General features: G+C 34.8%; 1 protein-coding gene across 4 annotated transcripts; it reads right to left on the bottom strand.

Annotated features, from left to right (window-relative positions):
* Positions 1–23627: 23627 nt before the first annotated feature.
* On the bottom strand, positions 23628–64594 carry LOC129887389 (prefoldin subunit 3-like). 4 transcript variants are annotated; one of them, XM_055962469.1, is made up of 6 exons: positions 64312–64594; positions 48765–48822; positions 47587–47658; positions 26965–27084; positions 26763–26864; positions 23628–24074 (listed from the first exon to the last, which is right to left on the bottom strand). In XM_055962469.1, the coding sequence occupies exons 1-6, from the start codon at positions 64461–64463 to the stop codon at positions 24000–24002; spliced, it is 579 nt and encodes a 192-aa protein (XP_055818444.1). In that variant the 5' UTR covers positions 64464–64594; the 3' UTR covers positions 23628–23999. The 4 variants fall into 4 exon arrangements, 1 of the variants encoding a protein (XP_055818444.1); XR_008766341.1 differs by lacking the exons at positions 23628–24074; positions 26763–26864; positions 48765–48822; positions 64312–64594 and adding exons at positions 33766–34469; positions 34562–35584 and having other exon boundaries at positions 26964–27084; XR_008766340.1 differs by lacking the exons at positions 23628–24074; positions 26763–26864; positions 47587–47658; positions 48765–48822; positions 64312–64594 and adding exons at positions 33766–34469; positions 34562–35584; positions 35875–36059 and having other exon boundaries at positions 26964–27084.
* Between the last annotated feature and the right edge of the window lie 7495 nt (positions 64595–72089).

Raw genomic sequence — 72089 nt, 5'->3', positions numbered from 1 at the left:
ATGAAAGCTTAACAGGAAGAAAATGAGTTGACTTAGTCATTCAGTCAACAACCACCCAAATCAATTCATGTTGCCTACAAGGTACGAGGCAAGTATGTAATTAAGTCCATATTCAAGGATTCCCATTTACAAATAGGAATCTCAATATCTTGAGCTAAACTTCTCAGTTTCTGATGTTCAACCTTCACTTGTTAATTAGGACAGCTACAAACTCCGTAATATCTCTCTTTATGTCATTCCATCAATACAATTCCATCAAATCATGATACATCTTTATGGAATCTGTATGAATAAATACCATGAGCTGTGAGCTTCAGACAATATCATTTTCCTCAAATTATCTACATTAGGAACACACAATCGACCTTGGTATCTCAAAACACCATATCCCTCTTAGGAGAAAGCCTCAATGGCTTTTTCGGCAACTGTTTTCTTTAATTCAACCAAAGTAGGATCATTATCTTGCTTAGACTTAACATCTGCCACAAAAGACTATTCAGAACTATTTTAAATAATAACACCACCATCCTCGAAATCAACTAATCAAACACCAAAATAAGCTAAACTATGAATATCTCGAACTAACTCTTTCTTCTCATCCTCAATATGATCAACAATACTCATGGAAAATCTACTAAGAGCGCCAACAACCATACTTTCCTTTCTCAAATGGTAAAACACACTCATGTCATAGTCCTTCAATAATTCAAAAGCCATATCCTTTGTCGAAGTTTCAAAATCTTTTGAGTGAACATATATTACAAGCTCTTGTGATCTGTAAATACATCTACATGGACACCATATAGATAGTGTCTCCACAAATTCAAAGCAAATACCACTGTCGCCAACTCCAAGTCATTTTACCATTTTGCATCAGCACACAACCAAGACCAACTCTGAAGCATCACAATATATAACAAACCCATGAAACCTTCCGTTAAAGTCAACACCACAGCGGAGGTAAGCCTATCTTTCAACTCTTGAAAGATATTCTCTCATACCTCAGACCACTAGAATTTCACCTTCTTTTGAGTCAAAGTAGTCAAGGGTGATGTAATGGAAGAGAAACCTTCCACGAACTATTTATAATAATTGTCTAAGCCCAAAAAACTCTAAATATCAGAAGGAGATAAAGGTATAGGCCAATTTTTAATGGCTTCAGTCTTTCTAAGATCAACCATAATACCTTAACTAGAGACAACATGGCCAAGGAAAGTAACTGACCTCAACCAAAACTCACACTTGCTAAACTTAGCAAATAACTAAAGGTCCTTGAGAATTTGCAAGACAATCCTCAAATGAGAGGCATTATCTTCCTCACTCCTAGAATAGATCAAAATATCATTAATGAATATAATTATGAACATATCCAAATATTTCTTGAATAACCTACTCATCAAATCCATAAAAGCTGTAGGAGCATTCGTTAGTCCAAAAAAAATAACTAAGAATTCAAAGGGACCATACCGAGTTCTAAAAGCCTTCATAGGAATGACACATTTTCTTACTCAGATTCAATGATAACTCGATCAAAGATTAATCTTTGAAAAGTAGCTTTCTTATTGAAGTTGATCGAACAAGTCATCAATCTTTAAAATGGGATAACTATTCTTAATTGTGACCTTGTTCAACTGTCGATAATTAACACGCATATGGAGAGATCCGTCCTTCTTCCTTATAAAGAGAAATAGATAACCCTATGGAGAGATACTCAATCTAATGAAACCCTTATCCAATAATCCTTCAACTGATCATTTAACTCTTTCAATTCTGCTGGGCCATTTGATTAGAAGGTTTGTATAGGGTTTCTCTTCTATTCCAACCCTTTTGACTAGGTTGACTTAGAATAAGGTGTATTTTCAATGGTCCAATAAGTTTAAGGTAATCTTTCAAAAGCTCAAGACTTTGTTGACTATGGCTCCATTTTGACCTTACCCAAAGAGGGTGTGGGTTTCACTATGTATTATGATGCATCGGGAGTTGGATTAAGTGGTGTGTTGATACATAAAGGAAAGGTGATTACATATGCTTCTAGGTAGTTGAAGACTTATGAGAAGAACTATCTCACCCACAATTTGGAGTTGGCAGCTAAGGTCTTTGTATTAAAGTTGTGGTGTTATTATTTGTATAGGGTGCATTGTGAGGTTTTCACTAATCATAGGAGCCTTTAGTACATTTTCAATCAAACGCATCTAAACTACTATGATATGACTATTTTATACCGTCCTAACAAGGAAAATGTGGTAGCTGATACATTGAGTAGGAAGTCTTCTATCAAGGGAACTCATTCCTCGATTCGAGTTGAGGAGCGCCCATTGGCTAGAGTTTTCCATAGGTTGGCTAAAATCCTTGTTTGGTTTCAAATTTCCAAGGGTAGTGGTGTTATTTCCTTTGTGGAGGTTCGTTCTTCCTTGGTTGAGAAAATTAGGGAGAGAAATTTGAGAATGAGAGGTTGTGTATCATTCGATACAAAGTGTTGAGAGGTAAATGTAAGGAAGCGGTATTTGATTTTTGAGGGTGTACTAAGGATTGGAGGTAGGATTTGTGTGCCTAAGGTGGGTGATTTAACTAGATTGATTTTGGAGGCACATTATTTGAGGTACTCTATTCACCTAGGAGTGGCCAAGATGTACTACAATTTCAGTTAGCATTATTGGTGGTGTGGTATATAGAAGGACATAGTTAAGTTTGTGGCCAAGTGTTTGACTTGCTAGTAGATCAAGTGGGAGAATTAGAGACCTGGTGGTGTGTCTCAGAGGATGCTCAATCCTACTTGAAAGTTAGAGCATATTACTATGGATTTTATGGAGGGTTTGCCTACTACCGTGGGTGGATATGATTTGATTTGGGTGATTATTGATAATTGAACTCTTCCTCCTATTTTATTCTGGTTCAGATAAAGTATATGATAGAGAAGTTGGCTCAAATCTACCTTAGTTAGATAGTTCAATTGCTTGGGTGCCTATTTATATTATTACAAATTGTGGTTCTCTCCTTATTTCACACTTTTAAAGGGCATTGCAACATGGGTTGGGTACTCAATTAGACAAGAGTGCAAACTTTCACCCCTAGACTGATGGGCAGTGTGAGCTAAAGATTCAGGTATTAGAAGACAGCTTCGATCATGTTGATTGATTTTCGTGCTCGTTCGAATCAGCATTTTCCTTTAGTGGAGCTTGCTCACAACAATAGCTATCACTCTAATATGCAGATGGATCTATTTTAGGCATTGCATGGATGAAGGTATAGATCTCTCATTGGGTGGATTGATTTTATGGAGTTGAGTACCTTTGATACAGATTTTCTTTGAGATGCCATAGAGAAGGTTTGTTTGATTTAGGGAAAATTGTTTACAACCCAGATTTGACAGAAGAGCTATGTTGATAGGAGAGCTCGAGCTTTAAAGTTCATTAAGGGAGATCATATATGGCTTAAGGTATCATCGAAAGAGAGTCAAGATTAGCCATAGGTTCATTGGTCCATTTGAGATCTTTGAGCGAATTAGAGAGGTGGCTTATAAGTTGGTCTTACCACCTAGTTTATCTGTGGTTCATCCTATTTTCCATATTTCCATGCTTTAAAAATATGTTATTGATGAGACCCATGTGATTTTGATTGATTATGTGGTTTTGGATCCATTCTTGATATTTGAGGGGGAGCCTATAGTTATTTTGGATAGGCAGGTTCGAAAACTAAGAACTAAGGAGATAGCTTTTGTGAAGATCTAGTGGAAGCATCATCCAATTGAGAGGCTACTTAGGAGACAAAGTTTGATATGCATGCAAGATATCCACAGTTTTTGGATGCTTCAGGAACTTTCATTTACTTTATATTTGACAATGAACATGGTTTTTAGTGGTGGATAATGTAATAACCCTGGAGGCCATTTTTAGGGAAGTCTTGAAAATATATCATATTACCGCTCTCAATAGTTGTCTTGAGTCATGTTTGATCAGTATATGAGATTAAAACTGAAACCAGATTGAAAAATTGAGATTTTTAGAAGTTTTAAACATTTGAAGGCTTTTGAGTTAACATGAGTGATTTTAGTCGTCATCTGGAGCTGAGTCTCAGAATAGAATCTGTCAATTCTATTAGCTCTGAAATTCAAACTTTGGTTTAGGAGAGTTTTTGTCTTCAATTCTAAGGTTTTTATGGTGATTTGGGGCCTTGAGTTGGGATTTGAGTGGAAGTTACGCCAAAGTTTAACTTTGGACAATATTTGGAGTTCGTACGCTCGAATTGGAATTCTTTTGATTCTGTTGGATTCAGGAGGAGATTTTAGGTCTGGGTAGAGCTTCAGTTTATTTTTTGGAGGTTCCGAGGGTATTTTGGTCTTTTTAGGTGAAAGTTAGTTAGTAGTAGCTTTAATAGGTGTCGGTTAAGGAGACCTCAGATCCATGCTTTGATGGTTTTAATGAGTCTGAAACATCAAACTTTTGGAGTTACATATATGGTTTATGTGCACGGGGTTACAAATGAATTTTGAGGGTCCATTCGAAGGATTTTTGAGTCAATGTTTTTTTGATATTGCTGTTTCTGATGCATGTTGATTTGTTCTTCTGTTCATGGGATGTTCTTTCGCGATGGCGTAAGTGTGTTTTGGTAGGGCTTCACAAATAGTGTAGGACTTGTCAGGATCGCATAGGTATAGATCCCAGTGCTTCACGATCGCGTGCCATTCTCCGAGATTGCGTAGGTCAATTATAAGGTTGACTTAATTCCTTCTCTGCGATCATGAGAGGAGGTGCTGCGATCACTTAGAGTATGATACCTGGCAAAATTAAATTCTAAAAAGTTGGGGTTTCTTCCCCTTTTCACCATTTTTCAACCTTGGAAGCTCGGGGATAGACGATTTCTAAGTGATTTGTCATGATAAATCTTTTGGGTAAGTGATTTTAACCTCAATTCTTCATTACCCATTATTTATTTCATGATTTTAACATCTAATTACTAATTTTTAATTCAAACTTTGTAGGTTTTCTCAAGAACTTGAATTTTAAGTAAATTGAAATTTAAGCTTGATTTCAACTCATTTTTCGATACAGTTTTCTCTTCTGAGTTCCAAAACCTTTGATTATCATGATTTTATATAAAAATTTCAAATTTACCTCAGCCCGGAGAATGACTTTTTGGGTCGTTTTGAACCGAGTTTCCAAAATCTGCATTATGGGTATTGATGTTAATGATTTATTATAGGGAATATTTATTTGATTACATATTGTTGATTAGGAGACACATCGTAAGGGGAAATCGCACATGTCGAGTGGATTTTATTCTCTTTTAAGGCAACTGGACCTTTTTTAAGTGTGTTGAACCTTGTATGCGTTGTTTGTGTATTTGAAAGTAATGGAAAATGGTGAAAGTCTTCATATTGTTCTACTTGTTATCAAATGTTGTCTGAATATTATTAATAATCATATGGGGATAAAGGAATTCATCGATTTGATAATGTGTGATGTGTCATTGTTATGTGTGATTGGTTATTTGTGAACCTTGTCATACTCTTATTATGCATATATACATGCTTATTTGTATTGGTACTGAGGCATTGTTATGATGGGCACAATGTGAAATTGAAGAAAAAGGAAAAAAATAATGTACCATTTCGAGTGACGTGTCACATGCCATGATGAATACTCTATGATTCGACAGATGTGTCACATATTGTGAAAAATACTATATGATTTGAGGGATGTGTCATACATTGTGACAGATAATATATGATTTAAAGGACGTGTGTCACACACTGTGATAGATACTATATCATTTCAAGGAAAGTGCCATGCGGCGTGGTGTAAATATGGACAAATACGTCCCCCAAGGGTCCCGAGCTGCTAGGCGACATGTGTGTATTGATAAGACAAACATGCATCACTCCATAAGACAAACAGCCACAACTCCATATTTACTATAGGCCGCGTTCGAAGGCAAAAGTTTGGGGGCTTATCACATGGCCAAGGGATTTGAAGAGCAGCTCAACACTGCCAAGTCTTATTTGGATAAGGCAGTGAAGAAGATGAAGAAGATTGCCGACCGCAAGGGTCGTCCCACGGATTACAAAGTTGGAGACATGGTCTTGGTCAAGTTCAACCCAAGGAAATTTAAAGCATTGTGAGGCATGAATCAAAACTTGGTGCGAAAGTATGAGGGCCAGTTCAGGATTGTTACCAAGGTCGGAAAAATCTCATATAGGTTGGAACTACCACTGCATCTTAAGGTTCATCTTGTCTTCCATGCCAATATCCTTAAGCTGCACCATGGGGAAAAAGATGATCCTAGTCGAGGAGAATTAAGTCAAGCGCCGCTCATAATTACCGCCTCTCATGATTGAGACATCGAGGCCATTATGGACTACCAAGTCAAGTGAAAATAGGGACAATAGGCTATTGCTATGTTCCTAGTCCATTGGAAGGGACAATCTCTAGAGGAGGCCACCTGGGAGAGATATGAAGACCTGTGGTAGTTTAAAGATAAAATCTGGGAGTTCTTACAGCAGCAGTGCACCCGGTCGTTGCCACATCAGGTGGGGGAGAATGTTACGAACTGCCACTTGATCATGAAGAAGGAAGAAGAACCTAGAGTCTTGAAGAGGTTAGTGGAAGACTCTAGATTCTTGTAGAAACTTATAGAGAAGTCTTGAAAGACTTGGAATTCTCTAGAGAGTGCAGAGAATTCTATAGTAGGGACTTCTTTATAAATATGGAAGGACTTGTATGGCAATTTTTATTTATACTTGAGCCCCTTAGGAGTAGTATAAATAGAGGGGGCATTCATTTGTAGAAAACCATTTAGAAATCAAGCATTCTTCTAAGTAATACAAAGTCTTCTTCATAAAAGCTCTCTTGTCTTTCTTACAATCTAGCGTTCCTTTAGAGATCTAGTATTAAAGTCTTACTTGATCTTGCAAGATTATGAAAAATTCATGAGTAAGTTATCAAGTATCGTATGGAGGTCTTAGTTGAAGTCTAAGTTTATGACAATAGTCCTAGAAAGTTATGAATATGAGCCTTTGGGCTAATCCTTGAACACATGAGCATAAGGGAGCTAAATAGTTAACAAAAAAGGCATAAATCAAAATGATGAATGCTTGAAATTACATTTGCCGATGTAGATTAATGATTTCACCATTGGTTTAGGTGACTAATTCTTTTATGCTCTTTGTAAGGACATAGTTATGGATCCACATGATATGTACACGTATTTCTCATACCCGACAAGATATGAGATGACTTAATTGATCGAACCGAGATCAGACTCTATGCGCTCACATGGTGATTTATGTTAGTTACACTATTAAACTCCCATAATGTGCTAAAATATGACAAAAGAAATATCCTTAAGATAGTCTGAACGACCTCATCTCTTAACCTTCATATATTATGATATGACTATATGAACTGCTTTTACTGATCTTGATATGTATATTTATATTTTATTCTACCACTTTACATGTAGTACTATTCTATATGTAAGTATGTACCTTTTGTCAGAGGTGCTGCATTTTTTACTGATGCAGATTTAGGTATGCAGACACATGATTAGGTCACTCACTAGGTTTCATATCATCTGCTATTGGTGAGCCTCTTAGTATTTTTTTGTTTTAGTCTACATCTTTCCAGTACTTTATGTTTACATATTCAAGGTATATTGTGGGCCTTTCCCCGATAGATATTACACAGTTATGTTTAGAGGCTTCGTGGATAGACAGTTAGTTATTTGGACCTTCACGTCTTTTGATAGTGATTTAAATTCTATGAATTATATTTATGCAAAGTGTTTCCTTTATAAGACTTGTCTTTCAAAACTATATTTCTTCTTATGTCTAGATGTATGCTCATGTCTAATATCATGTTATGTGTATGCTCGAGCCAGTAATGGCATCAAGTGCCGGCCAGATCTAAGGTGTATGAAGAGGGACATTATCGATTTTGTTGTTAGGTCTCCAAATTGCCACCAGGTGAAAGTTGAGAACCATAGACCATGTGGTATGGCCCCAAATATAGCTCTCCCAGAGTGGAAGTGGAGATGATTAATATAGACTTCATTACCGGTTTACTAAGATCTCATCTATAACATGACTCAATTTGGATAATTATAGATTGAATGACCAAGTCAGCTCATTTCTAGGACTATGACATATTGTACATTCGCAAGATAGTCAGACTCCATGGAGTTCTGTTATCTATTATTTCGAATTGGGGTGCTCAATTCACTACCTAATTTTGGAAGTTATTTCAGAAAGGTATGGGTTCGAAGGTGAACCTCAGTACTGTTTTTCATATTTAGACAGATGGTGAAGAAGATCATACTATTAATATTTTAGAAGATATGTTGAGGGCTTGTGTCATTGACTTCAAGGAAAGTTAGGATAACCACTTGCCTCTATAAAATTTGCATACAATAATTGCTACAACTCTTGCATTCAGATGCTTCTTATAAGGCTCTTTATGGGCAAAGGTGCATATCCCCAATTGGTTGGTTCGAATTTGGTGATGGACAATTAATAGGGCCAGACTTAGTTCATAAAGCTATGGAGAAGGTAAAGACTATTTAGGAAAGGTTGAACGTTGCACAGAGCCGTCAGAAATCTAAAACTGATATTTGATGCATGGACTTAGAATTTAAAATTGATGATTGGATCTAATTAAAGGTATCGCCTATGAATGGTATCAAGAGAATTAGAAAAAAGGGAAGCTTGGTCCCTACTATATTAGTCTATACAGGATATTGAAGAAAGTTGGTAAGGCAGCTTATAAGCTAGAGCTACCAGCAGAGTTAGCAACAGTCCACCCATTGTTTCACATATCAATACTTAAGAAATATATAGGTGACCCCTTATTCATCGTTCCCACATAGCGTATTAGGGTGAAGGATAGCTTGTCTTATGAAGAGGTTCTAATTATGATTCTTTATCATCAAGTTTGCAAGTTGAGGACTAAGGAGGTTGAGTTAGTGAAGGTTTTAGGGAGGAATCAATTTGTCGGAGAGGATACGTGAGAAGACTAAGAGGATATGAAAGTTATATACCCTCAATTTTTCACTCCTAATGATGAAGATATTAAAGGTAAGAGTCTTTTTCTTATTTTAGATTCCACAAATATACTTTGAGTTGGAATATTTTAGCTTCTCCATTATGTTGGTTCCTTGTGCATTCATTCAAATGCTCATGACCTTGATGGAGAGTTCAGCTTAGATAAAGTTAGCTTAAGTTGGTTACCCTAGCTCAACCATCATTTGAGGATGAATGATTTTAAGGGAGAGACATTGTAATACCATCCAAGTTCGACACTAGGATCAAAACTATTCTCTATATGCGTACATGATCGGATACGATGATTGCTAATTAAACATAGGTGTTAAGATCAATTATTAAGTACATGAAGTGTATTAGATGTGAATTAGGGTCATAAGGAACCTATAACACTAAGTCAAGTTCAAGATCCCGTACTAAAATTTTTGTCCCAGTTACTATAGGTATACTCATACTTTGACAGTACGGTCCATACTGAGACCCTTGGAAAATTCTTGAGACACCCACAAATTGGTGCCAAATTTTATGGTTAATAGTAGGGTTTTACTTTGATATTTTGATTTATACTTTGACACGCGGAAAAGTTCCAAAAGTCCCCAAAATCACCCTTGCAACAACAAGTCGGACCATGACTCATGGAATTAAGGTTTAGTTCATACAATGACTCACGGGGAACCATTTTCACCAATCTTAAGGGGTTTTAGGGATATTTTTTTCCTTTTCTTATCTTGCTAATCCTAGACCACGATGTATTAACTTTAATTAGGGGAGCATATCATATCAAAAATTCAATGTTCTCTAGATTCAATGTTTTAAACTCCCCAAACTAAGAACAAACCGCATGTAAGAAAGGCTACATCTAGGGTTTCAAGCTTATTTCTAGAACTTTCATTCTCTCAGGTATGTAAGGTTGTCTCCACGACTGGGAACCTCTTGTTCTCACCATAAATTATGGTTTCATATTTTCAGAGTATCTTTTATGAATAAGTTAGGGTTAGAATGAAATTCCATGTTCTTGAATTGTTCTTGTTATGAAACCCTAAGAACCCTCCATGAAAGCATCCTATTTTCAAGTTAATTCTTCCCTCCATAAGTTTTACAAGATTTTCTCCATAAAATTATGAAAGATCATGAAAGTATCGATTTCCTTCTTACAAACTATTTTTGACTTCTTAATGATTTCTTGATGTATTCTTGATAAATTCTTGCCATGAACCCTAGAACTATGAACTATGAAATTTCCCAAATGTAAATATTATGATGATATCATATATTTTCTTGACTATGATCTTATGATATGATATATGTCTCTCATAAATGCAAAGCTATGATACATGAATTGTTACCTCATGAAAATGATGAAATAAATGATGTTTATGAATTATAGTCCTTGAAAATTAGGAATATGAGCTTTTGAGCTAATCCATGAACACACGAGCATAAGGTAGCTAAATAGTTAACCGAGAAGGTATAAGTCTAACTGATGAACGCCTAAAACTATGTTTGTTGACATAGGTTAAGGATTGTATCATTGATTTGGACGACTCTTTCTTTTATGATTCTGGTAAGGGTTAGTTATGGATCCATATGATATTTACACGTATGTATCATACTTAGAAATATATGAGATGACTTGGTTGATCAGACTCCATGCACTCACATAGTGGTTTATGATGGTTATACTATTAGACTCCCATAATAAACTAAAAATAGATAAAAGAAACATCCTTAAGGCAGTCTGAACGATATCATCTCTTAACCTTCATATGTTACAATTATGACTATGTGAACTGCTTCTACTGATCTTTATATGTACGTTTATGTTTCATTCCATTTTACATAAAGGACTATTCAATATGTAGTTATGTTCCTTCTACTGGGGGCGATGCATATTTTATTGATACAGATTCGGATATACTAATACGTGATCAGGCCGCTCGCTAGGTTCCATATCATCTGCTATTGGTGAGCCCCTCTCTATTTGTTGGGGCTTAATCTACATCTTTTCGTTTCTTTATGTTTATGTGCTCAAGATATACCAGAGACCTTATCTCGCCAGATATTACTCAATTATGTTTAGAGGCTTCATAGATAGAAAATTAGTTATATTTCAGTTTGGACCTTCGTGTCCTTTTACAGTGATTTAAATTTTATGAATTATGTTTATGCAAATTATTTCCTTTATAAGACTTTTTTTTCAAATTCTTTAAAAATATATTTCTACTCATGTCTAGATGTATGCTCATGTCTAATATCATGTTATGGGTATGTTCGGATCAGCAATGGCATCGAATGCCGACCACGTTTAGAGTGTAGGCTCGGAACGTGACATACTATTTCTACTCTGGCCTCTGATGGTTATGAGTCCTTTATTTTTGAGATTTTCAAGAAATAGTATGCTTATCTTGTGTTGTAACTTCAACAAACTCATATGACAAACTCTCATTCTTAGTCTAATGTTGTAGAGTATGCTAACTTCGTTGTTATGATTTTATTGTCGGTTTATATTACAAATATGTCTTATGGTGCATGAATGTTAACTAAAGCATATGATTGCATTTGTATTATAGATTCTAGAGTCACTGACCACATGACATATGATAAAAATATTTGTTTTGATATCAAGTCCTTAGTATTTTCATATCTAATCACCTTACCTAATGATTACAAAGTGAAAGGTAGTGGTTCTCTTCATTGTTTTCCTCTCACTCTCTGCCATGTGCTTTACACCCCTAGCTTTCACTATATCCTTATCTCTATTTCTAAAGTCACTTAACTAGATTGTTGTGTTCTCTTTACTAAGTTTTCATATATAATATAAGCCACTTCAATTAAAAGAGGTCAATAGTAGTTCGTAAATTGGAGGATGGTTTTTACAAGCGTGCAGTCCTCTCAGCCAAGTCCAAATTCTTTTTCTATTTCTTCTACTTCAATGTCTTCTACTTGTAATAAGCAATTTTCATCAATTTCTAATTGTAACTCTGTTGTTCCTGTTTGTTTTTCTAAGTAATAAAATATTCATTTTAATTTATTATTATACTATTTAGCCCTCTAAAACAAAAGTTAACTCAATTTCTGACTCTATTATTCAGTTTACCTCTGATTTTCATTATACTCTTCATTCAAAATTGAAAAAAAAAAAATATTATGACACAATAAATTGTGACATTTATCTTTTGTTAGAAGAAGGGATATTGCCTATATTTTATGTAGATTTTCTTTCAAATAACCTTTCACTTGCACTATTTGCCTCTTGATAGGCAACATAGTCTGTCTTTTTTAGAATACTTTATCAAAGCCATCCATGTTTTCCAAATCATACATGTGTACACTTGGGTTCTATATAAAAGCCCTACTTATAAAAATATGAATATTTCCTAACCATGTTGATGACTATATTAGGGACACTTGAACCCATCACATGGGGCCTAAGAGTAATGTCTTTCCGTTGCTGAAACCTTATATTAGTATGGTTAAAATATAATTTTAGTCCTCTGTTCAAATTGTCAAAAGTGAAAATTCCTATGAACTTGGGTCCAACACTTCTGCCATTATTATTTTTTTATTGAAAATGGGATCCTACATCAAAATACACCTAAAAAGGGTGTAGTTGAGAGAAAATATACATATTTACAAAAAGATCAAGGGCTTTACTAGTTAGTTGAAATGTTTTATCAAATATTTGGGCGATTGTGTGCTCACTGCTACTTATTAATATATTCTCTTACAAGCTACTTCATAATAAAATTCCTTATGAGCTTCTTTACAACCGACCTCCCTTTTATGCTCATATAAAAATTATTGGTTGTCTCTATTTCTCTTGTTCTTAAAGTTTACATAGATAAATTTTAACCTAGAGTTGATCCATGTGTGTTTCTGGGTTATCCCTTGGTCAAAAAAGGATACCATGTGTATACCCTTCCTAGCAACATCACTTTTATTTTTAGAAATGTTGTATTCTATGAAGTAATATTTACCTTTGTCTCTCTTAAGATTTTGTTCCTTTTTTTGGTATATCCACTTTCTTCAAGTTACTCTATCTCTTTCACTGATCCTTCTTCTTCTTCTCCTCCTCCTCCTTCTCCTTATTCTTATCCTCCTTCTTCTCCTCCTTCTCCTCCTCCTTCTTCTCCTCCTCCTTCTTCTCCTTCTCCTTCTTCTTCTTCTTTTTCTCCCTTCTTCTTCTTCGATCCTTCCCAATATGAAGTCCACCATCATTTAGTCATTCTCTCCTTCTTCTTCTTCTTCTTCAAATAATCACTCTTATGTCACTTTCACTCCTGTTGTTCCTCCTCCAACTTTTCCTTTAGCACTTTTTTCCTACTCTAAATACACCTACAGTCCTTTCCACTAGGAAGTCTATCGAGTCTCGTACTTTTTACTTCCAATAATTTGTTTGCACTCTTCCCTATTTCTTGTGTATATATAATTCTTTTTTCACTGATTTTCATAGCTTAGTGAGCAGTGTTAAGCCCGAACCGTATTCATACAATCAGGATGCTTCTATTCCTATTGGCAAGAATTCATAAGTAAGGAATCTGAGGCTCTTGAAGACAATCACACTTGGTCCATTGTGGATTTGCCTCCTGAAAAAAAGTTCATTGATCGTAAATGGATTTATAAAGTCAAGTATATGGATGATGGGTTAGTTAAGAGGGACAAAGCTCGAGTAGTTGTTAGGGGTTATATCCAAGTAGAGAGTGTGAATTTTACTGAAATTTTATCTCATATAGTCAAGTTTTCTATTGTTAAGAGTCTTATTGTTATGGCTATTAAGCAAGCCTGACTCATTTTTCAACTTGATGTAAATAATAAATTTTTGCATGTGATTTAGATGAGGAGGTCTACATGAAATTGCCCCATGTTCTATCTATTAGTCCCTCTTCTCTTGGAAACTCTCCACCTTTGATTTGTCATCTTCAGAAGTCACTTGATGGTTTGAAACAAGGTTCGAAAAAGTGATATGCGAAGCTTTCTCGGGTCTTGTGCTCCATCGGTTATTCCCATTATACGAGTGACTTTTTTTTTCAAAATAGTTTGACTCATCAATTATTTTCTTAGTTGTTTATGTCGATGATATTATCTTGACTAGTGATGAATTACCTGATATTGCTTCTTTGAAGTCCTTTTTGGACAATTAATTTAGGATAAAAAATTTAGGAACCCCACATTAATTTTTGAGCATTGAAGTTGCCTACTCTCATTCTGGGTTATTGCTACATCAGAGAAAGTTTATCAAAGATCTACTTCGAGAGCACCATTGTACATTCGTGTCTCTTATTACTTGTCCCCTTGATCTCACTGTCAAGTTGAAGGCAAACATGGTGCTACAGTGTTCAGTCCTAAATCTTATAAAAGCTTGGTGGGTAAGCTTAATTTCTTAACTCACACTAGGACTGACTTGTTTTTTCTTGTTCAATACCTTATCCAGTAACTTCAAAAGTCCTCTCATGTGCATATGAAAGTCATTTTGCATCTTCTTTGGTATCTTAAGGGAAATTTTGAGTTTATTTTTTTCAGTAACATACGTCACTTGTCTTTTTCGGCTTATTATGATAGTGAATGGGCTCTCCGCCTTGACACTAAAATGTGTTTCTAGTTTTTGTGTTCTTCTAATTGATTCACTCATTGTATGGGAAGCTAAGAAACTGTTTATTGTGTCTCTCACATTTGCAGAGATGGAGTATAGGATTAGCAAGGTTGTCGCTAAATTGGCTTGGACTATGTGCCTGCTCTCAGACTTTGACATTTATTTTTTGCCCATGCTCTTATGAAGAATCATGTTTTTCATGAGAGCACCAAACATTGAGGTGGATTGCCACTTCATTCAACATAACTTAGAAATGATTTGTTGGTCATCAGATCATGTCCCTGCTAGTTTCCAGTTAGTTGATATTTTTACCAAGCCGCTCACCAAGCTTGTACATTATTCTCTTCTACTTAGTTAAGTTGAGAATCTTACCCATCTCTAATTTGATCGGGGTTTTGGAATCCAGACCTACTTTGGAGTTGATCTTACGTAGTTGTGTGGCTCATTTCATTATCTATTTGTATCACAGGTTTGAGGCCCAGATATGTAATAGGTAGTTTATAGCGTAGCTTAAGTCCATTTCTATATAATGTAATGCTAGATTTACAACAACTATTCAGTTTATTTTATCATCAAAAGAAATGAATATATTTTCTCTCTCACTAACTCTTCTTCACTTCGAACCCTAATCAAATGTAGAAGAGATCTCACAACGCTTTCACTATCTTCACACTTTCTTTCTTGTGTTGTGTAGATGAGAATTATTATGTTGTAGATGAATATAACATTATATTGTGTTTGTAATTGAGGTTGTGTAGTAGAGAAAGAGTTGAGAGAAAGAAAAATATTTTAATTCTTCAATAGTAATTTTATATTGAATGAAGGTGTTCTTTTGATGGAGATCTGGACTCTTTAATTAGTCCGGAGTTGTTCGAGTCACATGACATTATTGGATTGTTGTATCCTATAAGGGACAAGTCAAGAGTTATATTGTTGGATCGGTGAAAATACTATTGTAGTAGGCTTGAATCTCCTTAAATGAAGTGAGATATATGTGGCTCAACTTAACTATTTATTTATTCATTTTATTTTTCAACTCTAATTTATGATATTTTCACAACAACCTTCGTAATGCTTCCTATAGAATAAAACTGCATGTATATTAGAGAAAGATTCTGAAAGACATAAGTTTTTAGGATCATACAACCGACCCTCTATAGTTTACTTATAATATTGTTCTAACCATATTGGTTTGGTTCTAGAGGAATGCTAATATAATGACTGCATATATAGTTTCAAGGCTTTTTCTGCTCTAGGGTAGTTCCTTAACTATAAATTCTATTTTATCCTATTCATTTACTATTAAATATCGAATAAATAAAGTAAATTAAATTGATTTTCCTAACTCTTATCTGTAAACATAACTCCCGCGTCTGCACTTATATGTCATATTTCATACTTTCTTATTTAAGAAAATTAACTATAAACTTTCAATTTTATCTTTGATGAGATTATTTTATATTTAATAGTCGCACAAATATTATTTAAATTAAAAGTCAAAAAAATAAATTTAACTCTATATTTAGTCCAACATTGCTATATAAATTGAGATGAATGGACTAGGGAGTATGTCTAAGACCTCAACATGATTTCAGCCTCAAACATAACCTGTTTTTTTTTCTTTATCTTGCATTTTTTTCTTCAAATTAGAAAAAGAAATGTTGGAATTCTTGATTCATTGAATGGGGCATGTTATAAGAAATTAATTTAGTTTTATAGTTGTTATGTTTGTCATTATTTTGAAGACTGCACTTGGTGATTCTCTTCTAGATAATCGTTAATTAGTATCATTCTTCCCTTGGACGGTTATATAAAGGACATAAAATGTTATATTTAAAACAGGAAAAAAAATTGTATACTTAGATTCTAGACCGCCACCACCTTATTCTTTTCAACTCGTTCTTTAAAACTTAAAACAAATCCTTCCGAAGATTTTAATCGAATATATGAGATTTTATAGGGAAATAATTATTGTTTCTTTGGACTAGGTGTGACCTCTTTATGTTTTTTTGAAATTGATTTCTTTCTAGTGGTCAATCTGGTTATCTACTTAGAATATTCACCATTAATTTAATTAAAAGGGATAAGTTTAATTCATAATGTTTGAGCTACCGACTACTCTACTAGTATCTACTCATGTGATTGATGAAAGAAATTAATTAGATACAACTTTACTTTCTTTAAATATCTATTTGTATCTTTAGATAGAAGAAATTAATTTGGCTATAGTTGGAAAAAGGTATTTAACGTTCGAAATGCACTTGAAATTCTAACTTGCACAATCAGTTTAAGATACCTCAATTCCTCAAATGTGTGAACAGTTTAAAATTTTGAATTTAAATGAGCAAAAAGAAGAATTGGTCATTTTTCCCTTTGATTGAAATGTAACATCATTTTCCTTAAAATTCAAGAAAAATTAGATAGTAACATAAATGAAATGACCCCCCCCCCCCCCAAAAAAAAAAGAATTAAAAACACAATTAAATTGTGTTACCATTACCCTGAATTTCCTACCTTATTTAGATTTTACACCATACTTATATTTTTACTTCACAAAGGTTTTCTTGGTGGAAAATAATTATTTGGTAGAAAACAATTCTTTTATATTCTATCATTTTCTAGTTTTGAACTTCTATAACAGATATTTTCGTCTCAAACACAATACAATGACATACACAATATAGTCATTTAGACAATTGTGTTTGGAGGGGGGGGGATTTATTCTCTCAATAGCTTTATAATATTTTTTATATTAATATTATCATATTTAGGTCAATCAATTAAACTAATATCATAAATCTTTTTTATAGCTTTTTCTTTAATTTATTTTCTGATTTTAGCATCATTAAAAAGTTTATTTTGTTAGATTCGACATAATGCCATAATGATTTTGATACCAATTAATATATTAATTGGAGTCTGCTGATGAATGAACCAGTATACGATGACAAAGTAGCTCCTCTAGAAACTGAAAGAATCAAAGGCAATATGAGAACACTCAGCGATGATTGCGGCCATTTTTTCTTTAAAAAAAAGAAATATTACAAAAGAGAATAATTTCAATGGAATTTATTTTTTATTAAATAAATAAAACTTGTGAGGTTAGCTCATGTCATATGGAAGAGAAAATGACCAAAATGATCGTTAATGTATGGGTAATATTTTATTTTGGTGTTTAATATATTTTACTTGACTAAAATAATCCTTAATGTATAACAAATATGTTCAATTTGATCCTTAACATATTTTATTTTATTGAAATAATCCTTAATGCATAACAATAGATATTCATTTTGATCATTAACCTTAAACCTAATAGATTTATCCAAATATAATAATAAATTTAACTGTGAACTCTACGTTGCTAACAAAATTCACAAATTGTTATTTTCTTCGTTAGCTCCAAAGAAAACTCCTGAATTTAAAAACATTGTTTTTACTTTCTTTAACAAAAAAAGATGAATTTTGTTAGCCATGTAGGGTCCATAGTTAAATTTAATACTTTTTTTAAAAAAAAAAATCTATTAGATTTAAAATAAAGTATCAAAATAAACACCTTTATTTATACTTTAATGACCATTTCAATCAATAAAGGTATATTAAGGACTAAAATAAACACATTTTATTATATATTAAAAACTATTTTAATCAAATAAAATATATTAATGACCAAAATAAAGTATTACACTGTCATCATATGGAATATAATAAATAAATAAATAAATAAATTGTAAGTTATGATGATAGTGATAGAAGTGAAAGTCAAACAGCTTTGTTTTATAATAGCATTTGATTTGGGACTGGTTAGAAGCTAACAAAACACAGAGCCCAAAAAAGGCCCCCAATGAGAGGACAAAATCAGCCTCGTTTTGCGTGCCTGTCTCTCTCTCTATCTCTCTTTTTGGGGTAATGCAATGCCGTCATTGCATTTTCCATACCAATATATGGGAGCTCAAATATTGCATATGCCCACAGGCCACATATTATAAACATCTTGTAATTACATATAAAATTTGAAAATTAGTTTTATTTTAAATTAAAAATTTTATTTAGACATCCAATTTCAATTTTTCTAAGGTATATTTTTTTCATAAACATAAAAAATTCTATAATTTGGAAAAACTATTAAAAAAATCATCTCATATACAATCTTATCAAATGAACAAACAATAATTTATAATAAAGGTATCAAAATATATATCCTAAGATGCCACATTAGTAAATCGTGTATCTCCATGTTTTTTTTATAAATAATTAATCGATCACGATTACATGTTATTACAAACCTTGAAATACACATAATTTTATAAAGATTCGTCATTAATTCGAAAATTAATTCCTACGTTTTAAGTTGTTTTTCCTTTTTCTTTTATATTTTTCTTTTTTTAGTAATTCTCTAATTTTAACTTTTCATGTGACATATTTAAGATTATAAAATTAAAAAATATTTTAGTAAATTTTACATATTTTAAATTTAAGATCATAAAATTTATTTATTTTTTATATATATTTTTAAATTTTATATCAAGCTAAAACATGACAATTATGCCAATTAAATTAAAGTGGAGGAAGTATGGACTAAAAGTAATGTGAAATAGTCAAAAAGGTTGCATAGTTGAAGATAGCTTTTGGAAATTATAGTGGCTAGCTAGCCTACAAGGAGTAAAAGATGAATAGAATAGTAAAAACTAAGGTTGGGGGATGCTCAGGCTTAAATCATCTTCAATCCAACGTCAAATTTTATATTAAATATAGACCATTTTCAATTCAATACCAAATTTTATATTTAGTGTAAAATTTAGTGTTTTGGTGCTTCAACCCAACAGCAAATTTACATCCAATTTGGTATAACACTATTCATCACATTAATTTTACTTTTTGAATATTTTAATATTATTTTATTATACAATATTTTTAATTAAACATTATATAAATGGTATGTTTTAATTAAACATTTCATTATTTTTATGTAATATTTTTATAATGTTAATTTTAGATTAAAAAGTTAATTTTTGATACATTATTTTTCTATACATGACTTTTTTAAAAAAAATTATGTTAATTCTAGTATAAATGTTAATTGGATATAATTACAATTAACCTTCACAAAAATTAAATATGCAAAAATATAAAATGGTGGACAAATAATATAATATATTTTAGAATTATCGAAAAAAATAAATATTTAACAAACTAGTAATTGACATGAAAATAATAAATATTCAACAAACTAGTAATTGACATACTTCAAAATTGAAATATAAAATAAGTTTATATTAAACGATTATAAAAGAAAAGAATATGAAAATTATATATAGTGAGTGTTTTAGAAATATGAAATAAGAAAATATGAATGAAATAAGAAATAATTATATAACAATGAAGAGAGAGAGAAAGAAATATTCCTTTTTGGTGTAAAATTTGGTGTAGTAGGTTGGAGTTGATTTACACTAAAAATAGTGATGACACCAAATTTAATGTAAAATTTAGTGTTTGAGTTGGAGATGCCTTAACAAATTTTATTGATTGATTGATACACACTCATATATGCACATACACATAGAAAGTTCTGAATCAGAGCATGTTTGAATTGACTTATTTTAGATATTATTAAATATTTTTTTAGTATTTGAATAAGATAAAAACTTAAAATATTAAGCTTTTATTTTTAAACTAAAATAATAAAAATAAGTTATAAATTAGACTTTTGACTTATGCTTATAAATAAACTAAAAGTACACAAATACACATTTTTAGGGTTGTTATTTAACTTGTGCCAGTTTTGTGATTTTTTTTTTAATAAAAAAATTACCAATTTTGAAAATAATTCAGATATACGCAATTGAGGTTGAAAATTTGCATTTGAATCATGCATGCAAAAATTATCTTAAATCTCAGTCATGTGTGTCTGTTTTGCGAAATAATTTATTTTTTAGTTACAACAATTTAGCATCCAAATAAGCTCAATTTTGTAACATAAGTTTCATATATCATATATAAAGCACAAACTTCAATCATTAATTTGTCAAAAGAACAACAAATCGAACAAACTTATTTGATTCTTCAAAATTTTTTTCATATATGCCTGATTCTAGACTTCTAGTTATATATGACAAAACACATGTTAGAATTGATTATAATTTCAATCTTATCGAATTGTTTTCATGTATGCCTGAAAATCGATCATGCATGCATTATCGAAACAAATGTTAAAATTAACTAAATTTCAATTGTCTACGTGCTGAAATTTTCGTGAAAAAATAATAATTTCATTCTTTAACACTCAAATCTACTTTAATCAAGCTTAAATTTGAAACATAAGTTTCATGCATCATAAAGACAAACTCAATCGTCAACTTTTTACTTTATAAGACATAAATTATCGGTCCATCCAAATAAGCATTACTAGAGTGAAAGAAGATGAAGATAGTAATGAACTTAATTTTAATTTTTTTTATGGGAAAAAAAAGAGAAAATTACACGAGATGACAATATTACTAGTTTATTATTTCATATGAGTACAGTTTCATTTTATTATCATCCTTGGGTATATTTTGCTGAGATTTGCTATAATTCATTTGTATTTTCGCTATACAATTCGTGTACTGCGTTTGTATAATTCGTTATACAATTCACAGTTTTTGTATAGCGTTTGTATAATTCATTGTATAATTCGTAGTTTTTATATAAAGTGTATATTTCGCGATACAATTCTTATACAACGTTTGTATAATTCGCTATACAATTTGCAGTGTTTGTATATTTCGATATATAAATAATTCATGGATATAGCGTTTGAATAATTCGCTACAACGTTTGTATAATGACAAATTTATGTTTGTCATTATAAGTAATTAAAAAAACTATATTCATATGGAGTTATTATACTTAAAAAGTTTGTCATATATGAAATTTTCCAAAAAAAAAAAAAAAAAGTAGTAGAAAGACATTGGGGTCAGTCTTAAGGCCACGTACTAGATTGAATTTAATTTCTCTCTTGATTTGCTTATTTCAAACTATAGCAGCAACCAACTAGAAATGATGCAGTCATGGTATATAAAACAGCAGTCCTTTTCACTAGTGATTGAACACATTTATTCTTTTATAAACCCAAAAGTTGTCCTAAAATCAAAATGACAGGTTTTTTCACTAAAAATATTAATTTAAAAAGTGACACAAACCCAACATTTTTTTGATAAAAATGCCTAACGATTTTTTATGCCTTCTGGAACTTAAATTATTTTTCACCCATTTCATTGACGGTTAAACCATACCATAGGTGCCGAAAATTTTCAAAACTTAAACCAAAGCCAAATCTAAATTCCACAGAAGAACATATGTGGACTCTCAGAAAGTTTAATTTGTCAACGCGGTGTTTTGAAGCCCTACAAAGATCCTTCCCACACAGTCCCAACTCCCAAGTACTTGTAAGTCAATAAAGATAAAAAGAAGTCCCATCTCCATGTGTGGGCACAAATGCCAAGAACCGCCTTTTGATTAATCTCCTTGTCAAACATACTGTTACTTCACCTACATTGCCAACCCAACCCTCAATGGCACCAAACAGGTTTCTCATGATGCACAAAAGTCATTCTTTAAATAAATCTGTGTCAACCAAATATTCTCGACTTAAGTGTGTGAACTCAAACCACAACATGCTGCTATAATGAAGTATCATATTAGAGTAAAGGGCGGAAAGAAAAACAGAAACACAATAGACAATGACAGGCCAAAGAATTTGTCTCTTAGCCTTCAAACTAGAATCAACTGCCAAAGATTATTATTTTACTTACTGCATAAGGATTATATTAGTATATAAGGATTAAGCTCTTTAGTAGGCCTTGGTGCAATAAAACATTAATTTACATAGAGAGATGAAACATGCTGAGCATAGTCTGAAACTCTTACTAATACTTTTGCATATTATGTCATTGATCAATGCACCTGTTTTTTTGAAAAGCGGAAATGACTTTGGTCAATTTGAAACACCAGATTGCCAGAGAACATTCAGCAGCAACCAATTATAGAAATGCATATTTGTTTCAGAATCCAATCAATAATAAAAGCAGCAATTCCAACATTTCTAGCCAAGAAGAACCACACATGGCAAGAATCAAGCATGTGTCACCAACAACTTTTTTCAAAAGCACCTCATATGTATATTGGGAATTGAAAGTAAATACTAGTTTTCTCCCCCTCCCCACCCCATCCCATTTTCCTTCTGTCTGTCATGGGGCACATAGACTTGAGCCTTGAGGAGAATTTCCATCACTGGGAAATGGGCACCTTTGTCCTTATACTTGCAGAACTGGAAAGGGAAACTATAATGGTCTACTTTCTAATCTATTATCCCTTTGATTTACCATCCGATGTCCCAAACCCACTATAGGCCGAGTAATTTAGATTCACGTTGTAGAAAGCCTGCTAGAGGGGTTTTAGGCGCTGCCTATCAAAGAAGACCCCATTTTAGAGTATCAAACTCAAGACCTCTAATTTAGGATACATAAACCTTTACCATTCCACTTCACCCTTGATGCTTACAGCGAAATTTGCTACAATCTTTTGGCAGAAACTCATCCAAAAGGTCAATGGCATTGAAAACTTTATGAATATATTAGTAGGCAGAGGCGAAATTAGGATTTCTAGTACAGGGTTGTACTACTAAAAAAAAAAGAAGAGAAATGTATTAATCCCAATTCCTCTAGTAAGTGAGAATTGATCCCAAGTTCTCATGTAACTCAACCTTCAACCAAGCACTATTCAACTTTCTTGGAGCATGAGTGTCAATAGTTAGTATTATACCAATTTTAGAAAATATATACATAAACTATCTAATTTATGGAGAGACCATGGGTTCACGTGCCCCATAGTCTCCCCTATAAATTCGCCCCCGTTGGTTGGACTGTTATGCATGAAGCATGTTTAACTATGGTTAATCTGCAAATGAATTATAACTTTAAAGTAAATATTACATATGGTGAACATTTTACTGAGATAATAAAATCAGGCAAACTAGAGCTATTTATTTCTCTCTTTGGAGTACAGCGACCAGAGACAAGTCCCATAAAGGAACAATATAACATAGTGATACCACAATTTGACAATTTTTGCCAACAATTGTATCATTACACTCTTTTTTAAGACAGATTGTATCATTATAATTTTGATCCTAACCATCTAGTAAATGCACAGACTCACCAACAAATATTTGCTTTCTTACAAAATTGCTACAAGCCCAACAACTGCTGGTCTGAAATAAAAAACCAGAATCCTGCTAGAGGAGAGTCCAAAAGAAGCAAACCTAAAACGATGAACAAATATCTAACTCATACTCTTTGCAGCAAAAGTGAATACCATGTATATAGATTTTTATCATTATTCTTTTGGGCTGGCAGCTTGTCGAAACTTACGTTGATGCACGTCCCAGTTGTATACTCGAGCAATCGTGACCTGAGACACAGCAGCTTAAACAATAAGCAAAAAAGTAAATGATAGCAATGACCTGTCGCTGGAATTATGCAGATGTGAAAAATAAACAGAAGTAACAAGAAGATATTGCTCTTTCAACTCTCTAAGATGGAATCTATTCCACACATATATGCCATGGTTCCTTACTTTGACAGGATACAAATATCTAAATATTTTTAGATACTTGTTCAGACCTATTGCCAATACAAAAAAGCAATAAAAATTTTGTATCCATTTTTCATGATACTAGTCTTTAACGTACCTGCTTCACACATGTCACCTATATTAATGATTACACAACTTAAAAAAAGTATATAAGTACAATTTTTTTTTTTTTTAAGGTAACTCTATTAATAACCAAACTCAGCTTCCAAGGGAGATGCTAAGCTGTCAAAACTTTACAAACATTCAAAAGTATAAGGGGTCTCCTATCCAAAAAACTTACAAGCTTATACATTGCCAATTAAAGCTACTAATCCTATTTCCCCCCACATATTTTGTTCGAGTCCGGAGCCAAAAGGGCAAAAAGATTGACCAAAAATTCCAAAACAGCAAATCAATTACGGAAGAAACCAAAACGGTAAAGGCACTGGGGGCCATGAGCCTTAATTCATACACCGTCGACACGATAACTGACACAGAAAAGGAAGGCGAATGGTGTCAGGCACCTTGTAAGGCACACTGACACATGCACTTTGCTAGGTGATGTGGGGTCCCCCAATTCTCGTACCCACCCAGCCACCCAAACTTCCCACTATTTATTCCAATTATTTTTTGTTCTTTCGCATAAATTAATTCCTCATTTTTTAAAAATAGTAACAAACAAACATAATTAAAATCAAATGTTTTTTCTTTTTTCCTTTTCCATTCTTTTATTTTAACATTGTAGTTTTTTTCTTTTTGGTTAATGAAATAAATTTATTAAATTAATTCCTTTTTTATAGTACAACAACAACAACCCAGTGAAATCCCACATCGTGGGGTCTGGGGAGGGTAGAGTGTACGCAGACCTGACTCCTACCAATGAAATAAATTTATTAAATTAATTCCTTTTTTATAGTAACAATCATAATTAAAATTATGGTTAAATTTTTTTATAGTAACCATACATTATATCAAAAAAAAATATTTGATTAAATTCTTACACGAAGAATCATTTTCCAACTAAAAGAGACTTAATCCAAAAGAAAAGTCAAAAAACTTCCAATCTAATAGGCAAAAACAAAATAGTCAAAAAAATTCAATATAATAGACAAAAAGGTTTTAAAAATGTCCAATACAATATGCAAAAACCTTTTTCAAAATATCCAAAAAATAGTCAATTTTTTTTTTTAAAAAAAAAGCGTCAAAAAATATATAGCCAAAAAAAGTTCAAAAATATAGGGAAAACTTTTTTACTAATATACATACACACATACAATAGTTAAAAAATATAAACACTACTTTATGTATATGTTTCACGCTTAAATTTTAGGTAAAAATAATTGTCTTCCTTCTTTTAATTTTATGTGATATTATATCTTTGGAAAATCAATATTGACAAGTATTAAAGTTCACTGATATCTTTAAACAAAACATAAGGTCTTGTTAGGCAAATATTTAAGAAATTAACTTTCTGTATCATATTTTTTCTAACACCATTAATATCAAGCAACCCTGCAAATATCAAATAAACAAACAAGAAGAACAGAGGAAGAATAAAGACCTGAGGGCACGGCACCTAGAGTAGCAGTGGGAGAAGGGAGGCGACTCTCAAGAATTTATTGTGTATAAAATACGTACTTTCATGGTTCAAATAAGGGAACTATTTATCTAAGGTAATAAAATATACATTTCATTTGTTTGTTTACGTAAAGTAAATTTTTTGGTTAATTGCTGGAATTATTTTTTTAAAAAAAAATACAGTCAACAATAGCTAGATTATTGGAATATGGTTAGTTAGAAGTCCATGCAAAACGTCATATTACACATAAAAGGAATTCAAATAATAGCTATAAATTAACAAAATTGTAATTGATTTTAAAGTCTTTAAATGTTAGGACTTTCAATATAGTTCAAATAAGGAAGGATTTAAGAAGTAAATTCTAGTCAATTTTAAAGTACTAAACATTAGGAGCTTTACCTCTTACAAATAATTAAAGATTTAATCCTTCTGACTTTCATTAATTTCAAAGTTCTAAATATTACGATAATAATTAAATGAAAATTATTTGAGGAAAATGGTAAATGACAGTTTTGTCTATAATAGTGTTTAATAAGTACAAAAAGTTCAATCAACATTTCTAAGACTTTCATGTTTTTAAAGTAATATATATATATATATATATATATATATATATATATATATATATATATATAGCATGGATCAGGTATATCATGGCGATTCTTCCGAAAAAAATCACTTCCCCGATGGAATCTGATAAGTGTGATCTCGAGCTACTGAAAGCCTATGCCTCAAAAATTGCTCACTTCCAACATTAGATACATTTACGGGTATTCACAAATTAATTGTTTCTTTTTTGGACATAAAGCATAACGATTTTCTTGCCTAGCATATGCAACACAAGTGAGAAGTAATTAAAAACTAACTAATATAATGTAAAGACAATTTATTGCCAGCGAAACACTACCCAATTTATAGACCGAGATAAGAGTTAAAGCAGAATGGACCTGAGTGATTGTCACTTGATCCCTCAAAAATTGTAGATCGGCAACAAGAACTTCTAAGCTGGCTTTTGCATTTTCCAAGTTTTTCTTAAGAAGGGTAGTAGCCTGCTCCATTAAACATGCAATAATATCTCTTGATTAGAACTTCAAATATCACAGTATTCAAAGCTACAGAAAGGCATCATTTCAACTATCAGTCAGATACCTCTTCACATGAATACTCCAGCATGACATTTGCCCCAAGCCATAGACACACCGAATCAGATTCTTCAATTCTTGCCCGAGAATAAATCCCTTCTGACACTTCAAAATCAGCAATTAGTGCCTGCAACCAAGCAGCCAACCAGAGGAATAAACTTAATGGAAGGACCTTTCAAATGACTTACATATCAAGGAAACAAAATTGTGGCCAAACTATATTATGTGGACTTCTCATCTGTGTTGATACCATTTTCATTCAGGTGTAAGAGTCGTATAGTACTTCAACCTTCTAAAAACACCAAAAAGCTATCAAAAATAGAGCATACCTGTACCACACTTCAGTATGCACATTTCAGAATTTGTACAGTTCTTGTTCAATTCATAAATGAAGTACACCATCCACCAATTAACAAACAATTTCTTCAATTCTTGCTCGATCATTTAAGCATTCAGAATACACAAACTAAATTCTTACAGAGATGGTGTCAGCAATGTGGCCATTTATTGAATATCCATTCCTAACAACAGCAATGTGGTCAGTTATTTAATATCCATTACTAGTTAGGAGGAGCCCGTGCCCAACATCGACCTTGAGTTAATATTTTTATAATAATCAGAAATGAATTTTGTAATTCTTGGAAATATTGCGTGTTTTCATTAGAGCGTTAGATAAAGAATGAAGAATTACCCCCCTGTTTCATGTTTTACTTTTCTTTTTAGTATGTTTCAAAAAGAATGTCTCTTTTACTTTTAGTAACTTCTTAATTCTAACTTTCCATGTAACATGTTTAAGAACGCAAGATTAAAGAACATGTTGATATATTCTACATATTTTTAGTTTAAGATCATAAGATTCAAAAGTCTTCTTTATTTTCTTAAATTTTTGTCAAGTCAAAATCAAACAAACAAATTAAAACGCAAAGAGTATTAGTTCTCTAATAACATGAAAAGTTAAGCTTTCAAATTAGCACTTCCTTTGTCCATTTTTATATGTTTAGTATTGACTTTGCATAAATGTTATCTTCCCAAAAAAAAGGATTGACTTCGCATAGGGCTTAATGAACAATAAATAAAATGAACAATTTTACTAATCATCCTTTAAATGCAATCATCCTTTGAATGTAATAAATTCAATGATATTGTAAACTTTTGTGGTGCCCAGGTGGTGATGATAGCATGAGCATCAAAGGCTGCTAGCCTGCTACGTGCGTACAAAGCTACTTCTACTACTAATATATGTGGCAATAAGCTCACACCTCATGGTCAACGTGTTTGCTTACAGGAACTATCATTGAATTAGAGAGTATTTATGTCAGTTAAGGCTTTCCATTTTATAGCTTAATGCTTTGATGATGTTGTACTAAATGTTAGAATTTGCCTGTCTTTTTCCTTATCGACAAAAAAAGACTATCTGTAGTTTATCATTTTTTTTACGTGCGCCCACCTCCATTCATTCCAGACTTTATTGACAACATATGTACACGTGTCGCGGGCTAGCAGCCTTTGATGCTCATGCTATCATCACCACCTAGGCACTACAAAAATTTACAATATCATTAATGTTATAAAATAATATTATACGTCCATGTGATCCACCATTATATTAATGAGATCAAACACCACAATTTGTTGCCACTATATTTTGTTTCCACTACAATTTGTTTCTTTTTTTGGCCTATAAATGGCCATTATTGTAAGTAAAGAATGGAGGTAGAAAACACAAGAAAGGAAGAATTATTCCCTTGTTCTCTCTCCCTTCTTCTTAATTTAATTTGTCATTTTATTTATAACACATTATCAGCACGAAGTCTCTTATAAGGTATGTTTCGATGATAGAACTATTTCTATTTTCAGATTCTAAACACAAGTATACACTTGAATATTTTCAGTTTTAATGTTCTCTAAATAATATAAGGTAGCAGTAACTTTATTAACTGATGAAAATAATTTTTCTTATTAAAATACTGCATATGGTATTTCTTAATTTTTAATGGTTAAAATTTTATTAATCTAATTTAAATATTTTTATAATAATTTTCATCATGTCAAATTTGTCAAATTTGGCACTTGATATTTTCGGCAAAAATTATATATCATGGTGACTCGATGCTGAAATTCACCTAGACGCTAAAGGTCTTGAAAAAAACTTGTTACTTTTCATGCCTCAAATCTGGTGTTACAGCAGCAATACCGTAAAAGGGGATTTAAAAAGTATTCTGATTTAATCTCATGCCTCCTTGTGGCTAAGCAACATATTACCCTCTTGTTGAAAAATCATGAAGTCCGTCCCCCATGTGAATTCTCGATAATTTTGCATATAATATTATAATCGGGATGGCCCAACCGATCATGTCAAATGATACAATCATTATGATCAATAAATCTTTTATTTATCATGGCATATGATTCAACCACATCAATACTTGTGTGGTACAACCCAGAAGAAAGTGCAGGTAATTTTTCATTGTCAAATCATTTTTTGATTTTATTGTAGTAATATAAAAGTACTCAACCTTTCCTTCATTAGCAGTCTCACTATGGTAGTCATTTTGATGAATAACCTTGAAACTTAATAAGTTTCTTTGAAACTTACTAAGTTTCTAAGTTTCTTTGAAACTTACTACAATACAAAACATTATTAATGGTCAATATTGTTCCCCAAGGTAGTCATAAAGCTGCTCTTCCAGAGCTCTCAATTATTTTTGTACTACTAGATATTATATTAACATTGGCCTCTTTCATAACCAAATGAGAGAAATATTTCTTTTCTCTTAATATAGTGTGAGTTGCACTATCCAAAAGGCACATATCTCCATTACTCATCTTGGATCCAATTGAACACTGAGAAATTTTATTTATCCTCAAAAAATAAAACTACATCATAAGAGATATCTTAAGTAACAACATTGCAAGAAACTTAAGTCTTTTTTTTAATTTGTTTTTTTTATATATAGAGATAAAAGCATCACAATAAAATGATAATCCAAAGTACATAAAAACAACATATTGTAAATGATAAAATAAAATCAAACATCAATTACGATTTCCAAAGTCGTCTTCAACCTCCAAATGAGTAATATCATTGAGGTCATTAAATCGTCATCCTTCAAAGCCAAATTCGCTTCAATATTATCATTATATATTTGCGAAGGTCTTGCCTCAACATTATTTTCAAAAGTCAAGTGTGACTCTACCCGGACATTAAAAGAAGAGGCACCACCTTTATTTGCCTTCCTTTTGAAGGAATTTTGATAAAGCCTCACATAATGCTTAAGCGTCCGATATTCATTCTTTCAATGGTCTTTCATGCCACAATGATAACAGTTGCTTCTTGAAGGACTGCTTTGAAAACCCATATTGTTCTCTCCTTTGTATTAACCACCACCACGAGGAGTATTATATCGTCTTCTTCCGTTGCAACGTCCACACACATTACTATGGCCTCGATTTTTATTGTCTTCTTTCAAACTGGCTATTTGCTTCTACCACATTTTCTTTCGGTAATGGAGCAATTCCACTGGGACGGGCTTCATGATTTTTCAACAAAAAAATATTATGTTGCTCAGCCATAAGAAGACATGAGATTAAATAAGAATATTTTTTAAATCCCCTTTCACGGTATTGCTGCTGTAACACCAGATTTGAGGCATGAAAAGTAGTAAAAGTCTTTTCCAACATATCCTCATCTGTTATATTTTTCCCACATAATTTTAATTGAAAGTTATTTTATATAAAGCAGAATTATATTCACATACAGTTTTAAAGTCCTGTAATTGTAAATGTATCAATTCATAACGAGCCCTTGGCAATACCGTTGCCTTAAGGTAGTCATATCTTTCCTTCGAACCAGTTCACAATTCAAGTGGATCTTTCACTGTTAAATATTCGGCCTTTAATCCTTCATCCAAATGATGACAAAGAAAAATCATAGCCTTCGCTTTGTCCTGACTCGACGCTTCATTACCCTTAGTAATAGTGGTACCTAGACCTTTAGAGTCTAGGTGAATTTCAGCATCGAGTAACTATGATATATAATTTTTGCCGAAAATATCAAGTACCACGAACTCCAATTTTGACATGATGAAAACTATTATAAAAATATTTAAATTAGATTAATAAAATTTTAACTATTAAAAATTAAGAACATATGCAGTATTTTAATAAGAAAATTTATTTTCATTAATTAATAAAGTCTACTGCCACCCTAGATTATTTAGAGAAGATAAAAATTGAATATATTCAAATGTATACTTGTGTTTAGAATCAGAAAATAGAAATAGTTATATCATCAAAACATACCTTATAAGAGACTTCATACTGATAACGTGTTGTAAATAAAATGACAAACTAAATTAAGAAGAGGGGAGAGAGAACAAGGGAATAATTCTTCCTTTCTTGTGTTTTCTACCTCCATTCTTTACTTACAATAATGGCCATTTATAGGCCAAAGAAGGAAATAAATTGTGGTGGAAACAAAATATAGTGGAAACAAATTGTGGTGGTGGATCACATGGACATATATTATTTTCAACAGTACTTTTATTTTATGAAGATAAATAAAATTTCTCAGTTTTCAATTAGATCCAAGATAGTAATGGAGGTATGTGCCTTTTGGATAGTGCTACAACTCACACTATATTAAAAGAAAGAAATATTTCTCTCATTCAGTTATGAAAGGGGCCAATGTTAATACAATATCTGATAGTACAATAATAATTGAGGGCTCTAGAAGCGCAATCTTATCACTACCTAAGGAAACAATATTGGCTATTAATAATGTTTTGTAATGTAGTAAGTCTCAAGGAAACTTATTAAGTTTAAAGGTTATAGGTTATTCGTCAAAATCCTTTTCAATAGAAAAGAATAGCCAAACCAACCCAGCTGGCTGGTCAATCTCAGAGATCTTATCGGCCGGCAAACCGGAGACGGACGACCACGGTCCCGGCCTTACCAGCACCAGCTATCATATTGAAACCGCTAATGAAGGAAAGGCTGAACACCTTATATTACTACAATAAAGCGGAAAAAAATTTGTGCATAAAATATTACCTGCACTTTCTTCTGGTTATATCACACAAGTATTCATGTGGTTGAATCACATGTAATGGTAATTAAAAGTTTTATTAATCATAATGATTTCATCATTTGACATGACCGGTTGGGCCATCCTGGTTATAATTTGATGCGCAGAATTATTGAGAATTTTGCAATGACCCTAAAGGTCATTTTTTGGAAATTTTGATAAAATGATCGTTTTACTCCCCCCTCCCCTCCCCTCCCCCGATAGTTGCCTCAAGTCATAATTGATCAGTGTTTGGTGTTGGTTTTGGGAAATTATTTGAAAAGTCTAAATTTTTGAAAGAAGTTGGTTTTGAAGGCTTAAGTTGTTCAAAAGTGATATTTGGTACCAATCGGAGATATGACTCTTAGAACGGGATTCTGTCAGTTTTATTAGCTCCGAAATGTGAAATTTGGTCTAGGGGAGTTGTCGTTTCTGAATTTGGAGTTGTATCGGAGAGTTGTGGTCCTAAGTTAGAAGTTTGAGGTATTTTGGATTAAGTTTAGACTTTAGTCAACATTTGGATTTCGGATACTCGAATTGAATTTTTGAAAATTCTGTTGGATTCAGGAGGTGATTTTAGGCCTAGAAAAAGTTTCAGTGTATTGTTCGGGAGCTCTAAGGGCGTTTTGGTCTTTTTGAGTCCTAAACTAGTTTAGTTGCGACTAAACGGATATCGGATCAAGAAGACCTCTAATTCGAATTCTGACGGTTCCATTGAATTCGAAAAGTCGAATTTTGTGAACTGGCCAGTGTTTTGGATGGCAAAAGGCAAAAAACGAAGACAAGGGTCTGCCGGCGCTCGCCTTTTTGAATTGAGGTGCCAATTAATACCAAATTCTTAAAATATTTAATTGCATATATAAATATCAAAAATCTCAATAGCAATAACATATATTAGCAAATATTTCAATTCAAAAACTAATAGTATATACTAAGAGTCTAGAACTTGAATGACTCAATAATTCATAAGACAATTGACAAACAATACTAGAACTCAAAGTCTATTCTTCTTCAAGATTATCAAAATCTTGAAGATCAATATCCATGTCATTATATGATTATATTGCTCCTCATCTTCTTCCTCAGATTCATCAATTAGTGTTCAAGTCCTACTTGAACTTGTAGATGTAGTTTGTACTCCTTTGCCCTTGTCAAGTCTCCTTGATCTTGAAGGAATTCCCCTAAGACCACAAATACTCTTGTCAGCTCCAATTGTCGTAGCAACAGTACCCCAAGTAAGATCACCTTCCTCATATACTAGTTCATCTTCTTGATCTTCGGGGCATCCAACCAACCATTCATTTGACTCATTAATATAATCCAAGGCAATTGCATTAATGGTATCACGAGCATCATAACGACGTTTCAATGTTCTATTGTACTTAATGTACACTAAATCATTGAGACGCAATAGTGCAAACCTATTTCTCTTTTTAGAATGAATTTGCACATAAGTGGTAGATATTAGCTAACAAATACTAATAATAATATAATATGGATATTAGGATATAAAAATATTCTTCTTACATGTTCAAACACACTCCAATTTTGCTCACATCCGGATGAGCTACAAGTTAGACTTAACACTTTCATGGCAAGCTTTTGCAAGTTTGGAGTTTGACTACCAAATAGTGACCACCATTCAACTTTAAAAAAATAAATTTAAAAGTTAATAATAAGTATAAATAAGTCAAATAACTTAAAGTAAAACTATAGTATAAATAACTAAATCAACTCACTTACCCGGTGACCTTGTGTCTTTGGCTCTTTGAGCCTGACCACAACCAAACAGTCGATCAACATTTATGTACCTAGGAAGCTCAGCGACTAGTAAATCTTTTGTTGTTATATCGGGGTTCATCTTTTCAACACATGCATGATAACCCATCCACACATCTTGATGTATATGCCATCTTCATGAGCTTTATAAAACAATCCTGGGTTCAAAATATGGCCTGCAGCATGCAAAGGTCGATGGAGTTGGTCAATCCACCTTCCAGCAATGATTTCAAACACTTTCTCATATTGCTTCTTAACTCCACTAAAGGCCCGCTCAATAGTTTCCTTGGCTCTATCCATTGCTTCATAAATATAATCCGTTGGTGGTTTTTTCTCCCCATCCATCAAACGAAGAACTGTTGTCAAAGGACCACAAACTTTAAGTGCCCGAACAACATCATTCCAAATGTGGGCAAAAATAAGAAGGTTGGCAACATCTTTTCCCAAAGTTTTCTTTGCAAATCTACTTGAAGTCCATTCAGTTGAGAGGATTAGAATTCTCAATTTTTTCTTTTGACTGTACATAGCTCTCAAAGTCAAGTAGGCCGTTGCAAATCCTGTCTTGGCCGGTTTCACCAAATTTCTTTCGTTGGTGAATTTTCTCATCAAGTTCAACAACAACAGCCTTTGACTAATGTAAGAATGGATCTTGATGGCCTTCTTAAAAACTGTTAAAAGTAATATAATTATGGTAATTAGTAGCTAATAAATATTAAGTATTAACTATAAAGAAAGTTAGAGGATAGGAGAGTGGTATTACCTGAAGCATATGGGTTAATCTTGAATATGTCACCAAACATCAAATTGATGCAATAAGTAGCACATGGAGTCCAATAAATGTGTGGGTACACACCCATCATCATGCTTCCTGCTTTAACATTCTCACTAGCATTATCGGTGACAACTTGTACAATATTTTCCGGTCCGATTCTTTTAATAGTGTTCTTGAACAAGTTATACATTTTGATAGAATCAGTAGATTCATTGCTAGCATCAATGGAACCAAGAAATACACTACCGATGGGAGAATTCACAAAAATATTGATGACCATTTTACCATTTCGTGCCATCCATCATAATGGAACATCCAAACTTAGTCCATTGGACTTTATGCTCATCAACAATTTTGTCCACTTTCTTCACCTCTTGTTTTAGGTGAGTAACTCTTACTTCATGGAAGGTAGGAGGCTTAATTCCGGAGCCATGTTGTTCTACTACCTCAATGAATTTATCAAATGATTTGTAATTAACACAATTAAAAGTAAGCCCCGCATCGTACATCCATAATACAAAAGCACTTACCGCGTGATCCCTTAGAATTTTCTTGGTTTCATCAAATCCTGCTCCCTTTTCAAAGCCTCCCTTTGGTTGTGATTTTTGTGAAAAATAGAGATTAAGAGGACCTTTCGTCACATTCCGCCCCGTCGATAATGCACTTCCACTAGAAGATATCTTTTGAGTTTTTGAGGGAGGCATCATTTCACCATAGTCATCCATATCATCATCATCATCATCAATATCAACCACAGGTGGTTCTTGCTGCTCACCTGAAATTTCGGATTACACGCGACTTTATTTTGCACATAAGCCCTTATTTCTTCTCTAACTTCCTCTGAACAACTTGGACATGTTTTATATTTTTGTTTCCACCCATCAAATGTTGTTTGTGTCGAGCAATACCACCATTATAAGTAACTTTACAAAACATACATATAACTGGATCTTTTGTTGGTCCTTGCATGCCATAATTTCATCCAATGTCAAACGCCATTGAAATCACTATCTATGGACAAATTAATACTATATTAATTAGTATAAACTAAATTGAGTAGGGGCAGAAATAAATAAAAGGATTAGAATTTATTTATTTTTAAATATGGGCAGATCAGTAGCTAGCTTCAGTTCCCAGTCTCCAGAAGAAAAAAACAGAGCATAATAAAGAGTCTAAAACAGAGCATTTAAAAAACACTGTTGTGCTCTGCTCACTGCATATGAAAGAAGAAGAAGAAAAAAAGAAACTAACTGCTCAAAGCAGAGGAGAACAGAAGAAGAAAGAAGAAAGAAAAAGCTTACCTGCGAAGTGCAAACTGGAGAAGGGGTCGCGAGTTCGAGAAGAAGGTCACGCTGCAACTGGAGAGAAAAAAAGGCAGTCTAGATCGCGGAAAACCCAAAATTCCAAATAAACCCTAATATTTCTTTTTAATTATTAAATCAAGGCTTTTTTAAATTTAAAAAAATCAAAAAGGCGACGCCTATAGCCCCTCACCTCACCACTCGTATGTCACCATTTTTGCGCTTCGTCTTGCCTTTCTGAATCTCGCCTCACCATGGTTGTAATAGGTGAGAGTGCCTCACCTCGCCCTTGTGCCTTTGGTGAATGGAGAGCGCCTTTGAGAACACTGGAGTAACATATATGATTTGTGTGCCGATAATATTTTTGCTTATAATGTTGCTGTTGAAATAACGCAACAAGATGAGGATATTGAATCAAACTTTGTCAATGAATGTAGACAGGGAAAATATTGGCCAAAATGGAAGGACGCAATTCAAACAGAGTTGACTTCACTTGAAAAACTTGAAGTTTTCGAATTAATAATCCGAACACCTGAAGGTCCCAAGCCAGTGAGGTACAAATGGGTTTTTGTGGGTAAACAAAATGTAAAAGGTGAAGTCGTAAGATATAAGGAACGACTAGTAGCCAAAGATTTTCGCAAAGGTCTGGCATTGACTATATGGAAATATATTCCCCTGTGATGGATGCACTTACCTTCAGGTATATAATGATTCTGGCAGTTCATGAAAAGCTTGAAATGCACCAAATGGACGTGGTCACTGCCTATTTATATGGCTCATTAGACCACGACATTTTTATGAAAATTCCTGAAGAATTCAAAGTGCATGAAGCATACAATGATTCTCGAGAAACTAGTTCAATAAACCTTCAGAAATCCTTATACGGGTTGAAGCAATCAGGGCAAATGTAATACAATCATTTTAGCAGAAGGATTTAAAAATGATTCAATTTGCCGTTGTCTTTATGAAAAGGTATGTATCTGAAATTTTCATAATAGTTGTGTATGTTGATGATTTGAATATATTTATAGGCCAAAAAAAGAAACAAGTTATAGTGGAAACAAATAATAGTGGAAGCAAATTGTGGTGGTGGATCTCATTAATATAATGGTGGATCCCATGAACATATAATATTATTTTATAACACTCCCTCTTAGATGTCCATGTAAAATAAAGGTTCTAATGAAAGAACAAATATAAATATTTATTTCTAGTACAATGCGAGAAAGTCCACCAAAAGAGCTCTCTGACTGTAGAGAAATTGATGTAGATTGGTTCTTATTTGGCTCAATTTCACAGTAATTTCTTTTATTTTTTTGGTGCAGATTTTGTTGCTTAGCTACAAAAATCTGTTCATCCCTAATTCTGATAACCTATTGCTAATCCTTGAACCCTCCATTTTTAATCATATTTAAAGCTCTGTGTTGAAATCTTTATCTCCTTGCACATCTCTGTTTCTGTCCTTTTTCTACTGTTGTATTTTGGGTCTGTAAATAACGAGTAGTGATAGGCTACATATCTATTGTTTCATTAGAGAAACATTTTGTAGGTATTTCTCTTTTCTCTTGTTTTCTTCCCTTCTTTGCAGGGTTTTCTTGTTTGTGCCTTGAAGGTGTTCGATGAAATTCCTCAATGAAATACTGCTTCATTAAATGCAAGCATTTTTGGGTTCTTGGCCCAAGGATTTGTTCAACCCAAGATCTGCTACCCACACAACCCAAAGGTCGTTGTGAACGTCACCTTGGAAACCAGGTTCATTTCAACTGGAGTTGGTACCTCCGGTTCCCATATCTCCCCCTATTTATTCCTTACTCATACAATTGTAGTTACATTTTGCTAACTTTAAACCTTTGAATAATTTATTAGTTCATACACGTTTTCGTGGCTTTGGATAGTGATGGTAAGCTAGGGTCATGTTCTCGCTCAGGGACGGGGATGGGGATGGGGACGAGGGTTAGGAGGGGTAAGTGGGTTAAAGGAGCGTCTAGAATGAGAGTAGGTTCTTGGAACATTGGGACGTTGACGGAAAAATCCATAGAGCTAGTTAAGATTCCAAAGAAGAGAAAGATTAATATAGCTTGTGTACAAGAGACCAAATGGGTAGGTTCTAAAGCTAAGGAGGTAGACGGGTATAAGCTTTGGTTCTCTAGTAGATTGAAGAATAGGAATGGAGTAGGCATTTTAGTAGACGGTAACTTAAGGGATCAGGTGGTGGAGGTTAGAAGAGTCAATGATAGGATAATGTCGATTAAGGTGGTCATTGAAGGGACCACGTTGAACATTATTAGTGCTTATGCCCCGCAAGCAGGCTTAAACGAGGAGGATAAGAGACGCTTTTGGGAGGATTTGGACGAGTTAGTGAGAGACATACCGTCTACTGAGAAGCGTTTCGTGGGAGGGGATTTCAATGGGCACATCGGGTCTATTTCGGGAGGGTATGATGATGTGCATGGAGGCTTCGGCTTCAGGGTCAGAAATGGAGGAGTCTCACTGTTAGATTTTACAAGAGTTTTTGGGTCGGTGATAGCCAATTCGAGTTTCCCAAAAAAGGAGGACCACTTGGTAACCTTCCGGAGTGCGGTGGCTAAGACTCAGATAGATTTTTTACTCCTTAGGAAGGATGATAAAGATCTGTGCAAAGACTGTAAGGTCATTTCGATCGACAATCTTACGACCCGATATAAGCTCTTGGTGATGGATTTAGGGATCAAGATGTCGAGAAAGAAGAGGGTCGGGGATGACCGACCTAGGATCAGATGGGGGAGTTTGACCACGACTAGCGCCCTGGAGATGGGAGAGAAATTGAAGGATATGGGGGCCTGAGATAGTAGTGGGGATGCGAACACTATGTGGGATAGGACGGCTAGTTGTATTAGGGTTGTAGCAAAAGAAGTGTTGGGAGTCTCAACAGGTAGACGAGGCCGGCACCGAGGGGACTGGTGGTGGAATGGAGAAGTGCAAGGGAAGGTGGAAGCAAAGAAGATAGTGTATGCGAAGCTGATAGAAAGCAAGGATGAGGTAGAGAAGTGGACGAATAGGAAACTTTATAAGATAGCGAGGAAGGAGGCGAAGTCGGCGGTTTCGACGGCAAAAACGACAGCTTTTGAACGCCTTTATACTGAACTAGAAGAGAAAGGCGGGGATAGGAAATTGTTCAAGCTAGCCAGGATGCGGGAGCGAAGGGCACGCAATGTGGATCATGTGAAGTGCATTAAGGACGAGCATGGAAAAGTATTGGTAGAAGAGACCCTCATTAAACAGAGATGGCAGTCGTACTTCCATAAACTTTTGAACGAAGAAGGAAACAGAGAGATTGTGTTGGGAGATTTGGAACATATAAGGAGGCTTCACGATGGTGAGTGTTGCAGGAGTATTTCGGTCGAAGAGGTTAAGGGTGCTGTGCGTAGGATGCACTGGTGAAGAGCGATCGGACCTAACGAGATCCTAGTGAGTTTTGGAAGAGCACGAGCCTGGTAGGTTTGGAGTGGCTGACTAGGTTATTTAATGTCATCTTTAGGACAGCAACGATGCCCGAAGAATGGAGGTCGAACGTACTGATCCCTCTATACAAAAACAAGGGGATATCCAGAGTTGCAACAACTATAGATGTATCAAACTTCTAAGCCATACTATGAAAGTGTGGGAAAGAGTGGTGGAAATGAGGGTTAGGAGAGGCGTATCTATTTCAGAAAACCAGTTCGAATTTATGCCGGGATACTCAACTACTGAAGCCATCTATCTTATGAGGAGACTGGTGGAGCAGTATAGGGAGAGAAAGAGGGACTTGCATATGGTATTCATCGATCTAGAAAAGGCTTATGATAAAGTTCCACGAGAAATACTATAGAGATGTTTGGAGGCTAAAGGTGTATTGGTGGCGTACATTAGAGTGATCAAGGATATGTATGACGGTGCCAAAACCAGGGTAAGGACAGTAGGAAGGGACTCAGAGCACTTCCCAGTTGTGATGGGGTTACATCAAGGATCATCCCTTAGCCCGTTTTTATTTGCCTTGGTGATGGATGGATTGACGCGGCAAATTCAAGGTGAGGTGCCATAGTGTATGCTTTTTGCGGACGACATAGTCCTGATCGATGAGACTCGTAGCAGAGTTAACGCTAAGCTGGAGGATTGGAGACACTCTGGAGTCTAAAGGGTTTAAGCTGAGTAGGACCAAGACAGAGTACTTGGAGTGCAAGTTCAGTTAGACACCTCAAGAGGTTGACGCGGAAGTTAGGCTTGGTGACCAGGCCATCCAAAAGAAAGGTAGTTTCAAGTACCTTGGGTCTATCATACAAGGCAGCGGAGAGATTGACGATGATGTCACACATCGTATTGGGGCAGGGTGGATGAAATGGAGGCTCGCTTTCGGGATGCTCTGTGACAAGAAGGTGCCACCACAACTTAAGGGCAAGTTCTACAAAGTGGTTGTTAGACCGGCTATGTTATATGGGGCGGAGTGTTGGCCAATTAAGGTCTCTCACGTTCAAAAGATGAAAGTAGCCGAGATGAGAATGTTGAGATGGATGTGTGGACATACCAGGAGCGACAGGATTAGAAATAAGGCTATTCGGGACAAGGTAGGAGTGGCTTCAGTGGAAGACAAGATGCGGAAAATGCAACCTAGGTGGTTTGGGCATGTGAAGAGGAGAGACACAGATGCCCCAGTGAGGAGGTGTGAGAGGCTGGACATGGATGGTTTCAGAAGAGGTAGGGGTAGGCCGAAGAAATATTGGGGAGAGGTGATTAGACAAGACATGGCACAGTTACAGCTTACCGAGGACATGACCTTAAATAGGAGTGTGTGGAGGACACACATTAGGGTAGAAGGCTAGTACATAGTCTCGTTATCCTACCCTATTCGTAGGCACATTAGCGCACTATAATTTCCTTTGTGGAGGACTTTGATTAGGATAAAAGGCTAGGAGATTCATCTTTTGCACCATAGTAGTTGTAGTTCCGCTCATTGTTTATTGCCATTTGATTTCTGCATTGTATTGCTGTTTATAGTTGTGGCGCCGTTGTACATTGACTCTTATTTATCTTATCTTATCTTATTTATTTATAGTAGTTAATGCCCCTTTCTCCCCGTACTATTCTACCATGACTTTCTCATTTTTTGTTATTCCTTGTTTTCATCTTGTTTTCGATATGCTTGTCCTTATCTGACTTTTTATCTTGTTTTCCTCTCTTAAAGCCGAGGGTCTTTCAGAAACAGCCGCCCTACCTTTCAAGGGTGGGGGTTAGGTCTGCGTACACTCTACCCTCCCCAGACCCCACATTGTGGGATTATACTGGGTTTGTTATTGTTGTTGTATTTCTAGTACACTGCCTCATTATAAATCTTACCAGGAAAAACCTTAAGGGACAAAAACCTTGGTTAAGGAAAAAAATAGTGCAACGCGTATTTACTCTCTAATGAAAACATCACTTAATATCTAGAAAACAACGCATTCCAATTTTGTATCCCAGTTTCTCAAAGGTTGAAGTTGGTAATGTCTTAGTAAAATATCTGCTAAATTATTACTTGAACGAACTTGTTGAACATCTATTTCACCCTTCTTTTGAAGATTGAGTAAAAAAGAATTTTGGTGAAATATGTTTTGTTCTGTCTCATTTAATGTATTCTACCTTCAATTGAGTTGCACTGTCTTCAAATAATATTGTTGGAACGTCTTTTTTCAAGAAAAGACCATATGTTTCTTGAATGTGTTGAGTTATTGATCTTAACCAAACGCATTCTCAACTTGCTTCATGAATGTTTATTATCTGTGCATGATTTGTCCCTAAAAGCTTCATTGCTTCTCGACGTCACTCTTGATCCCAATTTATATGGTACCTTTTCCTTATTAGTTTATCCCTAAAAGAATATCATCTTTCCATAATTGAAAGCAACTTAACTTTAAAATTCCCGTTTTACCCTTAATAAAATGATTTACAACCACACAAATATCCAAGATTTATTTTAGACTACAAGTTTTAGAAGTCTTCATTTTTTTCCTTGAACTTTGTGTCAAGTCAAGCAATGCCACATAAATTGGGACAACGCGAGTATTATTTTGTATTTTCAACAAGTTGGGTGCTTCATTTTAAAGCAACATGTTTTTTTTCGTTTTGATAAACCAAGAAATTTTCAAGGATTAATGGGCGCACAGTTAGAAACTCAGTGGATAACGGGCCGCCTTCTAACCCACTCAAAATATCAAGCTTTTGTGTACAACAAGGTTCGACTTTATTATTTCGTTCCTAATTTATTCTTATTATTAACTATAGTTATTTTTCAAAACATTGAATTTATTACATTTAAAGGATGATATAGTAAAATTGTCATTTTATTTATTATTCTTTAAGGGCTATGCGGAGTCATTACTGGACATATAAAAATGGATAAAGGGAAGTACTTATTTATAACAAAGAAAGAAGCCAATAGTGAAAATTTCGAAGTCATGTCCACAGCAACGATATAGACTCCATAGCGACTCAACATCTCAAATAAAAGCAAAAAAGCGCAGTGCATAGCAACATAAAAGTCGGTGGATAAAGTGAAGGCCACCAAAATGATGTAATCCACAGAAATCAAAGAAAGGACGAAGCAGCAAGTATAATCAGACTTGAAATCAAAAGAAGAAATCACAGCGAAGGCAGATTATACAAAATCGAACAAAGAACAATTTAAAATTAACTCACGGTCAGAGCAAGCAGATAGAGCGGTAGGAGCAGTGATTTACAATCATCCAATGGAAGAGTGGGTCTGAAAACAATGACGAAAACTGGAAGAATATATCTATGGAGGAGCAGAGGAAATCTGTGGAAAGTTAAAGATTGGCAAGAGGTTCACAAGTTTACCCTAAGATTTACATTGTTGAATGACCAATATACCCCTGTTAATCCAGGCAGACATGTCGACCATGACCTATGTAGTGATGGCGAACGAAAGAGGCATCATTACTTATTAGTAGTACATAGATATATTATTAGTAGATAAAGCTAACTTAGAGTTGTTTACTTGATCTATAAGTAAATAGACACCTCGATAGATTTTTTCTAATGACCACGAAATATGGGGCCAACCACAGTTTTCAAAGGGGATGATGAACATAAATTATGTGGCACCTTTTCCTTTTTAGTTTGTCCCTAAAAGAATGTCATCTTTCCATGATTGAAAACAACTTAACTTTAAAATTCTCATTTTACCCTTAATAAAATGATTTACATCCACACAAATATCCAAGATTTGTTTTAGACCGTAAGTTTTAGAAGTCTTCATTTTTTCCTTAAACTTTGTGTCAAGTCAGACAATGCCACATAAATTAGGACAGCGTGAGTATTATTTTGTATTTTCAACAAGTTGGGTGCTTCATTTTAAAGTAGCATGTTTTTTTTTCTTTTTGATAAACCGAGAAATTCCCAAGAGCTAATGGGCGTACGATTCGAAACTCAGTAGATAAAGGCCGCCTTCAAACCCGCTCAAAATACAAGGCTTTTGTGGATAGAAAGGTTCAGACTTTATTGAAGATATGAAGTTAGTTGACTTGCAACTAGAGAATGCTAATTATACTTGGTTCAAAGGAGACCAACGGGAAACAGTGTCCAGGATTGACAGAATCCTAGTTTCAGATGAGTGGGATGACAGTTTCCAAAATCTCAAACAACTTCCACTTCAAAGATTGACCTCTGACCACATCCCTATAGCACTACTTGGAGGGTGTTGGAAAAAGAACAAGAACTACTTTAAATTTGAAAATTGGTGGCTGGAGATAGAAGGCTTTATTGATAGAGTCAAAAACTGGTGGTCCTCTTTCAAGTTCTCAGGGAGGCCAAACTATGTCCTGGCCTGCAAACTCAAAGCTCTGAAGTCCAAACTTATAGAATGGAGGAACGGGGAGACCGGGAACTTGGGCATACAGAGGAAGAAATTGCTTGAACAAATGGCAGACTAGGATACTAAGAGGGAAGATAGAGTATTCACTGATAAGGAGACAACTAGAAAGTCTGAATTACTTCTAAAATATGAGGAGCTATTGAAGGAGGAGGAGATTTCATGGAGACAAAAGTCAAGAGTTCTTTGGTTGAAAGAAGGTGATAAGAATACTAAATTCTTTCACAAAATGGCAAATGCTCATAGAAGATACAGCAATATAGACCAGCTAGTGATACATGGTGAAGTAACCAAAGAACCAAGCAGAATCGAAGGGGAAATTGTGGGGTATTACAAAAGGCTGTACTCAGAAACCATCCAGTGGAGACCTACCTATCAAAATACTCAGTTCCAGTTCTAACAGAGGAGGATAGGGTGACTCTCCAAGGCAACTTTGATGAGAGTGAAGTTCTGAGGTGCCTCAAGATGTGTGCAACTGATAAAGCGCTAGGGCCAGATGGTTTTACTGGGTTTCTTTATCAAGTGCTGGGAGGTGGTGAAGCAGGATATCCTGGACACTTTTCAAATTTCTATGATCAGTGAGTGTTTGAGAAGAGTTTTAATGCAACATTCATAGCACTTATCCCTAAGAAGAAAGGTGTCAAAGAGTTGAGGGACTTTAGACCTATAAGTTTGATTAGCAGTATTTACAAGTTGCTCTCTAAAATACTGACTGAGAGACTGAAAGGGGTCACTAGCAAGTTGGTAGATTTTCAGCAAATGGCATTCATTAAAGGGAGACAAATTATGGATGCGGTCTTGATTGCGAATGAAGCTGTTGATTCCATAATTAAGTAGAAGAAACCAGGCATTCTCTATAAGCTGGACATAGAGAAAGCTTATAACCATTTTAACTGGAGATACCTCGTGAAGGTATTAGAAATGATGGCTTTTGGGCAGAAGTGGCTGAAATGGATGGAGCAATGCATTTCAACAGTCAGCTTCTCAGTTCTAGTCAATGGTTCTCTTGCAGGATTCATCCAATCACATAGAGGACTCAGGCAAGGTGATCCTCTGTAACCTTTTCTGTTCCTAATTGCTATGGAAGGACTAAATAACATGATCAAAAAAGCCAAGTTAAGAGGTTGGATAAAGGGTTTTGAAATGGTCAGAGAAGGGATTGATAGTTTGGAAGTGACACATCTACAATATGCAGATGACACACTTAGCTTTTGTGATGCTGAGGGAGATCAACTGAAGCACTTAAAGAGTGATTTTGGTTCTGTTTGAAAGGGTCTCTGGTTTGCATATTAACAGTAGAAAGAGTCTAATGTACCCTATTAATGAAGTCAACAACATGAGCTGGTTAGCAACAATCCTTGTTGGTGAAGTTGGCACTCTGCCAACTACATACTTGGGATTACCTCTGGGAGCCAAGTCTATGTCCATAGATATATGGAACAGTGTGATTGAGAAGTGTGAAAAAAAACTAGCCAGGTGGAAAACACAATACTTGTCTCTGGGTGGAAGATTGACACTAATCAATTCAGTACTTGATGCTCTTCCAACTTACATGATGTTCCTTTTCCCTATCCCTCCAGGGGTTACCAAGAGGTTGGACAGTATAAGAAGAAAATTTATGTGGCAAGGTGATAAGGAAAAGAAAGGATTTCACTTGGTAAAGTGGAAATCAGTGATAACTGGGAAGAAGAATGGTGGTTTGGGGATTAAGAACCTAAACTTGCAAAGAAAAGCTCTTCCAATGAAATGGATGTGGAAGTATGCAAATGGTAACCAACTATTGTGGGAAAGGGTGATTGGGGCTAAATATATAGCAGAACACAAATGGATGACCAAAGAGGTGACTACTCCTTACGGTTCAGCCTTTGGAGGTCCATTAGGAATATGTGGGATGAAGTGAAGAACAGCTCAAAGGTGAAAGTTTTTGATGGGAGAAAGACCATGTTTTGGAAGGATAATTGGCATGAGAAAGGAAACTTGAAAAAGTTATTTAATAATGTTAATAGCTTAGTTACATTTCAGCAAGTGTTTATAGCAGATTTATGGACACTACAAGGGTGGAACGTCAACTTCAGAAGACAGCTCAATGACTGGGAGGTTCAGAGAGTTGCTGAATTTCTCAACACAGTGGAGCCTTTCAATGGACTTCAAACAAGGAAGGATCTTCTATAGTGGACAGGAAACAATAGAAGAGTATACAAAGTCAATAGAGCTTATCAACTGATGGATCAGACAAGCCAACAAATTACCAATTGGCCATGGAAACAAATATGGAAAAGCATAATACCCCATAAAATATCTTGCTAAGTCTGGTTGTTGGCCAAAGAAGCAGCTCTTACTCAAGACAATGAAGAGAGGGATAACCTTTATGCTCAAGATATTTTCTTTGTGGGGAGACTTTAAAGACTGTTAACCATTTGTTTCTACACTGAAAGTACACTCAACAATTATGGAGAATCTTTTTGAGTCTTAACGGCATTTCCTAGACTATGCCTAATAAAGTTTCTGAGGCTTTAAAGAGTTGGGAGGAAGCAGTAGTACTGGCAAAAGACAGAGGCAGATGGAGACTTATCCTTGCTGCAATATGGTGGGCAATATAAAAAGAGAGCAATTCTAGGTGTTTTGAGAGCATAGAGAATAGTGTGCAGAAAGTGAAGCTCAACTGCATTTTGCTATTGTGTTTTTTGGTGTAATCAGTTATATTCAAATGATCCTGTCTCTTTAATTGATGTTTTAGACTTAATTTAGCCATAGAGAGGTAAGAATTGGGGCCACTTGTATATAAGGTTTCGGTACAACCGATGTGCTGTTTTGTGATATAATACAAAGTTACCAAGTTCCAAAAAAAAAAAGAAGCATGCACTTTTAATTCTTGATTTACGCTCAAGCCCCATCACCTTTGTCGCATTTTTTGCACCTTTCTCTCTTAAGAACACTGCAGAGAACATTCTTCCATGGTTCTTTTTCATTTCTTGTTAGTTACTTTTGCCATTATTATGAAGCAGCGCAAATTTAGATGGCCAATACGACACTTAACTTTAGTGGAGTTCACAAGAAACAAAAGAAATTCACAAAATGGTCAAATTGAGATCATTTCATTTTTTGATAGCTACATAAGCACAACCAAAAGATTTGTGGCTTAGATTTTACTGTGTAGAGCAGTGTTTTGGGTAGGGTCACTCATATTAGAGATGGAAATACACATATTTAAGTATCGGAACTAAAGGGCCATTGGTTCTACCAAATCCACCAATTAATATCCTATACAGCCACTTCAAGTCCCAAATTTTACCTAATACTGAAAAGACTCTCCACCACCTTAATAAAACTATCTACTATAAGAGAGTAGTAAATACGTTGAATTGTTTCACCACTGCACGATAAATTATTCTTTTTGATAAGGGTGATCAGACAATTGTTACACAACTTCAGAAAATTTATTTGCAAATGTTGCAAACATGCATGTCCCGAATTTATAATACTCCCTTTGTTCCTTTTTAGTTGTCAGTTTCCTTTTTGAGAGTCAAACAATATGAACTTTGACTAACATTTTAAGATGTATATTTTAATCATATTGATATGAAAAAAATTACAATTTATAGTATTTTTCACATAGTTTTTGAATACCTAAATTTTAATTATAAAATATCGAATTAATGTAATTTAATTTAGCTTTGAAAGTTAGTACTCTCGAAAATCGCAACATGACAACTAAAAATGAACGGAGGGAGTAGTTAAAATGATCTGATGTCAACCACCAGATAATGTGCACATAAAAAAGAGTGGCAAGACCTTCTATTGAAATTTTTTTTAAAAAAAGCACTAGAACAAACCTCACCACTGCCCTTCTTAGCTTGCAAAGTAGCAACTACGTCCAAGCATTTCTCTATATCAGGAATCTTTGCCTGGCATAGACAAAACAAAGATAAGAGAAACTCTCCACAAATCCGAGTAGAACAAAATGAAAGCATTGCCTAGAAAAACTGAGATATTTTCGGTATGATTTTTATCAATCGTATCGTAGAATCTGACTTCATTAGTGAAAGCATGGATGAAGATGTCAAAAATGCGAGGGAAAACCTTTGGGACTAATCAGTATCACAACATATATGTTTACAATTGTATAGGCAGGCTAACTTAGCTGATCCCTATTTCCAATGGTTTTTTATATTGGGAACGGCACCAATATGTTAACCACGCTCTCAGATTTCACTTTAAATTGAGAGTATCTTCTACTTTAAATTTCAAAATAACCCATTAGTAGCATGAGTCAGTCATACTGGCAATCGGAAGCTAGCAGATGTGGAGAAATTCAACATTCTATAGTTCTGCGACGCATAAGCTATCTTTGAAGGTCAGGCGATTTCAGTCTTTAGATATTAGAGAAACCATTCATCTGTAGAGTGATGTAATTTCTGTAATCCTCATATGTTGGTCTAACAAGTAAATTTGAGCACTATTCATGGCTTTGACATGAAGCAACAAATTGAGAAAGGGCAATCTTAATCCACTTGCATGAAACATTAGTCTGAATATTTGTAGGGAACTGATATGATCTCGTAAGTAACATATGATTTAACATAGTTCATTTTTCTTTCAATCTGATGAAAATGCTATGTTGCTCGGACTCTTAAAAAATGTCAAGGGGTGCGTGTCTGATTCTCCAAAAATAGTGTATTTTTAGAGAATCAGACATGGGTGCGGCATCGAAAGTGAAGAGTCCGTGCAACATAGTGAAAAGGCTAATCACATCATTAGGTCTTGATGGTATTCCTAGAAAGCAACAGCAATACACGTGAAACTTAAGCATGGTTCTAAAACATCCCATGCGCCTTCTGACTAGAATCAACCATTACAATTCAGAAAGATGAACACTTATCCACTTAATTTCTCTAAAAAAACAGAACAATGATATTACATTAATCCAAGGACCAGTCAAATGTCGGTACCCACATCAGGACAGACTTAGTTGTGAATAGAACTAAATGTGAAATAAGACACAAACATGTACCTGAAGATCCCTCTGCTGAGCCAGAAGTTTCATTTCAACCACCCTGTACTGCTGAAGTCTGCAATGGATGGCATACATTGAATTTATCATTAAAAGATGCTATATATTGAAATATTAAAGGAGAACTAACGTAACTAACCACTTGCATATATTTTAAAGCAGGACTATTGATATGCATGGCTTTGGGGCTTATAACTTTTAGTAGTGACAAATATTCAGATACAGCAACCCAAATTGGATATGATTACAAATTTATGATATATGAGTTCTAGTATACAGGTCAAATCATAAAAGAAAAAAAGAAACAAGATAGTTCCAATTTTGTCCAGAAATTCCAATGTGATTTTATCGTTTCAAAAATAAATAGACTCCTACAAGGCTACAAAACTTGAAGAACAAGAAAACAAGGCATGAGCTCTATTGATTTTAGCAAAGCATGAGAATCCTTATTCAATAGAACTAAAACTGATAGTGTGTAGTTTTGATTGCTAACAAACATGATGCAGGAGCCAGATATTAAACATATCTCAAATAAGGACCGGTAGTGTTTATGACAACTAACTATTGAAGAACCAATTCCTTAACATGTCTACTGCAAGAGTTGATTACAGAAGTACACTGCAAGAAGTGAAGGAATCGGGACTCTTGATCAGGTGCAAAGCAGATTCCAAGTGTAAAGGATTCCTTGAGGAATTGGGATTATGGCTAATCACATGGATCAAGGAACAAGAAACTAACATGGAAATATTACCATATTTGCACACATGGAAGGAGCTTTGGAAATAGGAGAAAACAAGTGGGAGCCAACACGTGAATGGAAACCAAGTTTGAGAAGGATTAGGTTCTTGGCTTCTTGAATCAATTCTTGCTTGATTTGGAGAAGGATTCGGCCAAACCACAAGAAGAGAGCACTTAAAGAGAGAATACATTCAAAGTGTCTTCGTGTGATAAAGAGTCAGCTAACAATGTGAAGAACTTATTCCTATCAAGATTTATCATTACATTTCTCCGTTTCTAGTTTGATTCCTTGAACTTAAATTGTAACATTTTATATTCATAGAGAATTTGTATTAGGTGTTTTTTCCTTGAGTTGTAAAGGCTTTCAAGATTGGGGTAGAAACTTGAAAGGCAGAGTTGCAACTAGGAAAAGGGTGAAAGGTGCTAGAGTTAGCCCCTTTGGTTTGTAACCATAAAATTGGCCCAAGGTTTAGTGAAGATCCGAGGAAAACCCTACTGGGGTATGAAGTGATTTTTGACTCCTGCGAGAAGTAGTTCTCCACATAAAATCCTTGTGTTGATTATTTATTCTGCATTTCTTCATGAATAGTAACTGAAGGATCCTGATTCTTCAATACATAGGTGGGCGGGATAAAATAACATATACAGTCAAACCTGCTTATAGTGGCTGCGTTTGTCCAGAAAATTTATGGCTGCTTTAGTGAGTGCTATTATATGTGAGAACACAGACTTCATACGATGATGCAATAGATAACCACATTCCACCCACAACTTCTTTCGTGTTACAGCACATACCACGAGCACTTATGCCAAAAACATGCTTTGACAACTGAGTCCAAAGGTATCTTCAATCAAATTCCTTGAATATATTTATGAATTTATTCAATTTAGACTAAACCGATGCAACAGTTTAGCTTGGTCCTTTGGATAAATGATATTGTATAAGCAAATTACAAAGTGAAATAAGAATCTACTTGATGCTACCTAAATTTTTTTGAAGAGCTCACTAATTTGTATACGTATCCATTCAGGTTGAAAACAATTTATCATGCCAGGTTAGAAGGACCAGGGATTCCTTAAGTAAAACACAACAAAACACATTGAATTTTAATAACAAACCAACATAGTTTGGGAAAGACCAGATGCACACTTCCATATTTGTAATCACACTGATTTTATTTATTAATCAGAAAACAAAGATGGATATCAGATTCACAAATGGGTTATTTTGAAATTTAAAGTAGAAGATACTCTCAATTTAAAGTGAAATCTGAGAGCATGGTTAACATATTGGTGCCGTTCCCAATATAAAAAACCATTGGAAATAAGGATAAGCTAAGTTAGCCTGCCTCTACAATTGTAAAGATATATGTTGTGATACTGATTAGTCCCAAAGGTTTTCCCTCGCATTTTTGACTAATTAACATATTAAGCAAACCCTGAAGTAATAAACAAAAAATAAGAAAAGGAAGTCAGGAACTAAACCAAAACTCATCAATTCCCAAGTATTCAACACGTAATAACACAGAAATGTAATTATCAGAGGCTTCAACATTTATATAATAACAAACTTCCCGGAAACTCCCTAAAGATTGGAACCCCCACATCATAGCCAAACAACAATTTTCTAGTGATACAAACCCCGAAATAATATTTATTTTTTAAAAAGAAAGAAAGAAAGAAAATGAAAATGAGATATCAGAGAGGTTTAATTTTTATATAATGGAAGTAGCAAATTCTCCAGCACCCAAAAGAATGGAATGTTTCTATCATAGTGTCATGATATGAGAATACCAGGAACCAAGGTCATTCGAGCCCAAGAGAAAGAAAGGCCCAAGTCAGCTGTTGGCCCAAGTAGTTTACATTGCTTTAGCCTTTCTGTATTTCCAGAATATGCTTTTCATGTAATTGCATTAGTAGTCCTTTGTAATTTACGATTCCTAGCAACAGAATGCCACAAGTCCTTTACATATTAGCTGTCCAGTGTCATTTAGTTGTCTGTACTGTCATTTTTATTGAATTTATGAATATCAATATTCTTCCTGTTCTCTTCCTTCTATTATGTAATATTACTCACAGACTGAGCTCAGCTAGAGCTCAGATCGTGACATTGGTATCAGCGCTCACACGGTTCTAGGGCCGAAAATGTCAGATAATTAAAATTTCAAAGAGTTGGAGGATGGTACGAAGAAGCTCGAAACTCAACTTCAACCCATCGCAGCTGATAATACCAAATGATTTGAAACCCTTGAAACTAATCAGAACTTGTTCTCTTCTCAGCTTCAGGAAACACAGGAGACAAACAAGAAGCTGGAGTTGATCATTTCCCAGCTTGAGGCAGTGAGACGAGCTGATACTACTCCTTCTCTGCTGCCTTCTCCTAAGTCTATGGCTTCGAGTGCTCAAGGACCAGTGGCCCTTTACGAAACCGGTCAATCATCGAACTCGCATGCAGGTAACACCTGTTGCGACTCCTACTAGTTACCCTGTTGAAAAGGATTCAAATTTCCTCCCCTTTTCTCACCAGAGTTCCCCTCTTCATACTAATTCCATGTCTACTGTTCCTTTGATTTCAAATACCCCTCGTGTCCAATATTCCACTACCTACTGTTACACTCCCTCACAACAACCCTCCCATGCTTCTTCTGCCTATCCAAAACACCGTTGCCGCCATGACCCTGTCCTTAATTTTTTCAAAGCCAAAATCATCTTCTTTCCAGAATTCAATGGTACTAACCCCAGGGGTTTGTTACGAAAATGTGAGCAGTTCTGAAATATATCAAATTTCGACCAAAATAAGATGAGCCGTGTCAGTCCATATGAAGGAGAAGGCTGACATTTGGTTTGATAGCCACATTTTGGAGAAAAGAGGCACTAACTGGCCATTGTTCTCCGTGGAAGTGTGTCACAGATTTGGCAATGTTAGATGTATGGACATTGTGGATGAATTTAATAACCAAAAACAAAGTGGTAACGTAGAGAGGTATCAAGAAAAATTTGACGAGCTGAAATCCTACATGTTGTTAGTAAACCCTTTTCTCAATGAGAACCATTTCATACCCAGCTATATAAGTGGTCTGAAGTCAGAAATCAAACCCCTTGTGGGAATGGCTAACCCCACATCCCTCATGGACGTTTTTGAAATGGTCAAATCCTATGAAGCTTCCTTCAAAGCACTAGCTAGATCCATCACTCCCAGAACCAATACCTATTCTCCTAACCAGACTGGATCCAAAGCCATAGTCCCTTACCAAATTACTCCACAAAACCAAAGAGCCATAGTCCCTTACTTGGGACCTAGCCAGTCATCACAACCTAGATCTTTTGTTCCTAGACCATCAGCTCCCTTCAAACCAAACACTGTGCTGGAAGACCTGAGAGAAAGGGGACTACCAAACACTGTGCTGGAAGATCTGAGAGAAAGGGGACTATGTGATAGATGACATGAGAAATATTTCTCAGGTCATAAATGTAAGCCAAAGACATTGAATGCCATTACTACTTGGGAGGGCATAGCACAGCAGTAGGATCCAGTGCCAATCATACATGAGGAAGGAGAAAACAGAAGAAAAACTTGTGGGAGAAGAGGAGATGATGGAAGTTTCTGTATGTGTGGCTCTAGGCATTGATAACTCACTGTGAACAACAACAACGTACCTAGTGCAGTCCCATAAAGTAGGATCTGGGGAAGGTAGAATATACATAGACCTTACCCTTAGAGCCCGTTTGGATGGGCTTAAAAAAAGTAACTTTTATGTATGAAGTGCTTTTAGAACTTTGAAGTGCTGAAAGTTATTTTTATAAATAAGTAGTTGAGTGTTTGGATAAAAGTGCTTAAATGAGAAAAATGATGTGAATTTTATGGTTAAAAGAATAAAAAGGATAGTTTGGGAATTTCGTTAAAATATAAGGGATATAAAAGTAATTTTCATGGTCAAAGAAAATGACTTTAAGCACTTAGAAAAAAAAAGTTAGGAATCCTAACTTTTCATTTTTGACTGACTTTAAGAACCTTATGGCTTAAAGTTAGCATTAGGCAAACACGTCCAAAAGCTAAAAAGAGGCTTTAAGTTGATCCAAACCAACTTAAAGCCCATCCAAACGGGCTCTTAATCTGGAGGTAGAGAAGAAGTTTTTGGAAAAACCCTCAGCTCAAGGAAAAAAAGTTCAAAGCAGTACAAAAAACAGAAGTGAAGTAACCATGGCAAATACTAAAGAAAACATAACAAATCATTCCGAACAATAACTACAATAAAATAATACGACAATCGAAGAACAAAAAACAATAGATAGTAACAGAAATCTAAGGACAAGAAACTAAAGGAGTAATTCTACAACTAATAATATGGAAGGATAAGCAAGACAACGCTCTACTACCTACTAACCTTCCACCCTAATCCATGTCCTCCACAACCTCCTATCTACGGTATGTCCTCGGTGTGCTAGAATGTCTTGTCTATCACTTCTCTCCAATACTTCTTCGGCCTACTTCTACTTCTCTTGAAACCATTCATACCTAACCACTCACACTTCCGCTCTGGGGTATTGGTTCATCTCATCTTCACATGCTCAAACCATCTCAACCTCATTTTCTGCATCTTGTCCAAAAGCCACTTTCACCTTGTCCCGATTTCTTCATTTCTAATCACATCCCTCCTATTAATCCCAAGCATCCCTCACAACATCCCCATTTCTGCAACTTTCATTTTCTGAACGTGAGAGTTCTTGACTAGCAAGCAGTCCGCCCCCATACAACATAGTTGGACTAACAATCACCCTATAGAACTTGTTTTTAAGTTTTGGTAGCACCTCTGATCACACAAGACTCCGAATAAGAGCCACCATTTCATCCATTGTTAATATTTTGAGATTGGCCAAGAGGGTATCCTTGAAGATTCTGATTGATTCAGGGTCTACCCAAAGTTTTGTGGATCCAAAGGTGCCAACACTTTGAAGTTGGATATTGTTCCCTATCCAACTCTTAAAAGAGTCAGGGTAGCTAATGGCCAAATGCAATGTGAGGGCTATTGTCCACAATTTTGGTGGAAAATGCAGGATGAATGGTTTAGATTTGATACGAGGTTGATGAAAGTTAGCGGGGTGGATCTCATTCTAGGAAAAGAGGATCTCTATTCTCCAATCATTCTACGTACTCGACCCCACATTATTGCTTTCTTTAGGGATGATCATAGGGTAACTCTTTTGGGCCACCAAGAGGAGCACAGACTGATTGCAGGTGAGGATCAAAAGTTGCACAAAACTATTGGGCGAATGTTGAGGACAGATAAATGCGATATGCCTTATTAAAAGCTTTCCTCAGAAAACAGTTACTCCACAGATTCTAGAAGCACTGGGTTCATTGCTTAAAAAAATTCCATGATGTATTGAAGAACCAAAGGAGCTACTTTCCAACCGGGATTGTGATCACTCAACACCAATGATCACTGAAGCTCAACCTTTCAACCTTAGGTCATAGGTATTCTTTTGATTAAAAGAATTCTATTGAAAGTATAGTTAGTGATATGTTAAGACTCACAAACTATTGTACCAACTCACTCTTATTTTGCTTGTTAGTTAAGGAGGGAAATTATTGGAAGTTGTGTGTTGATTATAGGAGGTTAAACTCTTTTAACTATTGAGAACAAGTATACTATACCAATGGTGGAGGATCTATTGAATGAATTGCCTGTCTCTAATTTGTTCTCTAAAGTGTGTTTAAGATCATACTATCATCAGGTTAGAATGAAATAGGAAGATAAGTATAGAACTACTTTAAGGACCTATCATGGCCTATGGCATTTTTAGGTAATGTCGTTTTACCAATGCTCCTACAACTTTCGAATCACTTATGCACCAGGTCTTTTGCCTTTAGCTCAGGAAATTTATACTAGTCTTCTTTGATGACATCTTCACTTACAGGAAGTCATTACAAGACCATTTAGACCACTTAAACACAGTCCTGCAACAAATTAGAGAGACTCCGTCGTTTTCACAAAGGTCTAAGTGTGAATTTTTTTTTTGACAAAGGTAACAAGTTTGTATATAAATCTTCAGCACCAAGGCTGGGATCCCAAGAATTTACATCATAAAGCTACATACAACTGAGTAGGCTCAGCAACCCAAAAAAGACAACCTATCTCTAGGTCCTATTTCATCTTACAAGGATCCTAAGATGTGTACAATTGCTACAGGATCATCTATATACTCAGAACTACACCAATAGAAAAAAGTGATAATGCAGTTCATTTTAATCCTATGTAAAGGACTACAGATACTTTCAAAACATTTTGAATTTCTCCTCTTCCAAATGGTCCACCATATCACTGCTCCATCTGTTTTTGTCTGCACTACCACTACCCTCATTGTTCCAGCTTACTAGAGCCCAACCTGCCCTCTCAGGCATAGTCCACCTTATGCCTCTGAAACTAGTAAACAGGTTCCATAGTTGGCTAACCACTTTGTAGTGTAAAAATAGATGGTTGATTGTCTCTGCCTGTAGCTCACAAAAATAACATCTTGGACACATTTGTATACCCCTCTTCATGAGGTTTCTTGAGTTAGAGCAGCCTCTTTCACTACCAGCCAAGTGAAGACTGACACTTTGTAGGGGATTTTCACTTTCCATCTAAGCTTCCAGGGCAAGAAACTGCTTTGACACCCGATCTGATTCAGATTCTTATAAGCAGAGCTGACTGTGAAGAAGCCTTTATTATGGCATTTCCATCAGAGAGTATCTTCTCCTTCCTTTGGTCCTATATACTTATCTAAAGTGCCATAAAATTCAGCCAGTCTTTCCACCTCCCAATCTTGCATCAGTCTTTTGCATGTCAGGATCCACCTTTGAGGAGTCCATATTTCTTGCAGAGTAGATTTCTGTTGCGGATTTAGTACATATATATCTGGAAAAAAGTTGCTTTAGACTGCCAATTACCAATAATCTTCCCAAAACATGATCTTCCTTCCACTATTCACATTGAAACTTGTTCTTTCAAAGAAAACATGCCCCAAGTTTCTGATTAACCTCCACAGACTGATATCATAAACAGAAGTTACTTCTTTAGTCTTCAAAAAATCTTCCCTCTCATATTTTTCTTGAATCACCCTAACCCACAATGTCTGCTCTTCTTTAGGGGATCTCCACAGCCGTTTCATAAGCAAGCTTTTGTTCTGTTTTCTCAAATTTTTTATGCATAGCCCTCCATGCTTCTTAGATAGGATTACAGTCTCCCATTTAACTAAATGGAATCCATTGTTCTCCTTATCACCATTCCACAAGAAATTCCTCCTTATGGCATCAATTCTTTCTTCCACTTTGGCTAGAATGGGGAAAATTGACATCAGATAAGTTGGCAACACATCTAAGACTGAGTTGATCAAGACTAATCTTCCCCCTCTGGACAACTATTGTGCTTTCCATCTTGACGGTCTCTTCTCACATCTCACCACCACTACATTCCAAATCTCTTTGGATTTGCTTTTTGCTCCCAAAGGCATCCCCAAATAGATAGTTGGTAGTTTCCCTATCTCTCAAGAAGGCCATCTATTGTGGATCAACTAGCTTATGCATCACTTTCTTCAATCTTTCGGTAAGAATTTTGGATATCAACTTGTATACACTTTCTACTAAATTGATTGGTTTGATATCTCTCAACTCTTTGGCACCATTCTTTTTGGGATGAGAGCTATATATGGCTCTTCTCAAAAATCTCACAAGAATGAAAATTCTGAATAGTTGCAATCACATCTTCCTTCACAATCTACTAACATTTTACCAAAAAACCCATAGAATACCCATCTGGACCTAGTGCTTTGTCTATAGCATAGGTCTTAAGCCCAAGTAGAACTTTTTCCACTTCAAAAGGTTTTTGCAGTTCTTGTTGCTCTTCTGTATTGATAGTAGAACATTGATTCATATTGTAAGATGGCCTCCAATTCTCACTATCACTATACAGCTTCCTGTAAAAGAGTACAATCTCTCTTTTGATGTCTGCAGCCTCCACCAATTCTTGTCCTTCTACTACTAGTTTATCAATGTGATTTATCCTCTTGTAGTTGCAATTTTCTGAAAGAACTTAGTGTTCTTATCCCCTTGTTTTATCCACAATGTTCTTGATCTTTGTCTCTAAACTATCTCTTCCATTTTTACAAAATCTTTGACCACATTTGCTTTTTGGACAGCTTTTTTCGTTAAAGTTCTATTCTGCTGAATACTATCAAACTCAGTAATTCTGGTGAGCAATTCCTTCATCCTTTTTTCTAGATTCCCATATGTACTTGCACTCCATTCTTTCAATTTGGACTTCAGAGGTTTTAGCTTGGAAGCTAAAATATGTACTGTTAGGCTTCCCTTCAAATACAAAGGATGTCCACCATTCTTTGATTCTTTCATTAAAACCATAAGTCTCCAGCCACCACCCTTCAAACTTAAAATAGAATTTTGTGTGAATCCAACTTCCACTTGTTAGTGCAATTGTTGTATGATCTGAGCATACTATGGGTAAAATCTCTTGCTTCACATTGTTGAAAATTCCCCCCCCCAATTCAGTAGAATATAGTATTTTGTCAATTCTAGATGTAGCTTCCCTGTTACTTCCCCTGGTCCAAGTGTATTCCCCTCCTTCCAATTGAGGATCAATCAACACCGTTTCCTCAATTACATCAGAGAACTCATTCATGTATATTGAGGTTTTGTAGCAGTTCTTTTTTCTCAGAGGCATATCTGACAATGTTGAAATCACCTCCCAAAACCCAAGGTCCTAGAATAAGCACCTAGCAGCCCCAATTTCCCACCACACTTCCTGTCATTCCAGATTGCAAATCAGGGCATAAACTCTTGTCATATGCCAAGCAAAATCATTTACTCTTGACTTGAAGTTATAAGTCAGAGTATACAATCCTATCTCCACTACTTCCCCATCCCAAACTTTGTTATCCCACATCACCAGAATACCTCCCCTAGTTCCACTAGTTGCCCATATTTAACTCCTCTGTTTCCCCCATTATTCCCTTGTAATTTGGTTTCCTGCAGACATATGACATCTGCCTTCAATCTCGTAACAAAATCTTTATCACCCTCTTTTCCCTGCAATTTAATCCCCTTACGTTCCATGATATATTATCTTCACATTCATCATATATCTATAAAATTACCCCTCCCCCTTATTCTTGTACCTTTGCTTTTAAAACTCATATCAATTGTCAATCCCTCAACTTTTTCAGCCCTCTGATTCTGGAAATTTTTCCTGTTTGCTTCTCTGCTATCTTGGTAATTAGGTGTCTTTTGCAGGACATCTTCTTGAAGAGTGCCAGAGCTTCTTTTTGACACCTATCGAATACAACCCCAAACTCCTTGCTCATCTTGATTATATTTTGATGGGCCCATATAGACGCATCCATCTCCCCATCACTTTCCTCTTCTACTGATAAGTAATTTAAAGGTTTTGCTTCCTCAATGTTCCATCTCTCTTCCTCTGTACAATTCTCAATTTGCATGTTTGATTGGAAATTGTTGATATCTGATTGGGATCTTCCGTCTTCTATATTAGTGGCCGCATTTGCAAAAACCTCCCCATCTTCTAGTCTTGTGAGATCAGTCCGATAATTTGCTTGATCCTCGTCAGCTACAACTTCTCTCTCTCCAGATACGACGTCGAAGAAGACAATGTTTGTAGTGTTTACTTCAATCTCGACTAACATTGGATCGGCCATAGATAACATCACCACATTAATCTGTTTGGGTCTAAAGAGTTGAGCCTCATTAAAGATTGGGCCTGTAAAGACCTTCTTCTTTAAGCTCTTTTAATTTATTTTTTCCTGTGATCCGACTTTGACCGACCATATTTAAAAGAAAGCCTTTCCTTTTCAACATGTGTCAATGGGCCCATGCCAACTATAGGGTTTGAGGTCATACCCAGGTGATCCACCAACTTTTTATCAGATATATACCCATTATGTCTTCCCCTCTTCACCTCTTTTTACATCAATCTTTGCCCATCATCTTCTCCACCTTGCCGGCCACCACCATCATTTGAGCTTCAGACCAGATCGGAATAAAGAAAGTTGGTACTTTATCACTATCTTAACTTTGTTTGGAATGTCTCCTCCATCTCCTTGTATCTTTAATCTTGCCCACTTTAGGTGGTTTCTAAGAGATGTCTCTTCCTCTGTTTCTATCCATCCTCCGCATTGGTCTCCTATGTCTTTAAACATCTTTTTCGTCCATAAAATGGAGTGGCAGACCCACTGTTCTTATCCATGTTGCGACTTCACGTTTTGTGCAACATCTAACTGTTGGTGACCATCATTCAAGATGTAGCTTCAATTGTTTTCAGGCCCATTCTATATTAATGACATGTTTTGTCATATTTTTGTTTGGGAATTCAAACAAAAAAAGAGCACCCCCACCCCCCATTTCATAAATGCTTATGCCAACGGACTTCTTCCATGTATTGATGATTTGATGGCCCATTTCCTGATGTCTGCAAGCGTGGGTTTCTCCTTCAAGTCTACATTAAAACTCCCCACAATATATCTGTCAAGAAGACCCTTCTCCAGCTCTATGTCTCCACCAAGGATGGAGATAGCTTCGTTGTTGTGACTAATCAATGCTTTTGCTGCTTCCTTTGATTGCCATTTGCTAGTCCTAACTGAATTAGCATACATGATTTTTGGATCTACCATTCTGGGACTATTTGTAATAAATAGACCATTTTGGTCTTTAATGAAATTTGTTATCTTTAATGCTATGCCCCCCAGTCCCTATTAAATGCAAACTCTCTGGTATAATAATGACAGATCTGTTTCACCCTTGCATTGTTACAATGCTAATGAATCAGCATACATGATTTTTGGATCTACCATTCTGGGATTGTTTGTAAGAAATAGACCCTTTTGGCCTTTAATGAAATTTGTTATCTTTAATGCTATGCCCCCCAACCCCTATTAAATGCAAACTCTGGTATAATAATGACAGATCTGTTTCACCCTTGCATTGTTACAATGCTAATGAATCTGCCGAACTTGTTATGCTTTCCGGAGCAAAAAGATTATGCAAACTGTTCATTAAACTTCCATCTTCTGGTGTGTGTACCGGAATCCCTTGAAGCTTCTAGAAGTACAAAAGTTATCCGTTCCATGGTTTTCTTATTGAAAGTAGTTTTGCGCATCAAATTTCAACTTCTTTCCACCCATTCGAACCAAGCTTCTGCCTTTGCTATGAGCCTCATTATATCGTATGATTTTAAACCTACCGCGAAGTATATTCTGTTTTCACCCATGTCGCCAGAGAGTAAAAAAGAAAGAGGACCACCGTGTGAGGGCACCGAAGAGGGAGACACTGCTTCCAACCCTAAGTGTGAATTTGCCGAACCTCAGGTGGAGTATCTAGGACATAAGATATCTGGATAAGATGTGGAAACATATCCTAGTAAGGTGACAACTAAGGTGCACTAACCAAAACCCAAAACCCTCAAAAAACTGAGAAGTTTTCTAGGACGTACTCATTATTATAGAAAGTTAGTCAAGAATTATAGCTTGATCAGTAAGACTTTGACAAAGGTTATGTATAGTGCACCACTATTAGCATTGCCAGACTTCAACAAACCTTTTCTGGTTGAAGTTGATGTATGTGGCACCAAAATGGGAGTTGTAGTCATGCAAGAGGACCATCCCTTGGCCTATATTAGACAACCACTCAATAAAAAGCATCAAGGCCTTTCTACATATGAGATAATGAGAAGGAACTCATTGCATTATTGCTGGCAGTTGACAAGTGGAAACTATAAAGGTTTGAGGTGTAGAAGAGGAAATATGATTTTATTCATGAACAACATGCTCTTTATATAGAGCAGCTACAGAACTGAAAAATACAAACCAACAAGTTACATAGTACTCTGATAAGATACAAAGCAGCAAAAATACTAAAATACAAGAAACTATAGGAAGTCTTAAATGAATCAAATGAGTACTAGAATACAGGAAGCAACAAATAGCTAGAAAATAGGAATTAATAACAAACTCAGACACTACCTGCATCCTCACCATTTCATTAGTAAGAGGGTGTCTGGATTGGCTTATTTAAAGTAGCTTTTGGCTTTGAAGCTCTTTTTTATTTTTGAAGGTGTTTGGAAAAGACAAAAAGTGCTTTTAGGCCAAAAAAGTACAAAAATAAGCTAAAAGCCAAAAGTTGGGTATGACCAACTTATGACTTTTAGCTTTTAGCTTACAAGCTACGTATTAAAACCAATCCAAACACCCCCTAAGACTGATCACTTTAGTCTTAACTTCTTCCAGGAACAAAAGACACCACTTCATTGCAGCATAAGGGACAAGTCCAAATTGATGGGGTTAAGTTATGAGATTCACAACACGAAGGGGGTTGAAAACACTATAGTTGATGCTTTATCAAGAGTACAAGATGACCCAAGCTCTGTTGTTTAATCTCTCAAATACAGCCTAAATGGATGGAGGAAGTGAGCAGGAGTAATGAAAATGAGCCAGAAGTGACTCAACTAATAGCTCAAGCAGTGATTGACCCCACTACAGTTGCTGATGTTACCGTGAGTCAGGGCACTCAGATACAAAGGCAGGATTTGGGTGGGAAGTCAGACTGACCTGAGACAACAACCGGTGCATCATATTCATTCTTCTAGAGTTGGTGGTCATTCAGGGGTATCAGCCATAATGAAGAGGATTAAAGTTGTTTTTTACTGGCCAAAATGTCATGCTGACATCAAGAAAGTGGTGCTAGAGTGTGACATTTGCAAAAGATGCAAGTGGCTTGTCCAGCAGTCCAGGGTTGTTGCTACCACTTCATGTACTAGACAAACCATAAGAGCACATCACCATGGATTTTATTGAAGGCCTCTTCAAGTCTGAAGGCAAGGATATTATCTTTGTCATTCTGGACAGATTCAGTAAGAATGCTCACTTTTTGTATTTAGCACATCTATTAATGTTGTTCAAATTGCTAAAATATTTATGAAGAATGTGTGCAAACTCCATGGTCTACCCCAAAGTATAGTAAGTGACATAGTGACAGATATAAAGAGTTTCTAAATCTTTCCTGGAAGGAACTGCTGAAGGACCTTAAGAGTGAATTGAAGTTCAGCTCTGATTACCTTCCCAAACTGATGGGCAGACTGACAGAGTAAATAAATGTCCAGAGAACTGCTTGAGATGCATGTGTAGTAATAAGCCAAATGATTGGCACAAATGGCTTCCACTAGCTGCATTTTCGTACAATTCCAATTACCATATTGCCATTAAGATGTCTCCATTTAAAGTGATGTATGGCTATGATCCTCCACAATTGTCATTTGAGAAGGTGGCTCAATCCAAGGTAGCAGAGGTGGACCAGTGGCTCCAAGAAAGACAGATTATGGCTAAGGCACTCAAAGTAAGCTTAGCACAGATGAAGTTCTTTGCTGAGAAGAACAGGACTGAAAGAGAATTTGAAGCTGGGGACGGCGTATACTTGAAATTACAGGCATACTATTGTTGCATTGAGGAGCAACCTGAAACTGACTTCTAAATACTATTGCCCTTATCTAGTGATCAGGAAGCTATGTTGTCGCTTATGAATTGAAATTTCCCTCATCAGCAAGAATTGTGTTCCATATTTCCCGGTTGAAGCAAAAGATTGGCGCTTATGCGATCCCTGCTCTTGATCCACCTTTATGATCAGCATATGGCCAGCCTCTTGTTGAACCAGTAGCCATATTAGATAGTAGAATTGTGAAGAAAGGAAATGCACCGGTGACTCAAGTGTTAGTATAGTGGGCTAATTTTCTCTCAGAGGAGGCAACTTGGGAAGATTACAATTTCCTGCTATCTGAGATTCTGAATTGGTGATCCTTGAAGACAAGGATCTTAAGGGGGGTGGGAATGTCATGATATGAGAATACCAGGAACCAACCATTTGAGCCCAAGAGAAGGAAAGGCCCAAGACACTTAGTTGTTGGCCCATGTAGTTTACATTATTATGTTTTAGCCATTCTGTATTTCCAGAATATGATATTTCATGTAATTGCATTAGTAGTCCTTTGTGATTTATGTTTCCTACCAAAAGAATGCCACATGTCCTCTACACATTAGCTGGAAAGTGTCCTTATTAGTTGTTTGTACTACATTTTGTCATTTTTTATCGAATATATGAATATCAATCTTCTTCCTACACTCTCTTATTTTCTTCTTTCTCTTCTCTCTGTTCTACGGAATTACTCATGGATTGAGCTCAGCTATAGCTCAAATCCTACATATAGCAAAAAAAACTAATTTATAAGTAAGGAACCTGAAGAAAATGAATACAAAACAAAACCATGAAACTCATAAAGTGAAGCCAAAACTGTCCATTACACCCAGCCGCCAAATTTGATTTGCTCAAACTTAATAACACAAGAAGTTACAAGTATCCCAGCAATTATAAAATCCCTAAAGAATGGAACTTTCACATCGTAGAGTACAACTTATATCTAATTAAGCAAAACCTGAAGTAAATAGACAAAACAAAAACAAAGAAAATCAGATACTCATGTCAAAACCCTCCAGCAAACCAAAAATTTATGTAAATGATATTCCCAAGCAATCATAAGATCCCTAAAGATTGAAACTTTAACATCATAGAAGACCATAACTCCTAATTAAGTAATCCCTGAAGTACAAAACACCAAAGAGACCAACAAAAAACTCATAAACTGAACCTAAAATCCTAAACTATACGAATCACTGACATATCAAGTAACAAAAATCAATAGCATTAATTACCAAAGAGATCATATACTGAGATGGATTACACAGGAAAGAGAGAGACCTTTCTTGGAGAAAGGCAAGAGCAGAGTTGACATCGAGCCCAGATTGATTGAGATAGGACTGAACATCTTCAACAAATGCCGCCGCTGGTATTCCCCTTCTCTCCGTTACCCCACTTTCCGTCGCCGACGACGACGCTGCCGCCATTTCCATCGAGAGCTGGTTTGCACTGATTTTTCTCTTGTGGGTTTTGGCACCTCTTTATTCGTTCACCCTGAAGAACTGACCAAGAAAAAGTTTACTATGTCGTTTAGTATGGGCTCCTAATGTCGAGAAAATGATAAACCAGTATTTAAGTTTGTGAAAAGTTACTCTAATATTTTTAGTCTCCACTAAATATTTATCGATTATTATAAATATAATTAGAAGTAGTAAATGAGCGAATGAAGTCCTTCAAACAAGATTGAATAAAATATTCGATTCGATTCATATTTAAACGGAGAAATGCATCCTCCAATTATATTTGAAATTGTTTTTATTAATATTATCTATTCTTTTTTAAAAATAGATTCAAAAGGATTTATTACTAGTTATAAAAATAAGGAGATATCGTTTTCATTCATAACTCAATCAGTTACTAGATATATTAATGCTTTAATTAATATGAAATAAAAGCATGTTGATTCTTTACAATTGAAAATATACAATTTAAATATTTTTGATACATTACGTCCTACTAAAGTATAGGAAAAAATTAAATTAATTTCTGAACAACTGGCCATTGATATTTGTGCCGATCACCCTAGTGCTTTCTGCAATAGAAAAAGAATATTGTGACTCTTCCATACGAAGGCAACTTTTGTGAAGATGGCATTCCCACTCACTACAGGATAAGGAAGAATTCCTTAAGTTAGCTGTCAAGGGTAAGGGAAAAGCAGAATGAGGCGATCACTCCGGATCCTTAAAAGATTAAAAAGATATCGGATTATGAGAGGATACATTCCAAGCCAGATAAAAATAGAGAAAATAATTTTTTTGACAACAATAAAAATACTGTATATTAACAATAGATATACTGTATTAGGGACCCATACAAGGGACCCAATTTTATTATCTATGTCTCATTAGCCCTCTTATATAAAAGGCATTTGTTTTTCATTTCTAGACAAAAGTTTTAGAAGTTTTAAGAGTTTTTGAGTTCTCTCTCTCTGTAAACACTCCACTAGTAATATAAGTTTGAAGAAATAAAGCTTTCAGATTGGCATAGCCTTCGGAGTAAGGTATTTTTAATTTTTAGTCTTTACTTTTAATTTTATATATTTCTCCATAGCCGTGATCATGTCCGGCTAAAAATCTCAAATATATGCTGGGTATCTACGTTTTATTATATATTCATCATGAAAGACCAGACTCGGTTAAAATATAAGGAATTTTTATCATAGTTTCTTGACTTGGTTCTGAGATGACGGTACAGCCGATTCCGGCACTACCTTATTGATTTCGTCTAGCAAGCAGTGGTGGTGTAAGTCAACAACCAACTAAATCTAGACCTCCTTACTACTCGTACAGGCTTGACGAAGTTAAGCTGTATTGAGGGAATCGTTATCCCCATGGCGTATATGTAACAAATCTGAAATAGTCAACATAGATATGATTTCTTTCTTATGGATCTTGGAGAAACTAGTATTAAAAGTACTAGATTAGAAGAGGTAAATGTACCTCAAAACCTTGATTCATTAAATAAATGGACTATTTCAAAAGTTGATACTAAAACCATATATGATTATAGATGGTTTGATAATTTTTCAGCCAAACAATTAATAAAAATAACTGAACAATCTTTGGCTCTTAATTCTGATGAGCAAACTATTTGTTTATTAAATAAATGAGATATTGATTCATATAGATCTAAATTCAATTTTATGTATATCAGCATGGTTCAGATTGCTTTTAAGCCTTTAACTCTTAAAGGGTTACCTGAAATATTTCTAGCTACTTTATGAGATGCTAGAGATCTAAATTTCAAACAATCGTTGATGGGTTCGTTTGAATCTACTATGACATATGGTCCAGTTTACTTCAATACTCAACCTAATCTTCAATTGTCCTTATCTGATGTCAATATTCTTGATACCTTAACATTAAATGTTAAAAAACATGGTTATAACTATGTTCCAGGTTCTGAACTTATATGTTTATCTTATAGAATTTATTTCAAAATGTTATCTACTTTGAATTCTAGATGTAAATTTTATAATACATCTAATCAGACTATATTAGTCGAAATTAATTTTACAAAGTCTAAAGTCACTACTCGGAGACCCATTAGGTGGGAAGAAATTAATTTCCCAACTACATGGACTTTGGACTCGATTATATCCCCAAGTCAGGTCACAAATGATTTGACAAATAGTGAATATTCTCATATCACTCAAAATCCTGATGGTAAGATTTGTATTCAGTTCGCTGATAAATCTCCAATTTATAAATCTCCTATTTATAACAGACGATCTTTTTCAGATTATAGATCTTTGCCTGAGATACAACATATTTCCCCTATAACTCCTGATACCCCTATTTATAGTCCAGCTAGAAATAGAGCTTTATCTCTACATACTCTTAGTGATACTTTGAGCGAAAGAATAGTTGAAAGGGTTAAAATAAATCCTACAACTAATATTGTCCAAGCAACTAATAAGTTGTCCGATATAGGACCAATTGCATCCGAAATGAATTTTGACCCTAATAAGGTGTCAAATCGAAATAAAATTTGAATAATGATAACTCACCAAATTGATTTTAGTCTAGGATCCCTGGCACGTCAACATATTCTAAAGGAATTTCATCAAACCAAATGGAACAAGTTTAAAACTTGGTTTTTTGAGACTTATAGTCAAGACGACTTAAATAATATTTCTCAAGAGTTTTATGAAATCTGTTCTTTACATAATCAAATTATGTACTTTGTTCCATGCTTTATAACCACTTATTTACCTTTATATATAAAGGATTTAGAACAAAGGACTTTCAAAGATGGTAGTGGTAATATTACAAAGTCAATTTACCCTCTTCAATTTTTTTTTATTTTATCTAATAATACAGGTCTCACTTTCTCACCTTTTCAAAAATTCATTGATAATGATGTTGCTAAAATTAGCATTCGTGAAATCAATAATTTGATTGCTCAAAATAATTATTTGAGTTTATATGTTAAAGTTATTGGCGAACATATTAGTTCTCTCGATACAAAACTCGATGAGTTAATTACTTTGGTTAAAACTCTGAATATGGGCAAACTAACTGAGAGTGCCTCCACTTCTGAAAGTAAACCATTTACTGATATTCCTACTCATATTCAACGACCAATCGAAGTAAAAAAATTTAAATCAAAATAATTAAATAATTTAGAAAAACTTTTTGATAAGAAACTTTCAAATTTAAACGCAAAACCTATTGATATGATTGATAATTTCCCAATTGAAGAAGATATTTCAGAACTTAAGCCTATACTAGATGGGGGCCGATATCGAAGTTATTGAGACGAAAAGGCTAGGCTTATCAAAACGAGCAGATATGCTACTAAACCATCTATGTTAACTTATTATTATCTGCTTCCTACTCCTCAAGCTGTCTTAATAGAGGAAAGAGATTGGATTCAATCTATTATATGTTACAACGGTGATCAAATTTTTGAATAAAATCTAAATAGCTTAACTGATAGATAAGTCTCCATTCTTCTGCATCGCATGTTAATGTATGCGACTATTTATCAATCCACTAATAACAATTCTGATCATACCACTTGCAAGATGATTGTTAGAGGCTTTACCAGCCAACTTCGAGGTTGGTGGGATAGTTTCTTATCAGCTGAAGCTCGCACTTCTATTACTACCTCAGTTAAACGAGAAATAGCTACTAAGGCAGTCGTTTCTAAAAAAGGAAAGTCCCAACAACCAGTCAAAAATATTCGACAAGATGCAGTTTATACACTGTTCCTCACTATTATAGAACATTTTTATGGTAGATTTACCAACCAAAATGAAACTCTTCAAGCCCTTCTAAATGGACTTCGTTGTAGACATTTAGGAGAATTTAGGTGATATAAAAATACCTTTTTTTAAATCGAGTAATGGATTTACCCAAAAGTAATCTTACTTACTGGAAGACCAAATTTATTGATGGCCTTTCCCCTTTATTTGCCAAAAGAGTTAGGAAGACTCTTAGGAAACTATTCTGCTATTCATTATGATCAGTTTACTTATGGTCAATTAATTGACACTTGTACTTAAGAAGGATTAAATCTGTGTAACAATCTTAAACTAGCTCAATAACTTAAAGTTAACAGCAAAAGGGAGCGATCTCAACTTGGAGATTTCTGCACTCAATTCACTGTTGATGGCCCTTCTAATAAAAAGGCTAAACGATCTAACAAATCTCGACGTTCTAGAGAATATAACCTAGATAGAACTTGTAGAAAGCATCGCCGCTCTCGTCAAAATAAAGAAAAGCGTGAAGGTAGAAAAGCTCACCGAAAATCTAATAGATTTACCAAAAACGATTCTAAAAGAGACCTTAGCAAAAATAAGTGCTATGAATATGGTCAATATGGGCATATTACTCCAAATTGCAAGCTTCAAAAGTTCAAGTCTTTAAAACTTAAAGAAGATCTTCATGATAAAGTCTATGAATTATTATACACTTCTAGTTCAGAATCCGATTATTACTCTGAAACTGACTCCAGATCTGAAAGATCTGACAGATTTTTCTGATAATAATGATATTTCATCTACTAATTGTGGTACCAATTATACAGGTGATAATTGTCCTTGCAAAACTGATTAGTTTTAAAAACTTCAATCACAATTTCAAGATTTGAATGTCAATACAATTACTTCTAAAAATGTTATAGAATTATTAAAGGAGACCTTTGATGAAACCATGAGGAGTAAAATTATTAATATGGCTTCGGCATCCAGCTCCTAATCTTCTAAATCCTTTAAACCCTCTAAATCAAAAAATTAATCTTGATTCAAAACCTTATTCTTTAATAGAAGTTCTTGCTCGTCTTGATAAGAAAGCAGATACTATGGTTAGAGATACTTCTTTAGATGATTTAAAAATCGAAGTAGAAAAACTAAAGGATGATATTAAATCTCTTAAACAGAATCAAATAATTTATGATCATAGGATTTCTCAACTAGAGAAGGATGATAAAGATGATTCTGAGTCAACGCCTCCTACTGATAAAGAAAAAGGTAAGGTTGATGATGAGGTAGAGAAAGTTATTGAATCCTCTAAAAAAATTCCTTTTTGGGAATGTTAAAAATTGTCACTGCTCATAAGTGGTATATTAAACAACAACAACAACCTAGTGAAATCCCACAACGTGGGGTCTGAGGAGGGTAAGTGTATGCAGAACTTACTCCTACCTAGGTAGGACGGCTATTTCCGAGAGACCCTCAGCTCAATAGAAGCATAAAAAGAGGTCAGATAAGGCTAAGAAGTTCAAAGCGATATGAGAAAGCAAATAACGAAGGCGACACAGATAAAATAGAGTAATCAAAGTACAAAAAGTAATAGATAATAATAGAAATCAGAGCATAAAAAATTATAGTGCGCTAATACGCTACTAATACAGAAGAATAATGAGACTTTGTACTAGCCTTCTACCCTAATATGAGTCCTCCACACCCTCTTATCTAAGGTCATGTCCTCGGTAAGTTGTAGCTACGCCATGTTCTGTCTAATCACCTCTCCCCAATATTTCTTCGACCTACCCCTAATGAGTTTACCATCACTAACACTACAATGATAGATAGCAGAGCAGATGTTAGTTGTATTCAAGAAGGATTAATACCTTCTAGGTTTTATGAAAAAACTACTCATGCTGTTAAATTTGCATCTAGACATAATTTAGATATAAATCTCTAGATAGATTTTTGTAAAAAGGAAAAATATAATTTAAACTTCCCAAAAATCTTTAAAGCATAGTTCTATCTTTATAACATCAGAAAATCTGGAAGCAAAGTCGATAGATCTTTGAATAGGGGTAATCTTCCCTCGACAAATATTATATCCAAGAAAGCAGACATTAGTTTGGAATAAACTCATTTTTGATTTAGAGAGAACCAAACTATTTTGTATAACAATTTTCTTAAAAATATCAAGATGCTTGATATGAATTTTAAAAGTTTTGGAGTATACCAAAATATCATCAATATAAACAATGATAAAATCCAGATTTATGTTCATTTTATTGACTCAAACCTTTCTTTCATTCATTGTGGAGATTCCCCACTCTTCCACATATATAATCTGTTTGATTATTACCTTAGAAAAGTTATAAACATTTTCTTCTATTATGAAGTGTTGAAATTCAACACTCCCCATTCTTATCAAGATGGTTTCGTAATAAGTTCGAGTCTTATATGACTCTCTTGAGAAATAATCCCCATACCAAGTACCTTTGGAATATCTTCTATGGTTCATCACTTCTCTGAATATTTGAGTTTTCTAAAAAATATTTAATTTCTTTTGCAGGTCTTTCTTCATAATTTTTATTGTCATCGACCTCTTTGACCATAGAAGCAAAAATATCTTTTTGCTTTTGAGATTCCAAGTATGCCTTTAATTTGCCCATATAATGGACTATCTTCTGGAATATCTTCTAGATTTATAGAAGGAGTATGTTCCTTTGGGGCTGACGAAGAAGATGTTTTGCCTACCTTTGAGTTTATCAAACTCCTATTTTCCAATCGTAAGACTGAAAAATTATTAGATGAGGATGAGCCATATGACGACCTTTGCGAAGGGGCTGATCTTTCCCTGCCTCTGACTTTATTGCCTCGTCCTCGTATTATAGACCAAGGAGGGTTTGTCATTATTCAGATATAACAAACCAGGTTAATGGAATTCAAAATAAACATCTGTGTTTAGATAATAAATACCATCGTCATCTTTATAAGAGTGAATAGAGAAGTTAAGGGGTTGCATTTCTTCTCTAATAATTTCAGCGATTAATTTATCCAGAATCATCATCTGAATATCCTTTCCTAAAGGAATTACCTTTAAGATGGTAATAAGTTCTTTATCATCAACGAAAGCTGCAAAATAATGCATGTTTAAGTAATTAAGTATTCCCTAGATAGGAAGTCAAGTAGAGAATTATCAATTCCCCTTGTACCTTTATATATAACCACTTATTTATCTTTATATATAAAGGTTACAACTGTTAAGGTACTCTAAAGGGGATATTATTTTTCTATGTTATATTAAGATGCCAACTCTCTTGTTAAGAAGTATGAACAATGCCAAAAAAAGGAGGCGTGTCTCGGTGACATGAATTACCTCTCACTCTTATTCTACAGGTAGAGTTGTTTGATGTTTGAGGGATCAATTTATGGGTCATTTTCTGAGTTCCAATGGGAACAAGTATATCTTGGGACTATGTTTCAAAATGGGTAGAAGGGGCGGTGGCCTTACCTAACAATGAGGGGCATATTGTTCTTCAATTCCTCAATAGGTATTATTCAATAGGTTTGGCACTCTGTGTGGTATCATTAGTAATGGTGGTTCTCATTTTTACAATCACGTATTTAATTGATACTGAGTAAATAAGGTGTAAAGCACAAGGTTTCCATGCTCTATCATCTGCAAATGAGTGGACAAGTTGAAGTATTAAACCAGGAGATCAGGGGGATCTTAGCCAAGATAGTTGAATGCAAATAGATCTGAATAGTATTGGAAGGTAGATGACGCTTTGTGGGAAGGTAGAACTGCATGTATGACACTGATTGGCATATTACCTTATCAATTGGTGTTTGGTAAGGCTTGTTATTT

The sequence above is a fragment of the Solanum dulcamara genome, chromosome 4 (genome assembly GCF_947179165.1).
Source record: "Solanum dulcamara chromosome 4, daSolDulc1.2, whole genome shotgun sequence".
Taxonomy (NCBI): Eukaryota; Viridiplantae; Streptophyta; class Magnoliopsida; order Solanales; family Solanaceae; genus Solanum; species Solanum dulcamara.
The sequence above is the reverse complement of the archived record's forward strand: the minus strand, read 5'-3'. Positions and strand labels throughout refer to the sequence as shown.

What these genes read in the sequence shown, in the direction of transcription:
- LOC129887389 (XM_055962469.1), bottom strand. Translation starts at nt 64,463, where the DNA reads ATGGAAATGGCGGCAGCGTCGTCGTCGGCGACGGAAAGTGGGGTAACG. An exon ending in CTTGCCTTTCTCCAAGAAAG is followed by an intron (nt 48,823 to 64,311) that starts GTCTCTCTCTTT and finishes CATCCATTGCAG; the next exon opens with ACTTCAGCAGTACAGGGTGG. An exon ending in ATCAAGTGACAATCACTCAG is followed by an intron (nt 24,075 to 26,762) that starts GTCCATTCTGCT and finishes GCTGTGTCTCAG; the next exon opens with GTCACGATTGCTCGAGTATA.